This window comes from Watersipora subatra, chromosome 9 (genome assembly GCF_963576615.1).
Source record: "Watersipora subatra chromosome 9, tzWatSuba1.1, whole genome shotgun sequence".
Classification (NCBI taxonomy): domain Eukaryota; kingdom Metazoa; phylum Bryozoa; class Gymnolaemata; order Cheilostomatida; family Watersiporidae; genus Watersipora; species Watersipora subatra.
The window spans coordinates 58,361,012-58,433,100 of NC_088716.1; the positions used below are offsets into that span (position 1 = coordinate 58,361,012).

At 34.9% G+C, this 72,089-nt stretch overlaps 1 protein-coding gene across 4 annotated transcripts; it reads right to left on the reverse strand.

Annotated features, from left to right (window-relative positions):
- Window positions 1–2,665: 2,665 nt before the first annotated feature.
- LOC137403904 (dynactin subunit 1-like) lies at window positions 2,666–28,340 on the reverse strand. 4 transcript variants are annotated; one of them, XM_068090013.1, is made up of 16 exons: window positions 28,290–28,340; window positions 22,793–22,985; window positions 20,625–20,789; window positions 18,814–18,981; window positions 16,645–16,768; window positions 15,075–15,251; window positions 14,327–14,501; window positions 13,260–13,426; window positions 10,202–10,377; window positions 9,012–9,226; window positions 7,421–7,645; window positions 5,776–5,817; window positions 5,302–5,532; window positions 4,158–4,448; window positions 3,282–3,327; window positions 2,666–3,137 (listed from the first exon to the last, which is right to left on the reverse strand). In XM_068090013.1, exons 2-16 carry the CDS (start codon window positions 22,903–22,905, stop codon window positions 3,077–3,079), a joined length of 2,376 nt encoding a protein of 791 aa, XP_067946114.1. In that variant the 5' UTR covers window positions 22,906–22,985; window positions 28,290–28,340; the 3' UTR covers window positions 2,666–3,076. The 4 variants fall into 4 exon arrangements, with proteins under 4 accessions (XP_067946114.1, XP_067946112.1, XP_067946111.1 ...); XM_068090011.1 differs by having other exon boundaries at window positions 4,158–4,436; window positions 14,294–14,501; window positions 15,054–15,251; XM_068090010.1 differs by having other exon boundaries at window positions 14,294–14,501; window positions 15,054–15,251.
- Window positions 28,341–72,089: the final 43,749 nt, after the last annotated feature.

Sequence of the window (72,089 nt, forward strand, 5' to 3'; positions counted from 1 at the left end):
ACCACAGTCATCCCTGATTACTACAGTCATCCCTGATTACTACAGTCATCCCTAATTTCTTCTTGCAGTCTTATAAACTGAAGATTAAAATAAAAATTTAATTGAGCCATCTCAAACATTACCAATTTATTTAATTTTTCTCAAATGTCATGAGAAACTGTTTGAATAGGCATTTGACCAACTTGAGCTGTATGTATAACTTTATCGAAGGTAAAATGCAATCTGTAAGCTATTATGAAACATTTAGTTTTGTCAGTTCCAATTTGTATGCTAAATTATAAGGAGGTTTTGAGCAATTCTCAATCTCTACAATATCAGCTATTAACGCATTACATACACTCTACAATATCAGCTATTAACGTATTACATACACTCTACAATATCAGCTATTAACACATTACATACACACTATAATATCAGCTATTAACACATTACATACACACTACAATATCAGCTATTAACGCATTACATACACACTACAATATCAGCTATTAACACATTACATACACTCTACAATATCAGCTATTAACGCATTACATACACTCTACAATATCAGCTATTAACACATTACATACACTCTATAATATCAGCTATTAACACATTACATACACTCTATAATATCAGCTATTAACACATTACATACACTCTACAATATCAGCTATTAACACATTACATACACTCTACAATATCAGCTATTAACACATTACATACACTCTACAATATCAGCTATTAACGTATTACATACACTCTACAATATCAGCTATTAACGTATTACATACACTCTACAATATCAGCTATTAACACATTACATACACTCTACAATATCAGCTATTAACACATTACATACACTCTATAATATCAGCTATTAACGCATTACATACACTCTACAATATCAGCTATTAACGTATTACATACACTCTACAATATCAGCTATTAACGCATTACATACACTCTACAATATCAGCTATTAACGTATTACATACACTCTACAATATCAGCTATTAACGCATTACATACACTCTACAATATCAGCTATTAACACATTACATACACTCTGCCTACCTTCTTCGCTGTCGTTGTAATCTCCATTTGCTTGTGACCAATTCTTGCTTTCCCATTTCTGTTTTTGTCGTTGAACGTTACCTTCTTTTGAAGCTGATGTTGCAGCAGCAGATTTTGTTGGCGATTTTTTTTTATTTTTAAATAGTCCTGTAAAATTTGTCATCAAAGACATAATTGATATTGATAATGGCAACTGTCAATCCGATGAGAGCAAGGTACTGATGTAGCCAAGAAAAGCTGCTCTTCCTCTATATAGTGTGATAGCAGTTGAACACCATTGGTCAACTGCCACGTTGTGTCTTTTGTTATTCAGAATTAGATTTTCATTTGGAAAATTGTGGGTTTTTTTGCTTGTGGGTTTTCCGAGTACATATAAACGGAACCGTCCATATGCAGTTTATCACATGCTTGCTTGATACCAATTATTTTTTAGCAATTGGTATCACACAAATTTATTATCATTTTAATAATGAAGTCAGCAAACAATAATATTGATAATCGATTGCTTGCTGACTTTTTTCATCTTCAGTAGAAATATACAATGTTAGTGTTTGAGAGAGTACTGAGTAGATGCTTTGATTTGTACACTTTTAACTTGAAACTCATATAACAAGCGCTGCTGTAACTTATACAAAAATAAGATGACTAGGGTGTCTGCCAGCAACAGCATTCAATGTCAAATTAGATATCAGCACACAGAGTTAGCGCCCAAACTGTCATCTCACCTTCTACCTCAGACTATATATGTTAGCATCCTGATAAGTATTTTATGGTTCAGCCTTGTTTGCTAGTATATTTGATCCTCTTAACTTGTCTAAAGGTCACATAGTGCTGAAATATTCACAAGCTCTCATGTTTTGCAGATAGATAAGATGATCTCCTTGTCAAGGTTCAAGGCTCACTATAAGTATGCACTATACGTCTGACAAAGAGCGATGTCTTTTGACAGATTAGACTTTCAGTCCTTCAAACTGATTACAGTGATTCTTACTTACTGCAACTGATCATATCAGTAAAATATAGCAGTTCAAATTAATTTTTACATATATATATACAAATATCAGTTTTTGTATGTTTTCAGTAACTCTGTAAATTGGTGTGCCCAGCTATAGCTATTAAAATTTAGGAGTGAAATGATTGCCTCATGCTAGATTTGATCTCGAATACTCCTGTTCGCCAGGCAAATATCTTGCCAAGCTACGCGAGATGCATTGAATTGAGGCGTTATGAGCCATTATGTCGAATAAAATAGGCACAGTATTCTGCGCTACGCAACGTGGCTAAAGCTTGCTCTAAATATTAGTAAGTTGGGCAATACAGATAGCAGCATACTCAAATTAGTCATTGGAAATGTGTCAGGCTAATGGCAAGTGGCAGGCAACTAGATTACCGGCAACTGCTTATGAACAGTTTTTAATATCCATGCAAGGCCAGGCATTCTGCTAGTTTATGATAAATGTTGAAAGTGCTGAGTTGAATATAAAAAGTTTAATGTAAACAATATTAACTAGCTTCAAAGTAGTTTATGCCTCTATTAATTGTGTAGTTAAATGACTAAGTTGTGTAGTCTTTCCATGTCTATGGTAGAGTAGAACAAGATATCAGTAATTATTGATTATTTTATTCCATATAATAAACCACATGCAAGCAAAATTCACTTACAAAAAGAAACTGACTATATCATGGATATAATCCTTTGGTGTACCATAATAAATTAATCACACATGGACGGCTTCAAAAATAGCTTGCTTAAAAACTACATTACAAAAAAGCTTTGTTAACACAATTGATACACTAGCAATGGTATCCTTCAAGCAACTAGCCATAATGGACTACAGTAAAGACCAAATGAAATGCTTTCTTTTTTCAATTTCTTCAAAATAGTACGAAAATCTATATAGAAATGGAAATAGAAAAGAAAGCAATTGGACGGTTAATCGACCTATAAAGAGCAAAATTATCACTGATGAACATAGCCTCCCTCCTAAGTAGCTTGTGAATTATCGGGACAGGCTCAGCTCCCCCAAACCATGATTACCTTGTTGAAGGTAATGAAGGCCCCTCTGTTAGGTTTGCTGAAATAAGAAAACATTTGCAACTACATTTACCTCATGTTGATAACACAAAAAGATAGTGAGATTACTGAACAGGTGAGTGTTTACAATTTGAATGTGTTTAGGGTAAGAGAAGACAACTAATAAATAGGCAGTAAAATTTACCAGTCAAAGTATCGCACGCCTTCATAGAGCCCATCATGTCTTCCCTCTGCAAGCAACAGAAATTCTGTCAAAACAATAACTCTAGTCTTCACAGCGCAATAAGATTGCAGTGTGACAAAAATAGACAAGAACACGGATGGCCATTGCGGCATGTAGAGCCTTATCAAATATGTTACCCAGAATGTTAGCTGCGCCCCAAGCCAGATACTAGGTTGTCATAGTTGGTTTACACAATAATTATTGTTGACCATTCAATGTTCAAAAGAAAATTGGTTTGCAGTAGACCTGGGATTATGAAGGCTGGTAACGCACATAAGACAACCATAAGTACTTAAGGCTGAAGCAGACTGGAAAAAAATATAAGGTGACTTGAGCGGGTATTGACGCTGCGCAAAAGGATAGTTTGATATTTTTGCATGCTGCTCTGACATGATTGGCTAGCTGATTATCGGAAAATATATTTTAAATGATGCAGTAATATAATGCAGTTTGACCAATAATAAGAAATTGGTCACTCGAAAATATCGTAATAATATTCTAAAATACTTTTTTTTCGAATACAATTAAAAAGATGAATAATAAAAAATATTCAACTTGTGTTAGAAACATCAGATTAACAACTTATAGGTGTGAACGTCTAAAATGAGGATGTCTGGCATCTCCAGTGTACGCCGCAAAGCATTAACAAAAGGCTGGTGCTAGTGCTATTTTGTCTACCCTCTTTTTTATTTCTCCCAAATACTTAAGCTTCAAAAACAAAAGTGCTATTTAGCCAGCACCAACTATGTTGTTAGTGTCATTTTTTAATTTCCCATACAATAAAATATGTTAATGGTTTTTTACAAGGAAACTGAACAAGGGTTGACCAACACAAACCTTGATGCTCCAACTCTAGCCCTATGTATGTCTCGTTCTTGTCGTGTAAATGTCCGATAAACTTGACTGTGCCCCGACATATTCTCCCATCAGGTTTAGTGAATTTGGCTATATCTCCAATAGTGAGGTCAGCGGGTGAACGAGGAGCAAATGGCCGGCGGCCCACGGTGCTGAGCCCAGACCGGTTAACCACTATCTCTTGTTTTATATTGTGTTGTGTTGGAAGAACTGGGACAAGAACTGATCGGAGACCGAAGGATGGGGGTATAGCGAGCCTCTCTGAAAGCAAGTCTAAAGATAAGAAAGATTTATTATTATCTTTCCAGTTGAGGCCTACTGTTCAAATCTTAGAATAACTGCTGGATTAATAATTTTCAATTAAAGGAACTGCTAAGGATGGTCTTCATTATATCGCTGTATGTCGCTGATTATTCGTGCACCGTAAACCAGCATGGAACTTTGGAAAACATTGCAGCTGGCAAGCTTTCCCAATAGTTTGCCGAGCATCCAGAACATTCTGTGTAATGTGCACTACTTCGGCTGTGATTGGCGTTGCGGACTGCTTGATCTATATTTTATTTCTAGATAGTTACTGCGGGACTAGTATTTCATCATTTTCGCGACCGAATTACATAATGAGACAGTTACATAGTGAGAGAGCTACGCTGCAGATAACTTGTTGATGTGAACGCGAATAAGTTTGTGATAATGTGAACATTGTTACCACAAAAAATCACCAAAGTATTGTGGGATTAGCGTCGACATATGGCAATATAGTGAGAATTAACCTTTATAGTGTAACTGGAGTTATCCTATCAAAGAGCAAACAACTCTAAAATGAATCTGATTGTGCATTTCCAACAGTGTTTTAGTCGGCAATATTATTACAGACTGAGTAGAACATAACATAGGAGTTTTCTTCTCATAACAAACAGGACAACACATGACAGAAGAACAATGAATAACATTACCAGTTTCTGCAATGAACAAAAGATGCACTTAATGGATACATAAATGTCAAAATATAGGTCAAACAAAACACTTTCAGAAAATAACAGACCTGCCAAAACTCAAATTAAACTAGCAACTCCATTTCACACGAGCTTCTCAGAGAAACAAGCAAACTCTCATATCCAAAACCAACCTTGAGTAGATTCACTCTGCATGCTAGAGCTGCCAACGCTGCCTCGCCGTATATGGTTGCTGGGACCGATTGACTCCCGCCTCACATCTACTCTCTCAGTTGTGACATCATTCACATCATATGCACCAAAAGCCTGCGAGTTGAAGGTCGCTTCATTAAGTATATCCATGGTGCACTCACTTGTTCTGTCATCCTCCAGCTTGCGTGACGCGCTGAGTCGTGAGATAGTAGCTAGAAGAAAAAAGGAGTTGTTTTTCCTTGAAAAGATAATTTAGGAAAATGACTTGAGGATTTATAGTTTATGGGAATTAGAAGAGGAAGGTAGCAATGCAATCGAAATTGGAAATAGAGGATAACTCTGTGTCCAGTAAAAAGATAAGAAGCAATCTATGTCAGTTGAGGAAAGAAGAAGCTTGTTAGTAAAATATGACAAGAGAAGAAAAGTCCAAAATCTATGAATTCCTGCGAAATTACCTGAGGAAAAGCACCGATATGTCGGGGTAAACCTAGCAATACCTGCAACACCATAACAATATTGTTTTTAAAATGCTGATAGTGAAGGAATAGTTGGCGAGAGTGGCAGAAAAATAAACCACGCTTCTCTCATTTTAAAAAGGCCTATTTACTAGAGAGACTAATAATGGCAATTGAGCTGTAAATACTTTTACAAACTGGCTCTTTGAATTTGCCCAGCTTGTAAATGTTTGCCTGTAAGGCAACAAAATCAATCAAGTCTATTGGCAGCTTGTGAGAGAACTGAGCCAGAAAACAATATATTTCTGGTTATCAAAGTTGCTGTTATAATCGAGCCAAGAAACATTTTGTTAAAAGATTATTAAAAAAATTCCTACTTTACTGGCACTTATATATATATATATATATATATATATATATATATATATATATATATATATATATATATATATATATATATATATATATATATATATATATATATAAGTATATATATATATATAAGTATATATATAAGTATATATATAAGTATATATATAGGTATATGCTAGATGAATGCTCAAGTACCAAAAAAGTCTTTGCGCAGAAAACCTATTTTTGTATAAAATATACAACATTTACTATTCTAACTTTTAAACTTCATATCATGAGAAAAGTGTTTTTGTGCAGTTCAAATAAATTAAGAGAACAAATAAAAAATGAGTACATCAAAGTGTGTATAGAAAAGGTTACTATTGCAGTAGAAGATTGTTGTATTCAGGGTTTTGATAGACAATACTGATACAAACATAAAAATGAGATATCGGACTGGCTTTGTCTGATACTTTGTCTGACTGAACGGAAAAGGAACATAGAGGCAATTCCTACTCCAGATAATACAATTGTCCACATGAAAAACATTTAGCTTTCACAGATTTTCCAAAACGGCACATTTGAAAATTATAAATTAAAAGTATAAGTAATGGTAAAAAATTAGCTTTTAAAAATGGAAAAAAAATAATCGCAAAAGGTGATATTAATTAATAGTAAAAATTACACAGTTAGCAAGTGCAATCCGAAAAGGAAACAGAGTCGCTTAGCCTTCTGGTTATGTTTGCCTGTTAGTAGCCTTGCGATTTGAATCTCGCAAGTTCAAATCCACTACCGAGGGGATTTTTCATTGCTACAACTTTATCTATACAGCTATAACTGGACAAACGACAGACAGACATTACGATTTATATATATAACTTGGTTTTACACACAATTTTAACAGTTAAAATATCTACGGTTATCAGGAAATATTTAAAGAGCTGCAAAACAACAATTCCAAGCAAAGACTAAAGCACCAAGATTCATTCTACTAGTTCAGATAAATTGAAAGAAGCTTTGGTTGAAAAATAATAAAAATTGGAAATGCTAAGAATGAAAATTTGAAGTTTCTTCCTCATGCCTGGGCATTTGTAATACTTTTATAGTGTTATACCAGTAGGAAAAACCACACAGTAGATCTAACACGATAGCAGGATAGCGAGTTTGTTAGTAAGAACAAACGAGCTGCTGACGCTGCCAAAGTTGAAGGCATATGAAAGAAAGACAAGAATAGAAGTATATATGCGGAAAAGAAGAGAGAACATGTGGCAGGAAGCAGGAAGTAAAAGCATACCACTTCTAGAAAGAGGTCTGTAAGTCTCATATCCAGCCATTAATGCTGTAGTAGAATCACTTATATCAGATCTACCAGAAGGACTAGGTGGTCTGTCGTCTGAGCTGTGATTGGACGGTTGGTAAGAGGGTCGATAATTATCGTTCCTTCTGCTAGGTGGGCTGTATGCGGACTTGCCCAATGGGGAATCTTTGCTGCCGTACACCGGCCTGTTGCCTATCCGATCTGCAAGTAACGACAACACACTAGTTTGCATTAAAAGCGACTAAAAATACAATTGATGATTTGTCAATGTCCATTAATAACAATTCATAATCGCTTACAAGAATGAGTTGAGAAGATGCCTTACTAACAATAGTAGTAGTGCTGGTGCCACTAGATAAACAAATACTTGTGTAATCGGAAAACTATGGGTAGGCAGCTTTTTTCTAAGCGTTTTAACCTTGATGGAATTTTGTAGATTTTAATCTTGAAAGATCTTAGCAGTTACACCACCTCAAACAAGAAAAAAATTACAGGTGATAGAAAAATACTGATACTTTCAGGTAAAATTTACTAAAACTTTGTGTAGGTTCATCTTTAATAAGCCAATCAAAAGCATTTGCAAATGTAGTCTAAAATAGACGATGCTCGTACATTGATATATTTAACTACCTCATACCTAACTAAATGCTATAGTAGCTCTTGTTTACAATAAAATAATAAAAAAAAACATAAGAAATACACACGCTTGTAAGTGTCAGTCAATACCAAATTGACACAATATCAGCAGATGATCTACAAAACCAACCTAAGTAGTCCTGGTGTGTTATACTAGTGAAGAACTGCACATGTATTGCCAGTAAGCGCTAGACAATGAAGTCCCATACTGAAGCCTTTGTTTGTGGGCACTCAGGGAGACCCGCAACTCGTTGCTACAGCCGCATGACAAAGGCTCTATTGATTTTCATGCCTATAAGAGCCCAGACCGCTTCATGCCAAATGTTTGACATTTATGATAAGCGACTGCGTAAACTGAGTATTTGTTTTGCCTCTCGCTTGTCAATAATGTAAGTGGGATAACTCCGATAGCGTGAATATGACACGATAGATTAAAGGATAGACTGCTTGTGGAGATAGAACTAGTAGATATAACTAGGAGATATAAATTGACCATTTTAGTTTAGTGCTTCTACAGAATGAGCGAATGATGGAACTTGATGTTTTTTTGTTTTAAAATCTACAAAATTTTTCATATGATTTAATTTAAAACAGATGAGGAAGGGGGTTAACTACCCCTACAAATACAGTAAAACTCTTTAACTGCTGTTCAAGTTATATAAGGTAGTCATCTTTTTCCAACAAATATGCTGGGTGTTCGTGTAACACCACAAACTTAGAGGCTTTCTCATAAAGAATGACTCTAGGACAATGTGCTTCACGGAAGCATACCATAGTTGGTTGATGATGTTAAGGCTGCACTGAGTGGTGACACAGAAACATGCCAAAGTTGGTTGGTGATGTTAAGGTTGCACTGAGTAGTGATACAGAAACATACCACAGTTGGTTGGTGATGTTAAGGCTGCACTGAGTGGTGACACAAAAAACATACCATAGTTGGTTGGTGATGTTAACACTGCACTGAGTGGTGATGTTTTCTTCTCCAAAGTTCTGATGGAAGAAGGGCTACCCGCAGGGTTACGTGATGAAAATTCTCTAATTTTCTGTTTGAGACTGCTGATTTCCTCCCAAGCCACATCCTTACTTCGGCGATTCTCCTGCCTCTCACCCAAACTCTCTGTCATGTTATTGCTGCTGCCTCGCATCCTAAAGTCAGCAGATAAAAGTCAACAGATACCAGTTAAAGGCCATGAAACCAATCAAAGTAAGAAGCAAAAGTCAAGAAGCGAAGTATTTAAATATATGCGTAATTGAGTCAGTGTGATTGGTTGCATATGATTGGTTGTATACTATTGGGTACATACATGTATATTATATGTACGATTAAATGGGCACAATCGTACCCGCACAATTGGAAGTGCATGATTGGATGCGCATGATTGGATGGTTCTGATTGGGCTTGTGTAATTGGTTGAATATTACTGAATGCACGTGATTGGCTGTGTATAATTGGGTGCAGATGATTGGTGTACATGATGAGGGGTGGCAGAATATAGAAGTATACTATAACTTTCATTTCTAGTTTTTACAAAAAGCATATAACAGTTAAGCTGCTGTGTTACTGATGATCCTTAAATATCCCCTAACTGCAAAATGCTGTATAAAGTCAAAATTGTATAAAACATTCCGCATCTTATAGTTTCTTACAAATATCTTTTACAAGCCTCCCAGCAATGACGTGTAAAAAATGTGGAACTAAACACTGACTACACGAGCATCATGCAAATGTGAGCAATCCCTAAAAACTCAAGTATGTCTGTTTAGCTTACTGTGAACAGAGAATGAGTGCGTGGTTTTAACAGCATCCTTACACAAATATGACTCCGAGTTCTTAGCTAAATATGTTTGAGCGACATGGCTAGGAAACCCCAATGATGGAGACATGCCCCATTGCAGAGAGCAATTTAAACCTGAACGCCATTTCTGTCACCGCCAGTAGCCGGCTTTGTGAATTGAACCCAAACCTGTTGTTTGTAGGTCAGGTGTTCTAGACCACCAGGCTACGTCTGCTCAGGTGTTCTAGACCACCAGGCTACGCCTGCTCATGTGATTGATAAATGAAAAGATCTTTCCAGCATCAATATTAAAATTAGTGGTCAATATTGACAACTTGTTGTTTACCTGCTAACGGACTTAGCTTCCCGAAGACTATCTCTTAGCTTGACATTTTCTTCCTGAAGTATGTCAGCCTTTTCCTGTGTTGCTTTGAGATCTATGCGAAGCCGAGCCATTTCACTCTTTAGATGCAGCATTTCGTCTTCGGTCTGACGCTCCTGTTGTTTCTTCATTTCATGGATCTGTCAAATGAGGGTACCGTATAACCTCTATTTAAAAGCTGCCTCTAATAGAACGCCATTATAGGAGAAGAATTGAAAAATACAGCTTCTATGGTGCTCGCATAGAAGTTTTACGGTATATACATATTGATATACTGACAGATGCTGAAACGAGGTCAGAGAGTCTACCGATTAGAACATTCTGGCGTAGACTGGCGCAGATCAAACCAGTGATGGTTGCTGAAATATTAGTTTTAACATCTGGCCTTTTTTGAGAATCAAGGTCCTTCTCACAACTTTGAGTATAGGTTCATATAGAAAGTATGGATACCATCAGCTTGCTAATTATACCTTTTATCGAAATCTTTGAATGATTCTCTAATTTTCAACTTTGGCAGACACCACTCTAGGAAGGGAGTCTATACTTTCATAATATTTGACCAAAGGAGTGCTGAAAAGCTCCTAGATGTCATGATGGTATAAAAGAACATTAGGACAAGAGGTTAGCGTTTCAAGAGCAGATAGAAAGAAAATCAGAGTAAGCCCCAGCCCTCTGGGAAAGAAACTCGACTAAGAGTGATTATCAGAATAACACGAGACACATAGAATGAGCTTCATCTTTTTTGTACGCCAACAATAGAGAAAAAATATCTAAAATGCAAACATGGCCTAAGAATACCTCCTAATGACTGATTCAATATAATACCTTAAAGAATAGAGAAAGCATAATATTATTATGCTTTATTAGTTATCTTGAGGTGTTGACTGATGTTCTAAAAAAAAATCAAGGAGATTGACCCACTAGAAGCTGAGATATAGCCAGCCAAACACAGGTCTACCTAATAAAGAATCAGAGGAGAACCCTTCGAAAATCCCGAGAACTGTGACGTATGAAATCGACTTAATGGTCATGTACCGGAGTTACGCACCCTTACCGGAGTTGTGCACCCTTACCGCCGTTACGTATAATGATTGTTTTGGCTACGAGATGTGAAACGCTTCTCGCGATAGTAAATAATTTACAGACTAGCTCTGGTTTCTCAGGAAAATCAAGCAAATATTGTGTGGTAAAGGCATTTGCCCACAACCCCTCGCCATGATTTTTCAAAAAAGAAGAGCAGATTTTGACTATTGTGCTTCAAATTTTAACTCGATCTCCACGGATATGCTCCGAAGATCCTCTGTTCAACGAACGGTGCGTGTATAGTCTATATGCGACATCCGCGATTTGCAGTTTGTTTAGAATAAGAAATGGGAATGTGACTTTTTGTTCATTCATCATTTTTCTACTGTGTATCTACTGCAGCATTCAGTTGATTTTCTTGATTATCGTCACTATTAACAGACTGTAAGTTCACTACAGCCATAATCTTAAAAAGAATAACTTGACCGTGCTGCTCTTGCTGTAAGAAAAGAAAACGATAGCTTTTGATTTGATTTTTCTATCGATCTATTATCTTATCTATGATTATTTTTTATGGTTAATATAATAATCATAATGCATATTATACAAAATAATAATATAACTGCGTATAGAATAAATGATGTAACTAATATAATTTGTAGAAAATTCCAAATGATAATCGAGATTGATGATTGATTTAATTGATTCCATTTATTAGCTATAGTTAAAAAAATCTGAACAACGCTAAAACTGAGTCTGAATAGGGAAGCTAAGTAGGAGAACAACAAAACTGAGCTGAACTAACAAGATAGCGAAATGTTGCGAAATAATAGATACGTGTAATTATTTTACGCTAAAACTAATCTACACGTCAGAGGGACTGGTTCGGAATTCTCAGAGCAATGATTGTTAGGCCCAATTTGATTGTTCTATACTTACAGGGATTAAACCAATTAAAACGCCGTGATTGTTATGGGAGAGCGCATTAGTTGGCTTAATTGACCAATGGCACAAGTCGATTTCATACGTCATATATTGATGATTACCAAAACACTTGTGTTTTTTGGTAGACCTGTGTTTGGCTGGCTATATCTCAGCTTCTGGTTGTCAATCTTTTTGATTCTTTGTTTAGAACATCAGTCAACACCTCAAGATAAATAATAAAGCATAATAATATTATGCTTTCTCTATTCTTTAAGGGAGAGTAAAAACTATTGTGCATTTTGCTACATATTTTTCTAGTCCACAAATGTGTTTATGTATAGAGAAGCTCACTTGAAACTGGAATACAAATGAAGCAATTCACTATTGTGATACTGTCATACGCAGAAAATCTTTTAATGAGAATGTCTATAAAAAGTTTAAATAGGAGAATACTTTGTAGGAAACCAATTGCAGCGTCAAAATTTTAACTAAGTTGAACTGAGACCAGATTATACTTGCTAGACAATATTTACCCTTGCAGACTAGTATACCCTTAGTGACCATCAGGTGTGCTAATAAAGCACAGAGAAAGCATGCTTAAAAATAGTTGTATGTACAGCTATATTTAAGCGTCAAGAGACGAATGATAAGGGTAGGTGGTAGGGTGTCAGGCTGCCAATCTGAATACCGTGGGTTGAAATCCCACACAGTGCAATTTTTTCCCAGCCTACAACCTTGGCTTCAGATAGATGGACGGACAGATGGACACGGCTTTTATAATAGTAAAGACTACTAAACTGGCAATCTCGTGCGCCGTGAGAGATCGTCATGTGTAATATCTACGTGCACAACTATTCCAAAATGCATGAAAGTGGTTGAGTGGTGCAGTTAGTAGTGTTCCTGACTGCTTAGCCTATCACCTGAGTTGGAATCCAAAATGATGCAACCTTTTTCCAACCTCCCACCATAGATTCAGACAGACAAACAGACAGACACGGCTCTTGTTATAGTAAAGATTGCATGAGTCACTGAATAAGACTGAGGCTCACACCATACAATAAACTATAAAAATAACCTGCTGCTGGAGAAGCTCCCTCTCAGCCTCAGTGTCTTCCTCTCTATCAGCAGTCAGTCTCTTTATATGGGCTGTCAGCATCTGGTTCTCTTGGTCGAGTCTTAGAACCTCAGCGCTGGATGTTTCACTGGCCTCTTGTAAGTCAAGTATCTGACTTTGCATGTCATCTGAAAAAAAACGGTGACTATTGCTGCTCTTGTCATCTAAACAGGGAATTGTAGAATAGTAAGAGGTCAGAGCACATTAAAAAAAAATTTTGATCATCACTTCTGTGATTGGAGCACCTTTGTGTTGCACATCGACATTCTTGAAGATTGTGAGACAACGCTGATATTTCATGACAGGAAGCCAACTCTTATTGGCAATAGGAGTTATCTCCCTTGACGACACTTAGCTGCACTGATGAGACTTCCATAACCGAAACAATACTGTTTGTAGCATGAGTATTATGCTCCGTTACTTCTATATATACTTCTTACTAAATATGTTTGAGATTTTCATACAGATAACATAAACAACAGCCACAGCTGCATGCCAAATCAACCCACAATAGCTACTGTGCTACTGCGGCCAATAGAAATGCTAGACTTTTAGGAGATACTTTGTGTATTGCACACAATTTGCCTTAGACAATGTGCAATGATGACCATTTCAGCCAGATGTACTCTTCTTCCAATGGCATGCAAAAGGCTTACTCAAGGAGTCAGTATAAATGTGTGATCGATATGACCTTGAATTATGCATTGCAATTGATAGACACGCGTAGCTTGGCAGTTTAGTAACGTTGTTACAAGCTCTTCGAGCTCTATACAAATGCGCTTCACGGGCTACAATAGAATTAATAATGAATGCAAGGAAAACAAATAGTTGAGCTAGCAGGAGAAAATAAAATTGATTCAATAAGCTCTGGAAATATAGGCTTCTATTCACAATATTGACACAAACATTTAATCAGGTAGACAGACTTTGTGTAAACTGAACCAGCACTCGAGACAAATCCCCAGCGCGAGTGGCCGGCCGTAACAGCAACCTACCGATCTGCTGCTCAAGATTGCTGACGTTCCCACCAATCCGACGTTCCTTGATGGCTGAAGCTGCCGATTGACTCCCGGTTCCGTCTCCGGGCTCGCTTCCAAACTCTGACTTACTCGTCAGCAGGTCTTCCACCTGCTGCCTCAGCTTCCAAAGTTCTGTAGCCATGTTTTCCTTTTCCTTGAGAAGGGTGTCACATCGTCTTTCCGTCTAGAAAGGTTGTGCTAGAGCTAAACCTTATCGAGAAGCTTCAGTTATTCGCCAAAGCACTGTACACACAGCGGCAAACAGATGGTGACCATATCATGCCTTTCAGGTGTAATATGGTCTCTCAGCTAAACACCCGGCCTAACAGAATCCTTCACATCTAAACTTTTTATTTTTTACCAAATAATCTTTATTGCTTTATTTGCATTCTTTAATAATTTTTTTAAAACTTGTGTCATCAACAGAAGTTGGTGTGCGAAGGCTGATATTATCCTTTTTAGAGAGACAGCAGATGTTCTCATTTAAGTTCAAGAAAGATATAGTAGGTTAAAGCATTTCGTAAATAAAATAGGAACTCAAATCTGGGTTCTTTATCTTGGGAAGACCTACAAGCTAACTTCTAATATACAAGATTCCTTCATCTTTATATATTGGACATCACGTCTCACCATAGAGTATACAGCTAGAATGTTTATATAGCATACTTAAGTTACACCTGCAAAGCTCTACTGTAAGAAGCTAGATTTCAAATTTTGGCACTAAATGTTTGCTTACATCGGCAAGTTTACTGTGGACATGTGAAGTTTCACTGGGAGTTGTACGGCCACTGGGTAACCCTTGTTCAGTCTTTAGCCTGTGATTCTCTGCGGCAAGTAATTCTAGTTGGTGGCGCAGGTCAGACGTTTCAGCCTTGCTTTCTATTAGCAACTGTCTCAATGAAGGAGCCTTCTCAGGTGAATCTTGCGACACATCCTAGAAAGCGATAAGCCATTGAGGTAGGCCTTGTTATAAACTTACCCTGCACCATAAATCTACAGACAGTCTGGAAACAGCTTACAATAGAGAAAAAAGGTAAAAAAATTACTTATGCTATACAAAACAAACCGATGTCAAAAAGAGAAAATACGGTTCATGTGCCAAGCCTAGAAAAATAGATTGTAAAATGAACAATAAATTTATTATTTAGTTACGTACAGTAGCATAAAATCAAACGTGACTTACACAGTAGAACCAGTGTTCATATACTATGACTACAATAGCAAAATAGCAGACAATATCCTGTGCGCAACCTCTATCTTAGCAGTAAAAGCTAGAATAAATTGAAATCATGAGCTTTTAAAATCAGGAAGTATCTCCTATCACCAACCTCCATATCAGCCATGCTCGCTGGTACGAATAGATTATTAATTACAAAAGAGGAAACAGCTTCACCCAAAGCACCGAGTAACACCAGCTCACTACTTCACACTCGCTACTGGCAGCATTAAATGCCTAGCATGCTCTCAGCCGTCAGCAGTGTTGTTAATGTCAAATAAATTAATATATAATATCAATAACATTACTAACAATAAACTGCAGTGCCGCGGCTTAAGAGGGCCAAACAAATCAGCTCTTACGAATTCTCGTTTGTTCTTACGGTGAACCAACTACTAGAAAGCCCACATCAAACAAGACATTAGGCACTGGCAGCACTGCCTTCATGACCAATAACACTGTCCCTGATAGAAAAGAAGGTTTGGATCTCTTATTGTAACAAAGAAAACGCAAAGACTGAGAATATTTATGACTGATTGGTCTTTGCTTTAATCAACTGTGTAACGACTTTTCTGGTTTAAAAATAAACAAACATGCAGGTTGGTTGAGGTGGATAGAAGTTCAACTACTAAACTGAGCATGTTTACGCAGATAGAACTACACTTGTGTACATAACTGAGAGAATCAGCAAGAAGAGGTGTTTTACACAACTAAACATTTATAAAAAAGTGACTACTTCACCGTCGGATGGCAAAAATTTAAACAACTTTCTACCATTACATATGAAAAATAACCAAGTTTGCAAGAAGTGAAAGTGTTGCGAGTAATGGCAGAAATAAGGCTTTTATGAGGGTAAGAACAAATGATTCTTGCTAAAAATATGAACCATATCACTATTTTTAATACAGCCTGCTGCTTCCTGAGGCTTGCACATAGCGTCTGATAGTACCGCAAGATGACGCCATATAATGAAAACAGACAGGACATTTGATATTTCAACAAACAAACTTTTGGCATCCAATAACAATTGCATGCACACTGGAGAATCAGTAGTGTACAAGGCAATCAACATGCAAGTAGCAAATGTGATCATTTCTGTAGCAGAAGGTACCTGGTCTTGATTGCGAACTTTGAGAGGTTCTTGCGTTTTAGCCTTATACGGGCTTACAGGGACTGTTCTCTTTGTGGTGAGGGGTGTCTTTACTTGAGGCTTCACAGGATCTGCTTGAGGAATTCTGTAGACATAAAAGACTATCCATGAACTATAACTTTTAACTAAGGTGAAGAGTTAACAAAACTAGAATAACAAGGTTTTGTGAATACCTTAACAACGAGTTTAAAAAACTGCTGACGAAATAAATTAAACCTCAGGTTTAATTTAAAATGTATTGCGAGATTTATCTATCTTTAAAACCAGATGCCAACCGAGCTAGAAATAAACAACTGACCAATCACACAACGATATTAGTTGATACTTTTATAAGAAAGAGCAATATACACTAGGTGCTAATGAAGTACACTCCAAACTATATACTGTAGCTGCTATAACAAGTGAAGTATGGTCAAATCTCCACATACGGAGTTGATCTGTTCCAAGATGTTTACTAACTAATAACTGTCGCATGTGAGAGCAAATATTCTTATATAAATATGTTGTATTTAGTTTTTATTGTATCAACGCTAAAAAAGCTACAAAAATACTTTATTTAACAATATATAACATTGGAACAGAAAAATTATACAAAAATAGGTAAATAATTAAATGCGCAAGTCTAATGTACCATATATCCTTGTATGTAAGCCGGTCTTGCATACATATGTAAGCCGGTCCTAAAAAAAGAGACTTGAAATCAAGTAATTTATAAGAATTCATGTAATTTCATTTGCTTTCAATCAGAGCTACTTGCGTATAAGCCGAACCCCTTAGTTTGGTAAAATCGTTTTGCTTTCTAAAACCTGTTTATATGCGGGGATATACGGTATATGTAAAAATTAAACTATTAAGCGGTAATTAGTCCAAAGGTTTTTATCGTTACTCTACCTCAGAAACATGAGAGCGGATGTGAAGGATCGGTAATAAGTAAGTCTGATGATTGTAAGTGGTAGAAAGAAGCAGCGTACTTACTCCAAATTACACCAAAAATAGCTTAAAGGTTGACTTGTAACAAAATTCACATTACAGTTATTTGGTATCAAAAGATTCACCATGTCTTACTTTGTTGTGTTGTAGGTGAAAAATATGTGAAAAGGTGATTACAAGCTCTTAAAATCTAAAAAACGAACAGAAAATCGCAGCCACACGAGACCGCCGTAGTTTGGATTTCCTTTCCAAAATGGCCAAAATGTGATGTAGTTGTGAGAGATGGTTTCTGTTTACACTTTCTTGCAATCTTATTCGTCGAAATATTTCCACAAATATACTTCACGCATTCAATAAAACTATGTCTATTGTTCTTACGCGTCTGTTTTATCGTCATCGTAATGCTGTCACTTTTAGCAGTGATATCTTATAACTTACCGTAAAAATTCGTTTAGTTTTTTAGCCTTAGCTCGAAGGAGTACATATCATTGTTTGATAATCATGACGAGCCTGTGTGTCACTTGTGATAATCGAAAAGTGCTGCAGAAATTATTTGCGAAGTATTGGGTCACATGATCAGATTACGACTTGCCAATTAGACCAGGCCGAAACAAAGCTGTAAAGTAGCGAGCATCTATATTTGATACGGGGTCTTCGGTGAAACCCGAAGTGTTTGTCATAAACTAGTGCTACGATAAGTTTTATATTGAGCTTTGTATTGGCCTTTTAATTCACATGAGAACATACGTGACAAGACATAACCAAACTTCGTGGTTACATCATCGAAATAAAGATTCCAATCTACGGCGGCTTTTCGGTTTTTAGCTTTTAAGAGCTTGTAATCGCATTTCCACATATTTTTCACCTACAACACAACAGAGTAAGACATGGTGAATCTTTTGATACCAAATAACTGTAATGTGAATTTTGTTGCAAGTCAACCTTTAAATGAACTTAAACTTCATATTTTCATTTAATTATTGATTCATTAAATTTTTTCAATTTCTCATCTTCGCTTACAAAGAAGTTTTGATGAATTTCACACATCATTTATAGAAAATCAATTTTGTACGTCAATATAATTGTTTGCTCAAATGTTACGCCATGTCATATGATGAACAGCATATATGTCGATGTGATTGTAAATCTATATTTGACTATAATTATACAGTAGATGTTCTATGCACCAGCTGATATTACCTTGAAGGAAGACCATTCCTTCGCTCTTCTGTGTCACTCTTGAGAGAACTCTGTCTAGATCTCCTTGGTTCAGAACTAGTGTCTGTGGAAGCAGGAGTTAATTCTTCCAAATCGCTGCCAGAATCAGAGACCTTGTTGGCTGACCTTCTAATGGAGTCAGACATTGTTCTACAATAGTTATTATGGCATACATACATGACGCTTCAAACTATAAGTCACGCAGTAGAACCTACACTCTGGTTATTGCAACTGCAAAAGTTACAGCGCGTCTGAGCTTGCTATAAAGCTCACACCAGCTTTCCATATAGCCTGACCTTCAGTAGGCTTATGAATACTGCTGTGATATGTTTATTGAAAACCACAATTCAAAATAAAAATTGTTTGTCTGAAAAAGTACAAAGTATTAAAACTAAAAAATCATAATATACATACACAAATACAATGTTTCGAAATCTTGCACAACTTCAAAAATCATAAATCTATCATATAATGCTGCCGTTAGCAAAATAATAAATGAAATAAGAAAAATCCTCCACTCAGAATGGTTTAGTAATTTGTTGAGTAGTGCTGTGTTCATGTCTTGAACAGAACAATTTGCCACAGTGCTAAATAAATCCATAGTTTCATCGATACCTCTATAATAGTTAAAAAAAATTTTCTCAAAAATGGTTAAAAAGAAATTATATGATGTATATTGTATGATAAATAGTTTAGTCTAATCAGACCACAAGCTAATGTTGCAGTAGTAACAAGGGCTACAGTTGTTCATAGATATGTTCTTCATTACTTCGATTAACCGAGTGAGAAACAGGTGGAAGAACAGTGGGTAAGCATGGTGTTTTTGTCTGTATGGAGATATTTCAAACCTCTCATATTACACAAAAACAGAAATGGACCAGTGACAAGAGTTCAAGGAGCTCAAACACTATGAAAGCACGGCTCTTGCGCCACAAGAAGCGTCAAGCCATATGAGCCACATGACTACCATGACTTCAGAAACTATCTAAACCAAACTCATGGTCTTCTGCAAGCTGGGCGGGGGGGGGGGGGGGTGTAAGGGGTGCACATCCGGCTCTTATGGATCATTTTACATTATTTTAATTCATGGCCCATCGATATGAAGCACTGATGACATAATACTGCACAGAACTACTGATCCCATAATGCAATGCTTCAGCTGCCTTGCTGCGTACTTATCGCATCAATTTAACAGAAAGTTTGTTTGAGAATGATATTCCTGCCTGTTTTTATTCATATTTATGTTCCAAAAACACTTAGTTTTAGTGTGTTCAATAAATTTTTATCCTGTTCGGCCCGTGACCAAAATTGTGTTTTGAATTTTGCCCCTTATACAATTGAGTTTGACATCCCTGATCTAAACCAAGCAGCAATATGCATTACAAAGTCATTTGAACCATATAGACATCTACAGAAGACAAGAAACAAATCATCATAAGAACCTTGTCAGATCATCCAAGTACACCACACTACCATCTGAGCTACACCCACAACTGGACGAACCACAATGCTGAACCAACTAACCAACTGGACAATTCTGAAAGAGCACATTCTACTGCACACAGTGGTACATAAATAAAGTTTTTAAACTTGAAAAAATTAATAAATTTTGGCATCTTCGGCCCCTTAATCATTCAACCAGCCAATCAGCTTGACTCAATCAGCTAGACTACACAGCAATTAGACTAAACAGTCAAATATATCACCCAGCCAGTTACACTGATCTGTATCTACCTGAACAGAATGTCTTGACTACCTCACAGTTGAAACCAACCAACACACCAATTACTTACCGCTTGAGAAAGTCATTCTCATCACTCGCATATCTCACACACTCTGCGCTCGCGGGGCGTTCGAGCACTCCGTGTTTAGAGTCGAGTCGCTCGAGTGTACTTTGTACTGCCCTCATCCCTTGCTGCCTCTCCTCGGTCAGGGGCTTATCAAACACCCCTTCTTCTCTAAAAATATGTCACAGGCTACCATGAAAACCAAAGCATGAGTGGCAAAAAACCAAACGGATCTCACGAATATAGTCTGCCTCAATATAACGTTTAGAGAAAAATACAGCGTCCTAAAATCATTGCCAAACATAGGAAGAAATACAAATGAGTCGGTAATATACCTTCTGCAAGTGTTCAAAGACACTAGTATTTTACATTCACCTATTTGTCCTTCATTGGAACCAAATGAGCTCCAGATTATTCAGGTGGAGTTAACAATACAACAGCAAATAAAGAAAGATCCCTTCATGCATATATAGAACTAATATCCAAATATTGTTTTAGTGAGAGAACAGCTTTGGGTTCACCTCGTTGAGTGCCTTTATATCTACATTATGAGAACTAGCAGAGGTTGAATAGTTAGAGTTGGAGGACCTACAAGTCTCATCAATAAAACAATGCTCAAACTCAATGGGAGCTTATAATAGAAAATACGTTATCGGAATGACGAAGATGAAGCGTATGCAAAAGTATAACAGTGAAAGAGGTGGAACTAGTGAATACTGCAGCTTGACTACATCTGTAAACTATTTAGATGAACTTATGCATGTTTGTGCAATAAGGGGAGGACTTCTACAGAAGGTGTTTTGATCTACAACTTATAGACATTCAGCATTTAAAAAGCTCAAAGCGATCACATTTAAATAGTATTTTAACAAATGCTTCAGCCAATTTTAGTGGACTTAATTTTTCTGATGGCTTTCAAAATAGCACAATCGTAATGTGAAGCACAAATAGTTGGTTATCCTTTAATGCTACAAAAAAACTCTAAACTGATAGTAATAGGTGGAGAGATTGTTTAAACTACAAATTGTCTAGATTGAAACGAACTCAATTCAAACATATTATATATAGGCATATACAATATATATATAAAATGTATAAAAAAAGATATATATTTATATTAGGAAGCAAACATACAAAGACTTACACGACTCACTAACTTTATTTAGCCTATGTTTGGTATCAAATACATGAAATGCATTGTTTGCACGGCATTAAGAAAACAAATTTCTGCAGAATTTTAAAGTGATGACTTGAACAGCATTTTCTAGCAAATTCTATTTTGTGATCAGCTGGATGAATAAACACTTCAATTGAGACACTGAAGTATTGTTATCATTGTAACATCAAAACTTTTACACTCTGATTGTTTCCAAAAATGGTCTAAATTTCTACGCCTCAATTATTAGTCATCAGCCTGTTCAATGGCGGGAGTGTGAGAGAGAGAGGGAGAGTGAGAAGAAAAGTGAGAGGGAGCATGAGAGGGAGAGTGAGAGAGAGAAGGAGAGTGAGAGGAAGAGTGTGAGAGAGTGAGAGAGAGAGAGAGCATGAAAAGGAGAGGGAAAGAGCATGAGAAGGAGAGAGAGTGAGAGTGAGGGGGAGAGTGAGAGAGAGCATGAGAAGGAGAGAGAGTGAGAGAGGGAGAGAGAGGGAGAGAGTGAGAGAGAGCATGAGAAGGAGAGAGAGTGAGAGTGAGGGGGAGAGTGAGACTGAGAAGGAGAGTGAGAGGAGAGAGAGAGGGAGCATGAGAAGGAGAGTGAGAGGGAGCATGAGAAGGAGAGTGAGAGGGAGAGAGTGATAGAGAGAGAAGGAGAGTGAGCATGAGAAGGAGAGTGAGAGAGAGAGAAAGAGAGAGAGAAAGAGAGTGAGAGAGGGAGAGAATGGGTGAGGGAGAGAGTGAGGGAGAGAGAGAGTGAGAGAGAGTAGCTCAGAACTGAGCAAGTTGAAAAACATCTGGAGAAATGGTCAAGTATTTTCCAGTTCAACAATAATGATAGTTGCTTCAACTTGATGTTTAAAAACTTGACAAGTCTGTTGAACTTGCAGTTTACACATACATAAATATGAGGTCTAAAAATAATACATAAATATGAGTATAAAAATTGCCATCGCATCTTCCATCTTTAGCTGAGAAAAGATCTTTTAATACAAGTCAGCATACTCAAACAAAGGCTCACCGGTCAGCGTGTGAATTCACTGCCTCCGTATCATCATCCTCTGTAAAGCTCAGCTGTTTCTTTACGAGCTGTTCATATTGAGTGAGAGAGGACTGTAGACTTGGAGAAGACATAATATCTGATGTTAGCTCATGTAGTAGTGAGTCCACTTTATTCCTTTCTAGAAACGCTTCTGATACATGACTTTGTGAACCTTAAAATAGTACCAAATGGTTGAACTATATAGACAAAACAAATGGTATACAGACTCTGGAGCCCTGCTAATCACCATGGTTGGTTAGTAAACGGCCTTATGTAACAGTTTAGGAGTTTTCTTACATCAGATAAAGAGCTACCATGTTTTCAAAACTTTTATCTATTGATTGACAAGCAAAATTCACACAATAATAAAACTCATCGCTAATTAAGCAGCAGTATTTAAATCTAATATACATATCTAGTATCTAAGTGAATATTTCAGAAGACAGAAAGACTTTTAGCTAATACTCTAACTTACATTGCAATGCACGGCTACCATAAGCTCGACCTAGAAAATCTTCCACAAATCTTCAGCGGCAAACATGACATTCTGAACACATAGTAACAGGGTAAATGTAATAGTTAACTCAAGTAGGCAAGTGAAACTGAGTGACACGTGAACAAACTACTGGCAAATGCAGAATTAGAATATATGAAGTGTTTAATATGCATGTTTGATATGCATGTAATCATGCTATCATGCGAGTAATCACACAGGCTGAGCAGATAAGAAAAGCTTCTAGCAGTTTTTTATAGTAAAACAGAGGTACTAATCCTGTTGGAAGACTAGCTCAGACAAAATTCAAAAACTGCTTGAGAATGCTATCATCATCTCCGATTACGTATTGCTGACTGTAACCTCGTAATAACATTGGCTACAAATGTTTAATTGTTTGACATCCAAAATCAATCAAATGTCAGCTATGACAATAGCAGCTGAGATGGAATATATATGACTTATGGGCCCTACAAAACGTTGAAGCCAGCACATTATAAATCCTGAGATCAAAAATGTTAACTGTGTTTTAATGTCAAAATAGTGTTGTGCATGTTCATCAGGGATTCTGAAAAATAATACATCACATATAATTTATAGAGCTGTTTCAATATCTAACCACATGTAAACAAATACAACTATCCATGCATTATGGGAGGCTAAAATGCTTTTTATTAAATATCTCAAAATTAAAACAACTCTCTGGCTCAACTAGAGTGTCACCAAAAGGCCAGTAATAATAAAAAAATATTAATTGACAGCTTATAACTATGCTTTGTATTGCCAGCATGATAACTGTCTGGCTTCTCTTTGACTATCCTACCAAATGAGGTACAAATTTTCTCTCGTAGGAGAGAAATGTTGGTTTTTGATAAAACTGGGCATTTATTTGAAGAGATCCGTCCTATGATTTTAAGAGCTGTAATTCCAAATTTGTGAATGTAACTCAGAGATGACCTTAAGATATAATACTTCTGTTCCCAGCACTAGAGCATCAGACTTCTAGGTGTGGCCCTAGAACATCAGACTTTTAGGTGTAGCCCTAAAACATAACACCTCTAAATGCAACAGTAGAGCATAGTACTTCACCGAGTGAACCTGAAACCATGTGCCTCTCTGTGCGACTCTAGCATATTGCAGTATAACATTTAACCATAGGACATCGCATCTCGGAATGTAACCCTAAGATATTGCACCTTCATATATAACAATAAGGCAACGAAGCTTTGTCCAATTTATGCCGCATGGTTAGTAAATCAAAAGCATACAAACTCACTTGAGCAGCTATAACCAATACCTTGATGTGCCATGCTCACATCAGCTCTAAGAAAACATTTGCTTAAAGACATGCTTGGCTGCTTCAACATAAAAAAATGGTAATAAGCTAATGAGTTTAGAGAACAACTCATTACTACTGCATATTTTTACACTTCAAACAAAAGTTTGTATTGAATTTTGATCTTGGGTGGTAAATACGCGTTGAAGCGATAAAACAGGGACCTTGGCCCGCATTCAGATTACAAGGTCAATGACAAGCCCAGTAAGCTTGCCATGCAACACCAACCACTAAGAATTATTCATCACAACTATTTTTTCATACTTTAGTCTGAGTATAATCTAGTTTGTAGAGCTATATGTAGTATAGCCATGCTACTAAAATATATTTGCAATGTAAAAACTAGCTACTTGTATAGTTGGAGGCAAAATAAAGAGGAAGTATTGTAGCGGGCATTTGTGTATAGTGTCACCCTGATACTGCAATTCGTGTTACAGGCTGTGTTCCTACATATAGATTTATATTGTAGTAGAAGCTAGCGTGAGCCTTTGCCACGAAGACCGCAATTGAAATTTAAAGTTAATAATCGAAATTATAACAATGCTAACTATTTTTACGTTTTTGATTCCCAGAGACAAATGAAAATGTTGTATTTGTCTTTATATTTGCTGCATACACCAATAAAATAACTAAAAGCTAAGGGCACATGGCAAGGTTCAACATTAGTTTCCAACTCGTTAAACCATATAACGATATTTGAAGCGCGCCGATGTTGGTAAATTTTAAACAGCAATTCACTACTTTTAAGGTCAACACATTGCAATATTGACGTCTGTATCGCAGTGACTGATGATCAAAGCTTTTCTCATTGTAACCCTACCTATTAGTGGCGGCATAAATCTCATTGATTGTACTAATAACTACAGACCCGAATTACGTGAAGCATAGCACGACGTTAATCATCGCTCAGATCAACCCACCTAAAACCCATTCTTCCGTTTGAGAGAGTCTGTCAAAGCCCAGATCATACGTGTTCATCATATATGCACCAAGAATGACCAGCTGTTTAAATTAACGCTACTTATACAAACAGGTTTCTATGCAAAACACCTGCACTACCCTGCCATATTTTAATCTCTTTGCCAACGGAAAGCAAAACCACCAAACGTAAGCGTAACCGCACTGCATATAGGCGGGTCATGCGGACCCGCGGGACTAATACAAACGTTTAGTAATCGCGCATGCTATTCAAACCAGTTTATTGGAGGATTCGCTTGAATGGTTGCAGCAGTACGCAACTCCGAATACAGAAAATGGTAGAAATATTCCATGTATGTACATATATTATGTTCACCACCGTACGTAGATTACTTGCGCCTTACATTTCACATCAAGTGTTTTTATTTTACATCATCTTGGTCAATAAAGCTTCAAAGATTCTGGCAGACTTTTTAGTAGATTAGCAAATGCAGTTGCTAGTCACCAAATTGGCCAAAGGAAATATATAAAATAATTAAGCCTGTGAGATAAAGGCCCATATTTTCTTTGTAGATCTATGGTCTGGCTGGATGTACGGTACAGATCTTCAATGTACATGTAGGCCTACATTGAAAAATTATTGTGACATTTCAAGAAGTGTACTGAATGGTTAACAAATACACTCCATCAACATGTCTTCTTGTAATAGCTTTGTTTGCTTGCTAAATGTTTGTTCATTTATAATTTGTATTTAGGTGATGCTATACAAAATTTTAATGATAAAGTGTTACTATGGTCAGACTTACATATCGCTTTGTGGCAAGCATTATATTTCTAAACTAGCATATAATGCCAATAGAGAGAGAGAGGGAAGAGAGAGGGAAAAGGTTAAAAGAGGGAGAGATAAAGGAGGGGAGTGAGAGAAGAGAGAAGATAGGAAAAAAAGAGGAAAAGAAAAAAAAAGAATAGAGAGGAAGAGAAAGAGAGAGGAAGAAGAGAAAGAGGGAGAGAAGGAAAGAGGGAGAAAGGGAGAAAAGGAAAGAGGGAGAAAGGGAGAGGGAGAGAGAGAGGGGAGCGAGGAAAGAGAGGAGAGAGAGGAGAGAGAGAGGAGAGAGAGAGGAGAGAGAGGAGAGAGAGAAGAAAGAGGAGAGAGAGGAGAGAGAAGAGAGAGAGAGGAGAGAGAGGAGAGAGACGAGAGAGAGGAGAGAGAGGAGAGAGAGGAGAGAGAGGCGAGAGAGGAGAGAGAGAGAGATAGAGAGAGGGAAAGGGAGAGAGGGAAAGACAAGAAGAAAAATCTGAAATCTAATAAAATCCTGAACAGGAAAATTTACTGTACCTGCAAGTATTACTGTGAGTAGCTTAAATAAATACATATTTGACACAATTACTCTTTAGGTGATAAAATGTTTTTATCAACAAAAAAGAACAAAAAGTAATTAAGCTTATAAGAGTTTTTTAAGCAGAACTCCAAAGGAATGTGGAGGTGGAAGTTACTCTTTTCCACTGTACAATAGGCAGGTAGATAGATAGCTGTGTGTATACAAAAAGTGAGTAGTTGCATAATTATAAAAAGCTCATAAACGAACGGGCAGACAGATATGCACACAGAATGACTTGATAGAGCACGAAAAAGTGTTTGCTTAATGCGAAGGAATTTCGAAAATTATGTTCTGAGAAATAAACTTGACATGAAAAAGAATCTATTAAACACTGAATAAACTAGGATTTATATTTCAAACGGATACTAACTAGAAATATACAGACGGTCCTGATTAGCACTATCAAAATGCGGAAATGACGACTTTAAGAAGTATCAAGAGAATGCAGGAATGTCCCAGTGACGAACACAATTGTGTTTTAGCTGCCACATTGGCCATACATGCATTTGAAACTGATCTCAGTAGAAACCAACATACGATAATTGACATATAAAGTATATTATTGATGATGCCATCAACTGACACATTTAGTGGCTGAAGACTGATTAACAAGTTTTTGAAGAAAACTGACATAAGCTAAAGCAATAAACCTGAAAGCACCAAGTATGAAAAGAGGGAGATAACTGAACCAACCGCAATGAAAATTAGAAGATTCTTGTTGCTGGCAAAAATCCTAGAAATGTTAAGAAGCACATCAAATAATCAATTGACTAAAATTTATATACATATATCAGCCATTTTACGACTTTTACCACTTTGTTGTTACACAGACAATATCCCTAAGTGGTCAACAAAGTGGAACCTTGCAAATGCAAATATAGCTAAAATACAATATTTGGAGATTACCTTATACATTTGTATAATCTTTACTTTACTAGAGTGTACTATACAAGAGCATACAAGACCCTGTACTATATAACCGCAGTCGCCATCTGTCTGTCTGCCCAAAGCCATGTTAGGAATGTTAGGAAAAAGATTGCCCGCGAGGGAATCAGACCCAGGGTGTTAGATTCAAAACCAAGATTGCTACCACTACACCACACGGTTACCTAAACACTTCACTAGATAATTATGCGAGTGGTGACCACTCATGACGATCTCTCACAGTGCACAACTAGCATGTGTACTAGTATTATATAATCTGAGTGTAGCCAGACCCTATATCTACCGGTAATACTTGTGTACTTGAAACTCCTTTGACAGGTTACTAGAACTTAACAATAACACACACAACAAGTAGACTTAAGGCTTAACTGTTGTTGACAAGAGATGACATAAAGGGTGACTTACCAACTATGGTACCTAATGGTTATCCTCAAAAACTAGCAAAACAAGTATGAATTATAAAGCACTCCTCAACAGTAACAACTGTGTGTGCAAAGCTTAACTCGAAATGTTAGAAAAACTTTCTACTACCAGTGTGGAGGCTTGGGTGTTCGCCCCGTACGGTCCACGGCTGGGTGAGTAACTAAAATGCAGTTTGGATTAAATAATATAAAGGCTTCAAACAATGCATACCTCCCCTTCGTATTCAAGTTCCTATCGCGTGTTGTTAAAGACACAAATGAATTCTCTGTTAACAGTTTAAACACTATCAATCAAGCAACGCTTTGACAGTGTTTGATCAATACCGAAAGCAAACATGAAATTTATATAAACTTTGATATGTCTATCAAAAAGCGAATAACGCTAGCTGTAAATAATGATTAGCCTAGCTCTCTGACAACAATGGAGTGCGAACTTGTAGACTTTCTAACGCAGCGCGACAGGCAGGGATCTTGTACTATTGACAGAGGATAGTGGAGACCAGTGCCGGCAATTTAGACTTGGAAGATAATATGCGAGCTGGGCTGGTACTCAGTGCTGTTATGGTCTGTAATGGCATCCCAAAGGCCCATCTATGTCCGCAACTTTAAGAAATCCAGTTTTAACTGCGAAGCGTTTGCAACGCAATCAAGTTTTGTCAATCTTTATCTTGAAGCATCCTGGCTGTCAGCTCACCTCAAACATCAAAAACAATCGCAATTGATAAAAGAATAAAGATACTTTCTGAGAAAATCCACAAAAAATTTTTGTAAGTTCATCTTGAGTGGGTGTAATGGCATGATGCCTCACTTTATAATTACTACTACTCTGGAATCCTAACAGACCCGTAGAATTACAAGCCTTAGATCGGTAAAAGATTGTCAAGTCTGCCAATATAGAATTGAGAATAAATGTCTATACCAGGGATGGCCAAATGATTTTGGCAATGATCCACTACAGCCAAATCTAACTAATTAAAGATCCAAAATGAGCTGAAGATGCGCCTTTTTCTTTTTTACTAATTAAAAGTGTGCAACTACTTGTGTATATCTTAAAACAAGGCGTCGAACACAATTTTAAAAATATGTTAATATACATAATTTGACTAAAAATCAGTGAATGAATGTGCTGTAATAAATATGTCTGATATCAGTGAGAAAAATTATGGGTGGGCTTTGACTTCACAATACTATTAAAACACAGTTTCTTGCTACCTAAAGTAACTCTTACAAGTTCATGAAAAAAAGTATTTGTAAATCGTGTTCTATGGTTGTTTTTCACAAAATTCATTGCTGAAAACAATGATCCACATAGGTAAGTTGAGGCAAAGCAAGTATGTAGTCTTCTAGCTAGCCTAGTAGTTATTGGGTACTCATCCAAGTTCACAGGTGATGACCAAATCAATGACCAAAATAAATTTCAAAAAAGTTTTTTTGATGAAATTTTAGAATAAACATTTCAAAAATTCTTTTGACCGCCAACTTTAAAGATTCACTGATAAGGCTAGAAAGATCTGGATCCGCCATTTGGCAATAGTTGTTCTATACAATTATTCTAAAATAGGCACTGAGATATAGTTGATTAGGGCAATTGTTAGAGGTTTGATATAGCAAGTTGAAGGGCATGAGATTAAATCCCACTTGATACAATCTTTTTCTCCCACCTCCAACCACAGCTTTGGACAATCATTAATAACATTAATAGTAAAGATTAATATTAATAATGTCTTATTAAGAGTAGAGTTTAGATGCATAAAGCTGATAGAATTTAAGGCAAAGCTATTACAGAAAATCAAGGACTCAGTTAGGCAATGCAAGTAAAACATTAAAAATGTTAATATATGAATATATTTGAAAGCCATAAACCGGTAGGTGACTGTCTACTTCGAGCAAGGAACAACTCATAGCAGTTAGGTCATGTCATTGCGTTAAAATTAATTCTTTTTGATGCCTTGTCCCACGACCAAACACGAGCGAAGCGAGTGTTTGGGAGCTTTGTGATAAATGCATATGCGCACACTACTCCCGAAAAATTATCCGTCAACAGTTGTAACCAAACCCTTGTACCGAAATCCTATCACAAAATTTAACCATTTTTGTGTAGAGTTGTTTAAGTATAATAATAATACAAAACACATATAAACATATTTAAATATGTTACCAAGTCTTTGAAAAGTTGAGACAATATCCTAAAACTTACCCATCTGATCGGATAATACAAAACTAGACAGATTAATTTGGCCTAAAATCGCCATTAAAACCTGACAAGCTTTTTTTAATCAAAATTGAGACTGGCAAACAAAACGCCAATAAAGCCGTGCGACAGATAGTAGAATTATTAAGCCGTGCGCATCTCACGAGAAAAACGTGCACATTTCACCAGTCTATGGCATTGTCCAATTGCCGAAGGTTTTTGTAATCAATGTAGAAGTACTGAAAGGTGATCGTTTCTTTTTTGCCGATTTTATTATTCGATTTAAATTTCTAAATGTGCAGACTATAGAGAATCATAAAAGAAATGTGCATCTTTGACTCAGGTATATCCCTTATATCTAAGGTTACAAACCAAGCATAGAATACTTGTAAAAACTTTCTTTATTGTAATACTAGCCAAATGATCGGCATAGCATGGGTAATGGAATAATTACCTAATGACTTTGAGTAACTTACCTTGACAAGTAGATCTTTACTAAAGCCTTTACTAAAACAATAATCTTTTCTGGGCAAACTTAATAATTGTTATGCATGCTGGTCAGCAGTGCTAATTACCAGCCCCAAGCAAACACTTTAAAGGTTGACTGGCAACAAAATTCACATTACAGTTATTTGGTATCAAAAGATTCACCATGTCTTACTCTGTTGTATTGTAGGTGCCAAATATGTGGAAATGTGATTACAAGCTCTTAAAAACTCAAAAACGACAAGCTGACGTAGATTGGAATCTGTTTATTTCTCTGACGTAGTCATTACAGTTTGGGTATTGTCTTATCACATGATGTTCTCACGTCAATTAAAAGGCCAATAAAAAGCTCAATATAAAACTTATCGTAGCACTAGCTTAGGAAAAACACTTCGGGTTTTACCGAAGACCCCGTGTCAAATATAGATGCTCGCTACTTTAAAATTTTGTTTCGGCTTGATCTAATCGTCAAGTCGTAATCTGATCATGTGACCCAATACTTCACAAATAGTTTTTGCAGCACTTTTCGATTGTCACAGGCAACCAACAGGCTCGTATTGATTATCAGACAATGATATGTACTCCTTCGAGGTACGATTAAAAAATTAAATGAATTTTTATGATAAGTTATAAGATATCACTGCTAAAAGTGACAGCATTACAATGACGATAAAACAGACGCGTAAGAACAATAGAAATGGTTTTATGGAATGCGTGAAGTATATTTGTGAAAATATTTCTATGAATAAGGTTGCATGAAAGTGTAAACAGAAACCATCTCCCACAACTACGTCACATTTAAGATGTTTTGGAAAGAGAGTCCAAACTGCTGCGATCTTGTGCGGCTGCAAATTTCTGTTCGTTTTTGAGCTTTTAAGAGCTTGTAATCACATTCCCACATATTTGGCACCTACAACACAACAGAGTAAGACATAGTGAATCTTTTGATATCAAGTAACTCTAATGTAAATTTTGTTGCAAGTCAACCTTTAAATTTGCGTGTAATCAAAATTTAACCTCTTTACGTTGCAAAAACTGTTTAACGAAAAATTCATATCAGATTACTGATTAACCCTTTGTCACAGACAGGTTGTGCGTTATGTGGCTTTATAAAAAATAGACATTTTTGACTTTTCATATGAGAATTTTATGAAAAAATATAACTTTTATTATGAATAATTTATAAAACAAGCAACACGCTCGCTTACATAAAATAATTTTTAAGTTGTATTTTAAAAAGTTATTCGTTTTTTGTCATGACCGTAATAATGACCAATGCGTTAAGCTCGCAATATATCCATTGTATTTCATGTAGCTCAATGGTTAAGTTTTCCACCTCTTGATCAAATTTGGTACCGTGCAGATTTTTCATTGCTATATTTTAATTGTTATAACTGCACCCGGGGTTAAACAAAAGCAAATACTGAGACTCATATTGATAGAAAATGAAGAGACAAGATTGAAGCAGAGAATACTTTATTGATAGCAACATGCTGTATGACTACGAATGCCCCAGTCTAAATTTACCTCCGTACGGCAAAAGACATGAGACCAGTAGATCTAGTCGTTTGGGTCACATAAGAATCAGTGGTTGTATTAGGAAGGGCATCTAACTACAATTGCTATTTGCTAAATCAGGTCATCAGCGACCAAACTGGATCCCTCATCTGCACTCCAGCGTGGACGAGGAGGGTGGCTAGCAACCCTGCAGGACTAAAAAACAAAACCTGACAAAAGATGGAGCTCTTTTGCGAGCCAAAGGCCAGGTAGCTAGCGGCAGTGTCTATATAAAAACACCCGAGAGAAGGCAATGGACAACCACTGTTAAAACCTGCAAAGAATTGTCATATTATAGGGAGTGGGTGAGACCCATAGTTACCTACATATGTTCTAACAAAACATAGTTTTTAGAGAGGGAGAGAGAGAAAGCTAGAGGAACAACCATAGAGCTGTATTTTTAATACAAAACTCACCTTAATACAGAGTCCCTCTGTTTGTAAATGTTCATTATATAATCAGAATAAAACAGTAAGATTTCAGACAAGCCACTGGGAGGAGACACCATGCATGAGCCATGGAGTCTGTGTTCAAATCTTAGAGCCTGGATTGGGTGTCTAAATGCCATCATGATACTTTTATAAAAACCAACATTTTTTATTAGTTCTATTAAATAATTATTGCACAAGAAAAAAAATTGACTCTTAAATCTTTACCTTGTCAAGAACCTAAGGTTAAAACATACTTCAGTGGTTTACTAGAGTTGTCTTACTTTGTTGAACAGAGTAAACAACTCTCAATATGCTAAGTTTGTGAACAGTTCACCGTAAGCTTTACCACATAATGTTTACAATTTTTAATTGAATCCACCGATCTGCTTTGGCAAGTTACAGTGCTATCAGTAAATCTGAGACCACCTAATAATTCATGTCTCTGTTCCTTATGGTACTCTTGCTGATGTTAATGTGAAGCGGTGGGAATCTATTTAATTACCACATATTGTGCATCATTAAGTGCTGAAATTCCTCCTTGCTCTAGCAAAATAAGGCAAAAGCCTTCCAGGTTCGCCTGTTAGCAAAACCAATAGTATTAGTGTCATCACGATATATTTTTAGTGCCTGATCACAAATCACTTTACACACACCCACTGGCCTTTTTCAGGGTCACCAATTATTAGAAGAGTTGTTCACATTATGCTGCAATAGTAGGTTATCACAAAATTGATTAGTTGAAAAACTGTAAGCAAATAACCAGGCTATCTTTTGATTTTTGTCAAAGTCAGTTGCATATGAACTTTCATTGAAAAATTTTTTCAAATTCTGTTTGTTGAAGCTCATTCCATATTAAACATTAACGATTCTGTATTTGATGGTATATAGCTTGTGGTGGTTTCCAGGAAATTTAAGGCAGTAAAACATTGCTACCATGGTAGCAATGTTTTACTGCCTTAAATTTGCTGGAAACCACCACAAGCTAGCAAGACATTTGCTGCAGCAAATGTCTTTTAAAACATGAAGTGGTCTCATAATTTTTAACAGCCCTGTAGCTTGTTTAGATGGGCTATTTTTGGTTTAAATAATTTCATTTGGTTATGAAAGCACAGTTTGAAAACCATTTGAACTAAAAATAATGTGTATGATGTGCTTGCAACTGTCCAGTTTAAACATTTCAGGGTTAGTTTATATCAAAAGTTTTTTCCTTAAAACTGGATTACAGGCTTATTTAAACTAGTTTAGTGTTATCTCATCATATTCAATAGCAGATTTCATCGCATATAAAGTAATGAAATTATATTAATGTTTTTATTGTTCAACAAACTTTATGCCGGTTTATTTTCTATTGCTTACTTTATGATGAATATTTATATTATCTATTTATATTATTATACTATTATTATAATATAATAACAATAATGGCATGCTTCTGTCATGTAGTGACAATGCTTGGTAGTGTTCTCTAGTAGAAAAACACACCACCAGGACTACTGTAGGTTTTTATAAACTACCTTGAGTGGTCTCCAAGTTAAGGTCTAGATCCCAAAGACCCAGCAATTTAGGGTTGAAAGCTTGCTGAGAGCTTTTTGTCAGATTGGCATTAAGCAGGGCTTGAACCACCAACCCCATGGTTGATAGTCAAAGATGATACCACTAAGCCAGCCTGACACCCTTTATTATAATACCTAATTTATGCATACTTTCAAAACTGTTAGACTCTAACCTCCTGCTGAAGTTGTTGATCGCCCTCACACAGTCATTGTGTACGGAATAACAAGGATGTTTCTTGAATTGATATTTATGTGTAGTGAATTATAATTAGTGTAGTGCAAGAAGGTGCATTACACTAATTTACTTTGTGATACCAGAATAAATATTCAAAGGGTAATATTAAGTGCATCTTTACACACTTACCCTATGATGAATAGTCAAGTTCAAAAGGCATGACACACTGTATAATACATTTGTATTGGCCTATGCATAGGGCAAGTAAAAGACCATTTGAAACACTGTGTATACTGATTGCAATATTGATTCAGCATCAATGATTTAAACGATTTAATCATATATAAAGTATATTGAACAGTATATTGAACCGCCATTTATTGTACATGTAGATTGTGCTTTGGACAAGCTGGCAGCATAACAACAGAGTTAAAAGCACTCATCTAGACACATCATACAATGGTTAAAACTATTTTACCATGTGCAGCCAAAATAGATTTCGGCTATATCTGGCTGTATATATATATAAATATGACTAAAATTCATTACTGAATATGTCTATAATTTTGCTAATTCTCATTGTCTTATTGTCTATATATAATTTTTGTAGCAAGCTGTGGAGTCTAGTATCAGTGGTGAACGGCTGGGCTCAGGGAAATCACGGCAGGCAACAAAACAGACAGAAGAACCATATATTGCTGATTTTGAGATAACATCTTCACCCTGCAATGGATTGTCAGAACCCGTGCCATTGTGGAACTCGCTTGATGTCACAGCTGAAGACTCTTCGGCAGATCACCAAAGTCATAGAGGTAATAATATAGATAATATAATAATAATTGTTAATACAAGCAATGGATATCCTATCTATATCACAGTAGGAGTCTCTATAGAGAGCTCAAGAGTCATATTAATCTACTGATTTCTATATGAATAAAACACTAATAATAGTCTTATGTAAATATCCTGGTAAGCAGCTACATTAAAAGTATTGCAAAATTTTCTAGCATGAGAAAGTTTTGTGACAAGAATTTCACTTGGTCTATGTATAATTTTCATTTCAAAGCTAAATACACTTGATTAACCTAGGCTTTTGTTTTTGTATAAAAATTTGATTTTAGAGTTGAGGTTTAAAATGACTTTTTTGTTTAAAATGCATTAAAGACAGCATCGAAAGGTCAGCTTTCCATTAATTTTGATTTGTTTAAATTAAGCCATAAAATTGACTCATAACATAACAATGTAGAACTAGGATAGTTGCTTGCAATTTTTTGTGAGTAGGTTGCTGTGCATGGCGTGGAGGGGAGAGGGTCTGTAGTTCCTATGAGGCAATGAGTGCAATCGTTTTACAAACTTTATTTCAACAATAATAATAATAATAATAATACACGAATAAAGTGTACCGCAAGGACTCCAACCATTAACCATGATAGAGCTAGGTCAATAAACACACAGTTTTAAGAAAGAATAACGGTTTAAGCAAATGTGTCTCGAGATAATGATGTTGAATTATAATTTGATATGGTGAGTCAGTAAATGTCTAATAAAAGTCTCTATCAGTGTTCCGTGGTGTCCTTATATTAATAAATTGGAATAAATGTTCTAAGAAACGTCTTTTGATGTCTCCGTCTTCTTCTTGAGGTATAAGTATAGTTTTTGGCTTGGTTACATTGCATAATGTTAAGTCTCTATTTGCCCTTTTAAGTAGTTATAATATAGGGATCATGTAGCTTTAGTCTTTAGTGAGCAACTGGAAACAGACTGCAGACCGAGTGCACAGCCAGTGATAAACTTGCTAAAAAGTGCTAAAATATCATGAATTCACTGAGTTCTAGTTCTCCTCTACAACACTTTTTCTTACATATTATTTAGCCCAAATTTAATCCTATTAAAGATGTTTGAAACTGACCAATGGCAGCTTGGCAGTCTGAGCAAATTAGGGATTTCAGGAACTCTCCTTCTGCTCTTTCTACCATCTAGCAAATAAATATACTTATGACTGCCTTAAACTGGAATTTATATTACTTTAAATAAATGCTTCATTTTGAGATGCATTTATTTAAAACATCTCAAAGGTACCTGAAATGAAGCTATCTTGAAGGTCTCTGCATTTTCATGCAGAGACCTTTAAAGTAGCTTATTTTTCTCATGATTTGCCTAATTTACTATGAAAAGGTAGTTTTTGCAAGATTTCGGTAACTAGTAACTAGTAATTGGGAATTATAAATGCCAATACATGTAGTCATATTTTTGTATTGCTGAAAGAAAAATAAAATCTGAAGGAGCGTACATTTTAAATTAAACAATTCAAATTCAAATTAAATTCATAGCATATCGATGAATAATTCAAATTATTTGTCGTTAAAAAATTCCTATCCATTGTTAGCTTTTTTTACCACTACAAAAAAATTGACCTATATTACACTACGATATTTTAGAGAATGTACTTAATCAAAAGTTTATCTTGTTTAGTGAAAAATTTAATGTATTTATGACCATAATTTCATTTCCTGTAACCAAAAGAGAAAAGCCAAACATTTGCCCACTTTCAGAGAGAGTTTTGAGGATGATGCAATGCGTTTAGGTCTTCTTATGCAGTATTATTGTATAGACTTGGTAGTTGAGCAACAAGCTGTCAGATTACATCACAGATATGCTTTGCCATTCAACCTGATAAAACTAAGCCATAGGAATAACCCCTATGCCGGTGAGAACCAACAATATCGATTCTGACATAAAATGATCTACAAGCAAAACATCTTGTTCAAACAAAAACTATCGTAAATCTTTTAGTTTGACTATCGATACCAGTTAGCAGCCAAGCAACCTAACAACAGTTTACATGATTCAGGTCTTGGCTCGCATTTGTCTCAATAGGAAAAAGACAATGAATGTTAATTTGGCATTGATTATCTATCTTTGCTGAGTAATTTCCCTTAGATATGGTAATAATATGTTCAATGAAAAATGCAGCAACAAAAAGGTTCTATGGTAAAGTGTTTACTGTCTCTCAGTTCAGCCATTATGAAGAAAATTCTTATTCTTTATCTATTCTCCTTCTTATTCTTGTCTGTATGACAAAGACGGCCATGATTACTGTTAAACCAGAGTGAGTGCAAAAAATCACTTTTTTAGGTGAGAAATTTACATGCTTGGTCAGTATTCCATGGTCTGTAAAAAAACAAAAAAACTCACAGGTAACTTCTCTCATAAAAACAGTTCCGAATACAAAATAGAATATCCAGACCTACGTGTACAATCTAATTTTAGAGAGCTAGTATGACACTGCAAAATGAGTGCCCATTAACTTAAAAAATTCATAATTAGGAAAATAATTCTCACATAGTAAAGCTAAATGTATTATTAACTAAAAATTATTCAGAGTTTTATTACGTTAAAGTTTGGATAGTATTATGCTGATGTTAATTGATTTTAAAATATTTTAGAAGGAAAAGTCTCCAAGGGAGAGATCCATGGGGCTGATCAGGAATCGATTGATTTTGATCAACTGGAACAACATTTAATAAGGTACAAAATACAAAATGCCCTCAGTATGAAGAAGGCTTTATATTTGTGTTTTTGTCTATATAATAATTGGTAAAGGTATGTGCGCAAACAAATGTTTATCAACACCATGATTTAAGCAGACTGAACAGGTCAACCCAGTTATTGAATTTTTAGTGAGTTCGCAATGGTACTTTAACGGATTGATTTGATACTCTCCTGGTTGATTAGAGTACTGGACCTAAAAACCGCTATTTATTAGGTTTTATAAATCTGTGTGTTGGCCAAAAATACTTTTTTTGTTTAGGGTCTAGATGATGGTGAGAAGGTTTTAGTACAAAATAAGCAATAAAGTATTAAAAAAAGAAGAAGAACATGGTTTAACATGGTTTACCATGTTCTTCTTGGTATACCATGATTGCATTTCCTTGTAGGACACAAAGTTACCATAAAACCCTTATTTGTACACAATGTTGATTTATTTTGCAACCCTGCCCTTGGAGTGGCCCTTTATTAAAGGTGGTGTTCAATTTAATGATGTTGCTCTGTTCTTCAACTCTTGTCTAATGATGGTGCTCAAATAGAGGTGGTGTTCAAATAAAGGTGACATTCAAATAAAGGTTTTACGGTATATTGTGGAAAGGTTACAGCTAGTGAAAAAATGTTTTATCCCACGACCAAACCAGAGTGAAACAATTGATTGGGAGAATTATGATAAATGCACATGTGCACACAACTCCCGAAAAATTATCCGTTAACGGCCGTCACCAAACCCTTGCAACGAAATCCTATTAACAAATTTAACTATTTTACTGTAAAGTCGTTTCAGTATAATAATGATACAAAACGCGTATAAACCTATTTAAATATGTTACCAAGCCTTTGAAAGGTTACCACAAATTCCTAAAACTAACCCATCTGATCGTATTCTACACAAATAGACTGATTTTTTTGGACGAAAGTTGCCACAAAATGCTTGAAAAGCTTGGATTAATAAAAGTTAAGACCGGAAATTGAAACGCCGGGCGACAGAGAATAGAACAATAAAGTCTTGCGTGTTTCACAAAAAAAACGTGCATTTTTCACCAGTCTATAGCATTGTCGAATTGCCGAAGGTTTCGGCAATTAACATAGGAGTACAGAAATCGTTTCATTCTTGCCGGTTTCAATTTTTTCATTTTCAATTTCATTTGCCGACATATTTGAATACTTTCGCATTCTAACTGATGTCCAACGCAGTGTCAGTAAATCAAATGACGATGGTAATTTTTTAACGTTTCTTATGAGATTATTACAATAATTAATTACAAGTTTGGATAACTACGGAACAATGACTACGTAGTACAGATTTTTTAAAACTCTATATAAATATCACAATTTCGTGATATTGTTAGCTATGCCATTTTGAAATGTAAAAAAATTGTGCTTTGGTTTTATATTATTACTATATAAATAATATTGGTTTTTCTAATAATATCAGTGCATTTTACTTCTAATATTGGCCAATATTGCATTTCTCTTTTTGCAAGAGAGATATAAACATATAATCTTTTTCTTTCATTATTGCTATTTGTTGTATATAATAACACCCACACCCAGTACATTACAGCTACCATTGCAGTTATCCTATTTGACTGCTAATATTGCATTTCTCAACCATCAGTACCCTTTCTTTTTCCAATATCACTTTGGTCGTGGGCTGTATGACAGTGGAATTTCTAGTATATTTAATTATATATATAATTATATATAATTAAATGTATATAATTAAATTTATATAGCTATATATACAAATTTATAGATAATTACACATATATGTACATATGTATAAAATAGTTATTTATGATATATGCTTAAGCTATATATATAAATAGCTTATATTTACATATATATAAATAGTTTACATGAATAAACGCGTAAATTCCAAGCGGAGTGCTCAATGGCGGAATCAGAGCAAGTTAATGTATATATATATCTATATACATATATATATATATATATATATATATATATATATATATATATATATATATATATATACTAGCTGTGCCATCCGGCGTTGCCCGTGTTATAGAAGAGTCTTTGGACAGAAAATTGATTTGTATTTAACATATAACAACAATTGCCATTATAACTTTCAAACTACATATCATGGGAGAAGTGTGTCGTGTAGTTGAAATAAATTAAGAGAGAAATAAAAACAACTGTAAAGGTTTTAAAACTTTGTCAAACAACTGTACCTTTCAAGCTGTACCTTTCAACAGTAGCCTGGCATATTGCCAATGGAAACTCCACTAAGCTAGTTAATAAGGTTAGGTTTCCAATGACAGTAAGAATTCCATGAATTTCCATGAAATTCCATGAATTTGAGTCTGCATTGTTGTCCAGCTCAGCTGTTCTAATAATAGCTATAGCCGGATTTCCAACAGACAGATATACGGACTTTGAGAAATATATATGTAGATATAAGATATATACATGTATATACAGCATATCATATACAGCATATGATTCATACACTTCAATTCATACACTATTTATATCGACACATAGCTTCAAAACACATAAGAAATACGCAGCTTTGAAGATGATAGCTTTTTGTAAATTTACGTAGTTAAAAAACTTCCATGTATGGTATATTTTAAATATTGAACACATGAAGTCACCTCTAAATCACTTAAAAGTGTATATGTTTGTGATGCTGAGAAGAGTCAGGGTTGTTGTTAGTGTTTTCTACCATTACAAAGAAGCTGACCTACATAAATTACACTACCTTATTTTAGATAATGTATTTAACAAAAAGTTTACCTTGTTTAGTTACAAGTTTAATGTTTTTATGACCGTAATTTCATTTTACTTTCAGAAAGAGTTTTAAGGATGATGCAATGTGTTTAGATCTTCTAATGCAGTGTTATTGTATAGACTTGGTGGTTGAGCAACAAGCTGTCAGATTACATCACAGATATGTTTCGCCATACAACATGATATAGCTAAGCAGTAGGAATAAACCTATGAAGGTGACGAGGGTGAGAGCTGACATTATCGATTCTAACATAAAACAATCTACAAGACAATCGACAATCTACATCTGATTAAAACAAAAACAATTGTAAAGTTCTTAGTCTGACTATTGATATCAGTCTGAAGCTGAGCAACATAAAAACAGTTTACATGACTCACATCCTTAGTTCGCATTTGTCTCAATAGGAAAAAACCAATGAACGATAATTTGACATTATTAACTATTAATCTTCGCTAAGAAATTCTCCTTAGATATGGTCATAAAACGGTTAATGGAAATGCAGTGACAAAAAAGCTCTAGGATAGAGTGTTTACTGTCTCTCAGTTCAGACTAATGAACAAAATAATAAAATCAATTCTTATTCTTTGTCTATTCTTCTTATTCTTGTCTGTATGACAAAGACAGTTATGATTACTGTTAACCAAGATGAGTGCAAAAAGTTCTGTTTATTTGGTGAATAAGGTCACAAATAGCTTTTCTCATAAAAACAGTTCTGAATACAAGACAGCATATTCAGATCTTTGTATAAAGCCTAAGTTTTTAAGAGTTAATATGACACTGCAAAATAAATGTATCTCTACTTCAAAAAATAGTGATTAGGAAAATAATTCTCACCTATCAAAGCTAAATGTATCATTATTAACTAAAAATTATTCAGAATATTATTAATTCAAAGTTTAGATGGTAATATGCTGATGTTAATTGATGTTACTATATTTTAAAAGGAAAAGTCTCCAAGGAATTCATTCATGCATTTAATCAGGAACAGATTGATTTTGATCAACTGGAAGAACATTTAGTAAGGTACAAAGTAAAAATCGCCCTCGGTATTAAGAAGGCTTCATATTTGTGTTTTTGTCTATATAAGTGGTAAAGATATGTACACAAACAATTGTTTATTAACACAACGATTTAAGCAGACTGTTGGATCCAATTCAGTGATTAAACTTTTAATGTGTTTATAATAGTACTTGAGAAGATTGATTTGACACTCTCCTGATTGATACTATTCTTATTGATTAGAGTACTGAGCCTAAAACCGCTATTTATTAGGCGTTATAAATATTGTTTTAGGGTCTGGATGATTATTAAAAGGTTTTAAGACATAAGAAGTAGTAAAGTATTAAATAAAAATGAACATGGTTCACATGCTCTTTTGATATATTATGAATGCATTCCATTGTGGAACACAAAGTTACTATACAACCTTTATTTGTCTAACATGATGCTCTATTTTGAAATCTGCCCTTAAAGTGGTGCTTTATTAGAGGTGATGTTCAATTAAATTATGCCGCTTTGTTTTTAAACTCTTGTCCCATGGTGGTACTCAAATAGAGGTGGTGTTCAAATAAAGGTGGCATTCAAATACAGGTTTACGGTATAATGTGGAAAGGTTACAGCTAGTGAACAAATGTGTTATATATATATAATTATATATGTATAATTATATATAATTAAATATATATACATATGTATGTAGCCTAATACTTAAATATAATATGTGAATAAACTATATATAAACTATATATATATATATATAAATACTGTAGCTTATATTTATATATGAATAAAAGCGTAAGATCTGAGCAGAGCGCTCCATGATGAAATCAGAGCAAGTTAATATATATATGTGTGTATATATATTTTTTTAACCTATTTCTACTTATCATTGAGCACTCTGCTCAGATTTTATTCATATACTAGATGAATGCCTGGCATTGCCCGGGTAATGAAACAGTCTTTGGACAGAAAATGTATTTTTATTTAACATATAACAACATGAGCCATTCTAACTTTTAAACTCCCTCTCATGGGAAAAGTACTTTTTGTGCAGTTCAAATGAATTAGGAGAAACAATAAAACAACTGTAAAGGTTTTCAAACAGCTGTAACTTTTAAATTTCATATCATAAAAAAAGTGTTTTGCTGAAATAAATTAAGAGAAAAGATAAAAAAGTGAATGAAAATAGTAGTAAAATAGATGTTTAAATGTAAATGTGAAATCATTAGCAAGTAATGGCTAAATATAATTTGTTAGGTTATGATTACAATGAAGAATTATTTGGTATACAATTATATTTTAATTTGTCTCAGTGTTGGCATCATACGGGAAAAATATCATATAGACAAGTAGAGTGGTGCAGAAACCCATTGCAATAATCTAATGTAAACACCTCTTGGTAAAAACCATCAAAATCTTTTTCATTAGAAATAGTTATAAAATAATATGTTAGCATTAGTAACTAAAGTTACCTACAATAATTTTAGTGCATTTTGTGGTTATGATCTGCAAGAAGATGTAACAGTACAATATACTATGTGCAGTACGTGCCGTGGAGATTTTTTACCTTTGATAAAGACATGTAACATAAACACTGAATCTAACTTAAATGAATTTAGCTTATTAAACACATACTTGAAGGAAGTTTTAGTAGGTGTTTTAGTGAACTTCAAACTTTGAACTAAAATTTATCACTTATCTGTTTGCGAATCCGTTTTTACCATAATGGATAACGCTGAACTGAGATGGTGAGCAAACATATATCTTTTTCAAGCGTTGTGGAAGGTATTTCAATAAATAACACATCAAAATTTTTGTTAATTCGCTATAATTTTTACAACAATCACCTAATTTTAACTTCAAGGGAACTTTCTGTTGATATCGTATGTGGGAAAACAAACTCGCTCTAGTATGACTAAAACAAAAGAGCATGGTTTTTCATAAAGTTAGGTGAAAAATATTTTAGAACAGGGGCATCATAACCTGTAGGCGCAATGTATCAGTTAATACGTCATTTAGCATGTGCAATCAAGAAAAGCGTATATGATATATGAGAACAGCATAGCTTTGTGGTTAGATGTGTGGTTAGAAATTTAGGGTCACAGTCTTCGTGAGTTGAAATCCAGCATGATGCGAGCTTTCTATTCAAAGTAAATAATAGCTATAGTAGGACAGACAGATAATGACAGATATTGATGCTGACAAACTTTGAGATTTATATAGGTACTAGCTGCATTACCCGCCTACAGGAGCAGATTCACGCGCAGCATAAGGTTTATTGAGAGTTGTCTTTCATACTGTAAAACAAGTCCAAATATGCAGTCTACTGAAATTGCTGTCCTGATCAGAGTATGTATGTACATATACATGTCAATTTTGAGGAGAAAAATGGAAATCTGCAATGTGTCTTACAGCTAGATGCATGAAAAATTTAGTAAATATTCTAGATTCATGTGTCTAGATTCATGCATCGGTTCATACCCGTCTATATTTGCAGTTGGTGATCGCGCACTTCTGCCGCTGAGCTCCCGCCGCTGAGCTCCCGCCTCGGCTGACAATCGCGTTCTTGCACTCCCCTCGCAATCAATTGCTTTGCACTCACAATCAATTGCCTTGCAATCAATCGCCTCGCAATCAATCACCTCGCACTCGCCATGCAATCAATCACCTTGCACTCACAACCAATTGTCTCGCAACCTATCACCTCGCACTCGCAATCAATTGCCTAGCACTCAATCGCTTTGCAAGCAATCGCCTCGCACTCGCCAACTTGTTCATCCGGAAAACCGCGCCTGGAGACTCTCGCTGTACTCGGGGGTAAAAAAGGTCTCTTGCACATCCCCGAGTGAGGCCACGGCCCTAAGCCTAGCTGTGCTACTCGGCATTGCCCGAGTAGTTAAAAAGTCTATGCACAGAAAATTGATTTGTATTTAACATGTAACAAAATTTGCCATTCTAACTTTCAAACTACATATCATGAAAAAAGTGCTTTGTGGCCTTTTGTATAGTTGGAATAAATTAAGAGAGAAACTAAAACAACTGTAAAGGTTCTTAAACTTTTCCAAGCAACTAAAACTTCCAAACTTCATATCATGAGAAAAAAACTTTTGTTCAGGACAACTGATTTAAAAATAAATAAAACAACTGTAAATGTCTTCAAATCAATGTAAATTTAAAATTTCATAACTTTCAGCGACCTATATCTTTTAAGAACGTATAGTGGAGCCGCAGTTTTAGAACATAATCAGTTCCAGAAGGTAGTTCGAAAACCGAGTTGTTCGAGATCCGAAACAATTTTTCCATTAAAATAAAATAATGTAAATTTTAATCCGCTCCAAGGCAAGAAAACAACTTCAGTAAAGAATTTTTCAACATTTTACACCATAAGTGGTACTTGTACTCGGGTAATAAAAAAATCTTTGCACAGAAAATCTATTTGTATTTAACATATATACCAACATTTGCTATTCTAACATTCAAACTACATAGGTAACATGAAAAACATGATAGATAACCTATCATGAGAAAAGTGTTTTGTGTAGTTGAAATAATTTGAGAGAAAATAAAAACAACTGTGAAATTTATCAAACTTTGTCAAACAACTGTAACTTTCAAACTTCATATTATGAAGACAAGGTTTTCTGCCAGTCTAATAAATTAAAAAAATAAAACAATTGTAATAGGGATTAGACGTAAATTTCAAATAATTAGCAAGTAATAGCTAAATTGAGTCTGTTTTGCTACGATTACAATATGAGATGATTTGGTAATGATACAATTAATACGAACTGAAAAAACAAAATAAAATTCGTGAATATGTTGAATTAATAATAACAATTCTTGCATAGAAGTGTGTGTATAAAGAAGTTACTGTTCCACCAATAGCTATCCATCAAAACTCTGAATACGACGATACTGGTATGACGATATGTTAGGTAAAAATAAATATTTTTGTGTCTTTCTCTGATCGAAGGTGAGAGAATCTAGATGCTATTCCTACTCGAGATAATACAATGGTCCGCGTGAAAAGTAGTAACCTTAACAGCGATTTAGTAATTGAAACTTAAAGAAAGCCAGAAATTGAGGTTCGCAAAAACGGCATCGTGTTTCATAGTTACTGAAATTTAATCGCCAAATTCTAATATTGAGAGAGTCTATTGTTGATATCGTTTTGCCGAAAACAAATTAGCCCTAATACATCGAGGACAAAAAAGCAGCGCATGTCATGAAACTAAAATAGAGCCATAGAGTTGTAATTATTACATCATTTTTTGTGTGAAAATGGCAAACGATGAATAGGTTATGTATAGAGGCACACTAACTGGAAATTCTCGTTAATGCGCCCTAGATACCTAGTAGCGGCTAATAGTCCAAAAAGTACGGTACTTTATAAGGCGGACAGACAGATAGATAAACAGATAGACATATAGACAGACAACGAATGCCGTTTATATAGTAGATGTATATACAGCTTATATATATATAACTTATTCATATATTTATGTATATGTTATATATATATAGCTATAGATATATATATATATAGTTATGTATATATATATTTATATATACATATATATATACTAATAAATTATTTAAAAGCAATACTTATCTTTTTTTCTCAGCAACTGACGATTTCATGACTTTCTCATTCATCAAGCTGTGTTGAAACACAGTTTGATGAATGAGAAAGTCATGAAACTGACAGTATTATATATATAGTATTAGTATATATATATTATGTATATATATTAAATATAATAAATATATAAAATATAAATATATATATTATTAGCTCAATTATTATGATTAGCTGCAGCACGGAGGTTGTTGAGTGGTGCAGATTGTAGCGTACTTAGACAGGAGTCTTAGTATTTGAGTTATATATATATATATATATATACATATATATATATATATATATATGTATACATATATATATACATATATATATGTATGCATATATATATATACATATATATATGTATATATTTATTAGCCGCATTACCCGTGTTCCGGGTAATGCGGCAAGACAACATTGAATAAGAAGCACTTACCTTTTCAATGTAAAAATTTAGTAGGCGAGAATTGCGTTTTTCCAGTGGCCGCAAGAAACAAATGTTTACGCGACCTTCTCGGTACACGTTGGCAGTAAATATTAGTTGCGTGTAAATTACTACGCGCTAACCAGAGATGATGCGATTTTTATGTAAAAACGATGAATAGGTTATGTATTAGAGACATGCACTAACCGGAGATTTCCGTTAATACGCACTAGATACCTAGTAGTGGCTAATAGTCTGAAAAGTACTGTACTCTATAAAGCAGACAGACAGATAGATAGACAGACAGACAACGATTGCGGTTTATATAGTAGATATATATATATATATAAATTGAAATATAGAGGTTGAAAAATGCTGGAATGTAAGAACAACTGTAATCCCAGTAGTCATTGGGGCACTGGGCGCAATAACACCGGCACATAAAATGTGGCTTGCCCAAATACCAACAACAATCAACTCAGGAGAGTTGCAGAAAAGTGCGCTATTGGGAACAGCTAAGATCTTGAGGCGAGTGCTCAAACTCCCAGGTCTCTGGTAGGAGACCCGAGTTAGAGCAGAATTTTCCACCCATACGGGGTATCCGGGGTGAGGAAACAATTTATATATATATATATATACATATATATCTATATATATATTAACTAAAAGCAAGTTCAAAAGCATATAAAAAGAGAACTCTACACTAAAAACCTAAGAGATTATTAGTGGAGTATTAAATATTTGAAAAATTATTGCGAAAAAAGTAAACTTTTAGTATTTGCGTTACAAATTTGTTTCGTGCGAAGCACTCCTCAAACGCAATTGTACTAAAAAACTTGGATTTTTAGTACAATTGCGTCTGAGGAGTGCTTCACACGAAACAAATTTGTAACGCAAATACTAAAAGTTTACTTTTTTCGCAATAATTTTTCAAATATCTATATATATATATATATATATACATGCATATATATATTTACATGTATATATTAAACCTGATATATGTATATGCTATGTATACAATAGACACTCCTATAATGCAAAAAAATTATATGAGGCTTTTGCTTCCTACTACGTAAAAATTTCATATAACATGAAGTGCCAAGTCAGGTGAGTTCTCAAAATCGATTTGAACGTTAACCTATCTCGCCACATTCGCAAAAAGAATACAGTATATATACATATTATGTATATACATCACAAATTATACATACACATATAATATATATTATACTGTATATAATACAATTTATATACATATATAATATGCATTATATATAATATATATGAATATATTATATATGACATATACATATATAATATACATTATATATAATGTGTATACTTCACATATGCTAGTCTATTTCAGATGACATCTGCATAACATTGTCTGGCCTAGTCGATTACACAACAAACTTTATACTTAACTTTCAAATAACTGAAAGGTTTTATTTAATTAATATTACATTAATGACACATAATACATAATACATTTCTACTCTATCCACATATACCTAAGTTATATAATAAAATAGACAGCTATACGTGCAGCCTAAGTATTACTTTCAAAACATTAAAAAACAACATAAAGCAGGTTATTTGTATTAATTTTCAAGTTTTTAATAAATGACAAGAGTCATTCTTGCGTGAGACAATCACAAATATTTACCTATTCTTGTGACCTTAACTTGTAGGTTGTTAAAAGCTGAAGAGGTACCATACTACAGCATTCTCTTTGACCCTAAAAACGACAACCACATCATAATCAATGGCTGCAACGTCAGCCAGCTAAATAGGCAGCTGAACGGCTTGCTTAAGGCTACTCCAAAATACACCAAGTTCACCATCACAACGAATGATATAGAAATACGTTGTCCAGAAAATGGTTTGCCACCCTTAAGTGAGTGGTATGATCTTTACCAAACTTCTCGATGTAGTCTCTCAGATCATAATGGAGATCAATCAGTTATTGAACTGATTAAAGAAGGATTTGACGAGAAAAGAGAACCTGCAGTAAAGGGATACTATGGCGCTACCACTGCACACACCTTCCTCAAAAAGGGACAGCGGGAAATGCTGAGAGAATCAGGGTGTAAACATGAGAGTGTGAAGCGCGAAGTTTCCCGTTCCTTCCAAAGAATGAGGCCAATCATGCGTGTTCAAGGAGGCGGAGACGTTGAAATTCTATCTGATAGAGAACCCTTTGCACGTTTTAATCATTGGGTTCCTATTGAAGACACAGACGATGGCTCAATGCTGAGTGATGTAGTAGTCTTCAAGTTGAATGAAAAGCAACTAAAAGACGAGAGTTTTCTGCTGCCAGACAAAAATCGAAGTGCTCAATATGGTCGTCCGAGAGGCAGAAATGATAACGACGTTAATAGGATTTACAACATATCTTGCGAAGATAGCCTGCAGTTGCTCGAAGGAAGAAAGATTGTCTGCGGAGGCAAACTTGGTAAAGTTATACGTGCTCCACATATAGAACAAAAAGAATACAAAATGCGTCTGCACATAGCCTTCACGCTCGATGGTAATGAAAGGTAGGTTCATACGCTAACAGCAGCTGTCTAAAAGTGGTCTTTTGTAATGCAATAGTTTGGTAATCAATGAAGAGTAAATATTTTTTACTTCATGAAAACCTTATCAACATATGCTGATGAAAAGATACTTTAATCATTTAATGGGTTCTTTTAAAGCCTATCTCTAATTTATTAAACTTCAAAATGTCTGATCACCTCTTTGGAGATGGATCAGTCAGTTAAAATTTACCACTTCTCAATATGCTTGCAATCGAAGACTTTGTTATAAGTTTTATCTCATCTATAGACAGATTGCATTAGAAGCTAAAATAGTAGATGAATATTCAGGAAGGCAGTAGCAGACATATCTGTAATTTTGATTTGGCAAAAAATGAATTTAAGGCCAGATGCTGTCCTTGCCATTCTTTATGGTTTTTTCAAGAAAATCAAATCACAACTTCTTGTTTCCTATACAATCTAGACCTCCCCATCATTCGCTCTCCGAGGAAGTGACAGCCATAAATATACTTGCAGCCTATGAGATCACTTCGCCATCTTACAGTTGCTTGTACATAAGTTTTGACAGATTCCTTACAATGCTTTACTATTGCTCCTTTACAGCTTGAAACGCGGTGATTGTGGATACCTTGTCTATATGAAGGATACAGAAGATGACGAAACACACTGCATCATTGGAATGCTTTATGGAACTTACAAGCATCATCCTGATCCAATTTATCTTGCATCAATTTTGTCCCAGTCTTTAAAAAAGAGTCCCATCGATCGGTCGCAGCGGGTAGACTCGGGTTATGGTGCGTCAAGAGCGTCTCTGCAAACTCCAAGGCCGCCTTCAGCCAACTAACTCGCTTGAATTGCAGGCTATGCATTCTGTTGGAATGAGTGAAATTTACCAATGTACTCGTCTAGCTGTTGCTTTTACCAAACTTTCGTATCCAATCTATTTATCTTCTTAAAATTCTCAGTTTTAATGGTTGACAAGCATTATTGTGTGCTACTTTCATGATGGTGTTTCATGTTTGCTGCCGCTGACCTGTTTCAAACTATCAGAAAATATAATTATTGTTTGAGTGAAGTTTGTGAGCAAATGGAGAAATTTATGCAGGCATATAACTACTGTAGAGCAGCACGATTTCGATACTGAAAATTTGCAATATCGATTGGCGATATATTGCAATATTATTAATATACATAAAAAAAACAACTTGTAAATCTGTTGTCAATGTTCATTTGTATATTTTCACTTGTAGAAAACATTTATCTCATGAATGCCTCTGTGCGTGGAAGACCACGGAATGAGTGTATTATAAGACTAGAAAGTCTTTTATTTCCGATATCGCTCACTCTGAAAATAGTCAAGCGTGAGATGAGTCATTATTATACAATTAAAATGTTTTTAAAATTGGTGATATATCTTAAAATGGTGGCATTTTTCAAATCGTTTACCTTCAAAATCAAGCAATTAAATTACCTTATTGCAAAGCTGTACGTATAACTGTAGGTATAACTGTACCAATATTAACTACACAAACTGAATCTGAATTGCTGTTAGCTTGCAAATTTTCAACTCATATTTTTTGTTAAAACCAACATGCCATAATTGAGTTTAGTTTATACCAGGGTCATGACCAATATGAAAAAATCTTAACTATGCATTGATAAGTACTCACTAATGCCCGGATGTAAAATACATTGAAGTTGCTGTAAATAATTACCTGGATATCAATGCAGTGGCATGATCAGTGCAGTATCAGTAGCAAAAGTGTCGCAGCCATGCAACATAATTGCATTGTGCACATTTGTATTACTTCCCAATACATAGTATACATGCAGTACAATTATTTTCTAATGCGCAGTAGTCAGAACTGGTGTTGTGGCGGTGCTACATACTGCAAAGTGTGCAGAGCTAGATACAGTAAGAGTGTTGCTAACGCTTATTTCATAGTTTTAGATGCAGAAGGAACTTTTGAATTACAGTAGAAATCCAATACAGCACATTTTCAAGAAAACTCATCACAGATTTGAGTAGTAAGTTGATTTGGAAGCAGACACAATGCAATTGCAAGATGTGAATGCTGCTCAAACTCGAGTATGAGTTGACAAACAAATTGACCGCAATCAACAAGTTGTATATGGTTAAAATTAGAATATGTCATGGTATTAAGATATATTGTTTATGTGAATACAGTACAAAGACCCACAAGTCATTGCACGGCTACCTATTCTAAAATGATAAAAACTTAGAGCACAGGCTAATGAGCTTGCTAGACTTAATATTTGACAGTTTTGTACAGTGCAGTACAGGTGCTTGAAAAGCTAGCAGTGTCAGTTGATTTACAGTATAAACATCATACTAATGCACAGTTGTAGTAGACCTGCAGTTTCAAGTTTTGAGGAATGCGCATTTGGAGTATCAGTGGGAAATCACAGTCAGAAATTTGCAGTAGAAGAGCAGTAGCAACAACTGGCTATGGCGCTATAGAGAGTTGTAATGCTCACCACGCTGTGATGACGCACAACAGTTCTAATGTGTCACTGCACCGGTTTGTTCAAGTAAAATGGTAATCAACTACTTGCTAATAGCAAGTTGTGAAAAATTTCATCTACTGTACTGAGATGGTTGAAAGTAAAATGGTCACTCATGTCAAATTTTAAAAGACTTGTTCAAAAGTACAGATATTTATTCTTATCTATAATTGAGATTTCATTTGTTATTTTACATGATCTGAGAGCCAGGATGTTTTGGGATTTAAGCCAACAACACTTGATCGCAGGTAAAATGCTCAGAAGAAAAAGATGTGCTATATATTTAAAGCTATATTCCATCAATCATAAGCATACACAAAATAAATGATGTGTATATCAATGGAGACACGTGAGAATGCAATTTGAACTCAGTAGCCGATGTCATAACAAAAGGTACAAACAGGAAGTCGTGCTATTATTTTTGGAACAATCTTGTTCTTTTGAGCGTTTTAAATGCGATCAAAGTTTTTGACTTCAATCTTGAAATAGCATGGCAGTCAAATTATACCTAAAACAACTCTAAAACCTAAAAATCCAAATCTAAACTTATCTACAACCTATTTATATATTGTGGTAAAACATTTTAAAACTTGATTTGAACGACCCTTCAACTCTAGATAGGTAGTGTTTAAAGTTCTGTTATATAGGTGAATATAATAGTGCTTCTTGTGTATATGAAATTTCTCTCCCACTTGAGGAGCAATTGCACCGTTTTGTAGGAAATTTTATAACTTACTAGATGAATGCTCGGCGTTGATTTCATAACTGATTATTGCTTCTCGCCATAATTCATGTCAGCTAAACTCCAATATGCAAAGCGGTGACTGTATCATCCATTAAATAAGCAACTCTACCTTAGAAACCAGTGATAACTTTTAACGAATAATACAATTTTTGTGGTATAAACATGCTCTCAAACCACAGCATACAGAACAGTTCTTGCTAACCAACTCTGTACAAGTGCAAAGAAAATAGATCAAGTGGGTGGCGAACATAAGATTAATTACGTATGAGCTTACACCAAATGTTTGTAGATTTTATCAAAAAATATCGAAATTTTGCTATCGTGTGTGTTGTTGATGTTTGAGATGATCTAACATCCAGGACGTTTCAGGATTAAAATTTACAAAACTTGATTGCAGTTACAACTCAGAAAAAAATACTCGCTAAAATGACATCACTACTTGCTATCATTGTTATAAGTGATATAGACTTTTTTGTTCAAGTTGTAACATTACGCTTTTCTATTCCGTCAATCTCTTTCCAACTATAGACATCATAATCACACTTTCGCTTGATCTGAGCGTTTGGCACCGGTATATGGTTGTTTATCACAGCTGTTAAAGCATCGGTATAGCAAGCTGAAGGTCATGAGATATATGGTTGTTTATCACAGCTGTTAAAGCATCGGTATAGCAAGCTGAATGTAATGAGATTACATCCCACTTGATACAATCTTTTTCTCCAACCTCCAGCAACAGCTTTAAACAAACAGACAACTGGGCATTAATAATATTAATAGTAAAGAATAATATTATCAATTAATGTTTTATTAATCGTAAAGATTGAATGCATAAGGTTGACTGAATTTAAGGCAAAGTTGCTACAGAAAATCAAGGGCACATAGTCGATGCAAGCAAAACATTAAAAAATGAATATATATATATATACATGTATATATATATATTATATATATATATATATAAATATATATATATATATATATATATATATAGATTTGAAAACCGCACATTGTTAGTTGACTGTCTACTTCTATCCTCTTTAGAGAGCCAAGTGAGAGCAAGCAACAACTCATAGCAGTTACATCATGTCGTTTCATTAAAATTAATCCTTTTAATGCCTTGTAGTAGTAAAATCATCTCATAGAGCAACAGGTAAAGGTTTCTGTTACATAGCAATCATTAACTTAATATTGTAGCTTACAATTAAATCTGGCACAACCTTGAACTTCTCTCTAAATAATACTTACTATCGAATACAAACTTTGTAAACTTTAAATTTATTGAAAACAGTTATAGATATGTGCATATATTATATGTTTATGAAACTTGGTTTGTAAACGACAGCTACCGACAGCATCTCTGGGTTTACATTGTACAAGTAATCATCATTATTACTTTAGGGATATCTGACACGAAGGTAAATGAGAATATCAAAATGATCTCCAATGCATTTAGCACAAGATGGAGAATATTTTTCCAAATGCGCAGACTATAGAGAAGCATAGAAAAATTGTGGTATCTTTGTCTCAAATATATTTCTTCTATCTAAGATTACAAGCCAAAGCTATTATACTTGTAAAAAGTTTCTTTATATATCTTTTAATGTGTACTGCACTTATTTGTTTTTAGCATTATTTTTACACAGTTTGTCAAAAAAACGATTAGTTTGGTGAACTATGCAAGAATATTATTAAAATTTCTGTACGCCTTTGGAACTTCAAATTACTTTTCAGTCATAAAGTACATGACTGCTGAATGTCACGACTTGTTTTTCATTACAAGTTGTGTTTATTTTTGTCCTGCCATGTTATAAAATCATAAACAGATGCAATTTCTCTTCTGCATTTCCGTTGCTGTCAAACTGAACTAATTCCAATTTCAAAAGGTAATCTTGTTCAATCGTCTCATTGTAGGTAACATCTTCGTGGAAAAGTATATAAAAATGTATGTAAGTTTACACATAACATAAACACTTCTTATAAAAATTAAAACTTAAGATGATAAAAATTATATTAATAGTTAATCAAGAAGAAATTGAGATTTCCAGTGAGGTTAGGAACTTGAGCATAGAGTGCCCCAGCGTAAACACGCAGTCATGGTGGTTATACATGTCAATGTGTTTGAGTAGCGGTGAACCTGGGCAAGAAGGTGCATTATACCAGTGGACTGCTTTGTGAAACCAGATTAAATATTCAAAGGATAATATAAAACGCATATTTGCATACTTATGGTGAATAATCGAGTTCAAAAGCCATGATACACTGAACAATACGTTCGTATTGACCTATGCATAGTGCATATAAAAGAAAATTTGAAACTGTACACTTTGATTGAATGGCCTACTCAAAATGATCAATGAATGATTAGTAATGATTTAATTATACATCAAACACATAGCATATTCAGCAGTCATTTATCACACATGTAGATCGTGCCTTGCAGAAGTTGGCAGCATAATACCAGATTTAAAAGCACTACTCCAGACACATCATGCAATGGTTAAAACTATTTACCATATGTAACAAAAACTCATTTGGCTGTATTTGGCTATATATGTATGGCTAAAATTCACTACTGAATATTTTTGTATTTCTGCTGATTTTTATTGCTCTTATTGTCTCTACATAAAATTTTGTAGCCTGCTGTAGAGTCTAGTACCAGTGATGAACGACTGATTTCATAGAAACCGCAAAAGGCAGCAAAAAAGGCAGAGCCACCATCTATTTCTGAAATTTAGATAACATCCACACCTTACTATGAGTTTCCAGAATGCGTGCTATTGACGAGCCCGCTTGATGACGCAACTAAAAACCTTTTTCCCAGATCACCAAAGTTATAGAGGTAATAATATAGATAGTATTATAATAATCGATAATATAGATAGTAATATCTATATTAGAGTAGGAGTTTCTATGGAGAACTCAGAGTCATGTTAATCTACTGATTCTTAGATGAATAAGACACTAATATAATTCTTATGTAAATATCCTGGTAAGCAGCTACATCAAAACTATTGCAACATTTTCTAGCATGAGAGAGTTTCGTGACAAGAATTTCACTTAGGCTATGTATAATTTTCATTTCAAAGCTAAAAACACTTGATTAAGCTAAGGTTTTTGTTTTTGTATAAAAATTTGATTTTAGAGTTGAGGTTTAAAGAGGACTTTTTTGTTTAAAATGCATTAAAGGCAGCATCGAAAGGTCAGCTTTCCATTAATTTTGATTTGTTTAACTTAAGCCATAAAGTTGACTCATAACATAGCAATGTAGAACTAGGATAGTTGCTTGCAATCTTTTGTGAGTAGGTTGCTGTGCGTGGCGTGGAAGGGAGAGGGTCTGTAGTTCCTATGAGGCAATGAGTGCAAATATTTTGCAAACTTTATTTCAACAATAATAATAATAATAATACACGAATGCAGTGTACAGCAAGAACTCCAATCATGATAGAGCTAGGTCAATAAACACACAGTTTTAAGAAAAAATAACGGTATAAGCAAATGTGTCTCGAGATAATGATGTTTAATTATAATTTGATATGATGAGTCAGTAAATGTTGAATAAAAGTCTCTATCAGTGTCCCGTGGTGTCCTTATATTAATAAATTGGAATAAATGTTCTAAGAAACGTCTCTTGATGTCTCCGTTTTCTCCTTGAGGTATAAGTATAGTTTTTGGCTTGGTGACATTGCATAATGTTAAGTCTCTATTTGCTCTTATTAGTAGTTATAATATAGGGATCATGCAGCTTTAGTTTTTAGTGAGCAACTGGAAACAGTCTGGCTTTGCACTCATGCAAAGCCAGACTGCTTGTTGTCCATGCCTTATGTTCGAGCCATTAGCTCAGCTTTCCATCAATTTTGATTTTGTTAATGAAGTCATAAAGTTAACTTATGATGTAGCAATTTCGAAGTGTTGTCTACTCTTGAACATGAGTGGAACAACGCACGTTGTTTCACGCGTGCATGTTCAAGACTTATCGCTGGCTTTGCATGCGTGCAAAGCCAGCGATAAACTTGTGATAGCTAAAATATCATAAATTCACTGAGTTGTACTTCTCTTCTCCAACACTTTGTCTTACATATTATTTAGCCCACATTAATTTAATCTGATTAAAGATGGTTGAAACTGACCAATGGCAGCTCGGCAGTCTAGGTGTATGTTCTAGTTACGGATTTCAGGAATTAACCTTCTGCTCTGAATTAAACCTTCCGCCGTCTAGCAAATAAATATACATACAACTGCCTGGGATTTATATTACTTCCAATAAATGCTTCATTTTGTGATAATGGCAGAGACCTTCAAATTAGCTTATTTTTTGAGGATTTGCCTAATTTACTATCAACAGGCTGTTTTTACAAGATTTCAGTAGCTAACAATCTAGAATCTTTAGTGCCAATAATCATATTTTCCTATCGCTAAAAGAAAAATAAAATTTGAAGTAGCGTAGAACATAGATTAAACAATTCAAATAACTAGTATGCTACTTAACTAGTTGTATGGCAACTTAAGTTGTCTTAAACTTTACATATTTGGTAGAAGTGCATTATTGACTGTCTTGCTTTTATATTAATTTTGTTGTCACAGGAACATTCTGTCATAAGTTGTGAATTGAAGTACAAGATAAGCTTTAGCATGGATAACAAAGAGTGTATTACTGCATCTCTATAAAAACTTGATATGATCTTCACAAAAAAATCTGTTTGTGGGAACCCTTTGGTAAGACTAGTTGCACAAGTGATAGAGCTGAATATAGAGCAAAACAAGGTAACCAAGCAACATGATCACACTGATAGTCTGAGGTAGATAAGCACCTCGCTTTATTGAAATGGAGTCAATTAGTCTTGTTTGCTATTGATAGATATGATGCATGTATTAATCAATGATAAAGCAATGCTATTGTTAACTTATTTTTCTTATGTAACTTGAATTTTTAAAAATGAGCAACTAGCAACTACACTGACAAACATAGTGTTACAATAGAGTATATCAAACAATAAAAAAAGTGTTCAAGTGAATAAAATAGTCGTCATAAGCATTACAGCAAAACAGTGACTACAGTACCTTCAGTTAATGAACAGTTAATACAGTAGTGCACAGTCAGTAGTAATAGTAGACCAGTCAATGAGCAGTGACTACAATAGCATTCGGTCAGTTGACAGCAGTAATAGTAGACTTCAGCCAACAAACAGTTATTGTAGTAGCCTTAGTCAAGGAGCAGTGATTAAATTCAATAACTAGATCTGTATAACCGGTTCTACTTGTTTTCCAGCTGTAGCATACAATGAAAGTAACGCAGGTTGTTCAATTCATACACTATTGTAAATGTTTCTGATTAGCAGGCATTTGCACTGGTGTTCTGTTTCTGGCATAGTACAAAAAGTTATGTACCAAGCTGTGTGCATTACGCAACTGTTCGCCACTGGATCTGTTTGTGGTCTGTCTGATTGGATTAGTGCTTCTCTGGTTATTGTCACGCCATGGGTGTGTGTTTGGATTGGAATGGATTGGGCTCTTGAGGCCAGTTTTGTTGACTAATTGGACATGACTTTCTGGTTTACTGACACATTTTAAACTCTTGCCTCCTTGAACCATCCATTTTAGAAGCTTCATCCGCTTCCACTTCATCCTCCAAAAGCGATCCATTTTATGGTCATTTTGAGAGTCAAGATTTAATAGTAAAGGAGGCAAAGGTTAGTAGTGCATATGTCTCTTTACATTGTATTATATTTTAACTGCATACACTCGTCTAAATTTTTGTTTGTATTGAAGGTTGTTTTAAAAGTTTTACATTTATGACTTTACATTAGTGTGATTTTTGCTATGTAATTTTAGACTTCACCGTGATGTTTGTGTGGTGTTAGTGTCAGTAAAATTGTGAAATAAAGTACCACCTACTCATCAGTAAAGATCCAAGCCTTCTTAGTTGTGATCAGTTTACCGGTTAGTCAAAGTCTAGCGAATACCAATTCGCTATAACTATATTCATACACTTCAATTCCTACACTATCCATATCAGCATGTAGCTTTCAAAGCACATATAAAAATACACAGCTTTGAAGATGATAGCTTTCTATGAAATTATGTAGTTTAAAAAATTCCATCTATTGTATATTTTAAATATTGAACACATGAAGTCACCTCTAAATCACTTAAAAGTTTATATGTTTGTGATGCTGAGAAGAGTAAGGGTTGTTATTAGTGTTTTCTACCATTACAAAGAAACTGACCTACATAAATTACACTACCTTATTTTAGAGAATGTATTTAACAAAGAGTTTATCTTGTTTAGTTACAAATTTAATGTTTTTATGACCATAATTTCAGTTCCTGTAGCCAAAAAAAATCTTAGAAGTTTGCTCACTTTCAGAGACTTTTAAGAATGATGCAATGTGTTTAGATCTTCTAATGCAGTGTTATTGTATGGACTTGGTGGTTGAGCAACAAGCTGTCAGATTACATCACAGATCTGTGATGAAAATATATCTATATGTTTTACCATGAAACCGGATAAAACTAAGCCATAGGAATAACCCTATGATGGTGAGAACCAACATTATCGATTCTGACATAAAATAATCTACAAGCAAAACATCTTGTCCAAACAAAAACTATTGTAAAGTTTTTAGTTTGACTATTGATATCAGTTTTCAGCCGAGTAACCTGAAACAGTTTACATGACTAAGGTCCTCGGCTCGCATTGTCTCAATAGGAAAAAGACAATGAACGAGAATTTGACATTATTAACTATTAATCTTCGCTAAGAAATTCCCCTTAGATATGGTCATAGAATGGTTAATGAAAATGCAGCGACAAAAAGGCTCTATGATGGAATGTTTACTGTCTCTCAGTTCGGCCATTATGAACAACAAGACTTATTCCTGGTGGCTGTCTGGATTACACAGACTGCTATGATTTCTGTCAATCTAAAGTGAGTACAAAAAGATCCCCTTATTGTGTAAAAAATTTACACGCTTGGTCAGTATTCCATGGTCTGTAAAAAAAACATAGAACGACTCACGGATAACTTCTCTCATAGAAACAGCTCTGAATACAAAATAGAATATATAGACCTACGCGTAAAGCCTAATTTTTAGAGAGCTAATATGACACTGTAGAATAAGTGCACGTTAACTTGAAAAAATTAATAATTAGGAAAATAATTATCACCTAGTAAAACTAAATGTCTCATTATTAACTAAAAATTATTCAGAATTTTATTAATTTAAAGTTTGGATTGTAATATGCTGATGTTAATTGATTTTAATATATTTTAAAAGGAAAAGTCTCCAAGGAATTCAATCATGCATTTAATCAGGAACAGATTGATTGTGATCAACTGGAAGAACATTTATTAAGGTACAAAGTAAAAATTACCTTCGGTATAAAGAAGGCTTTATATTTGTGTTTTTGTCTATATAATAATTAGTAAAGGTATGTGCACAAACAAATGTTTATCAACACTATGATTTAAGCAGACTGTACGGGTCAAGTCAGTAATTAAATTTTCATTGTGTTCATAGTGGTACTGTAGCGGACTGATTTAATATTCTTCCGGTTGATTAGAGTACTGGACCTAAAAACTGCTATTTATTAGGTATTATAAATCTGTGTGGTGGCCGAAAAGATTTTTTTGTTTAAGGTCTGGATGATTACGAAAGGGTTTTAGTCTAGAAAAAACAATAAAGTATTAAATAAAGAAGAATATATATAAAATATATTATATAAATATAATATATATTCTCTTCCTCTCTCTCTTTCTCTTATATAATATACATGAGAGAGAGGGAGAGAGAAAGAAAGAGAGGGAGAGGAAGAGGGAGAGAGAGAGAAAGAGAGGGAGAGAGATAAAAAGCGAGAGAAAGGGAGAAAGAGAGAGAGGGAGAAAGAAAGAGAGAGGGAGAGAGAGAAAGAGTGAGAGAGGGAGAGAAAGGGAAAAAGAAGGAGAGAGAGGGGAAAAAGAAGGCGAGAGAGGGAAAGCGAGGGGGAGACGGGGAGAGGGGGAGAGAGGGAGAGAGGAAGAAAAAGAGAAAGAGATAGGGAGAAAGAGAGTGAGGGGAAGAGGGAGAGAAAGAAAATGAGATAGAGAGGAGAGAGGGAGAAGGAGAGAAAGGGAGATAGTAGGCGAGAAAGAGAGAGGAAGAGAGGGGGAGAAAAGAAGAAGAGAGAGAAAGAGAGAGGGAGAGAAAGGGAGAGAGAGAGGGAGAAAAGGGAGAGGGAAAGAGAGAGAAAGAGGGAGAGAGAGAGATAGAGAGAGAGAAGGAGAGAGGGAGAAGGAAAGAGAGGGAAAGGGGAAGGAGAGAGAGGGGGAAGGAGAGAGAGAATTACATGTGCATACAGTAATCATTTTGAATTTGGTCAGCTACTGTCAGTTTTGTGATTGCACAGTCATCAGGCTGTAGATCTCAACTGTAGATCTCAAGTTGGGACTTACTGCCCGATGATTGCACAAGCACAAAACTGATGTTAGCTGACCAAGATAAATACATGTACTCTATCTAACTCTCTACTAATTTATACTGCTCCATTTTATGTTGAGCACTGTGGTATTAGTTTTACTTATGCTAAAATTACACACACACGCACACGCACACGCACACGCACACGCACACGCACACGCACACATACATACATACATACATACATATATATATATATATATATATATATATATATATATATATATATATATATATATATATATATATATATATATATATATATATATATATATATATATATATAAACTATATTAAGAACTGAAAACTTTTAAAACATTTTACAATTTAAAGTTTCATGGTTGCTACCATTCATCAGGTAAAATTAAAATGAACTCTTAATGAGTTCTTAAAATGAGTTCATTTTAATTTTACCTGATAAATGGTAGCAACCATGAAACTTTAAGTTGTAAAATGTTTTAAAAGTTTTCAGTTCTTAATATAGTTTTTATAAATGCTCTATTTTAATATTGAGCACTCTCTTCTAGTGAACTGCAACCTTCTTCTTCATCAGTATATATATATATATATATATATATATATATATATATATATATATATATATATATATATATATATATATATATATATATATATATATATGTATATATATATATATATGTATATATATATATATATATATATATATATATATATATATATATATATATATATATATATATATATATATATATATATATATATATATATATAACTCAAATACTAAGACTCTTGTCTAAGCACGCCACAATCTGCACCACTCAACAACCTCCGTGCTGCAGCTAATCATAATAATTGAGCTAATAATTATTACACATGACAATCTATCACGTGCAGGAAATTGTCAGATTACCATTTAGGATAATTTGTTGTCTGTGCGGTTTATAATGGTAGCAGCGTTAGTAAATACTATGGTTCAGGTAGCACACACTGATTTTTAGGGTTTCGCACCATTTTTTGTGCACCAGTGTGAGTAGATGTGACGAGAAAAAGATATGTTGTATTGTTTAAAACGTTCAATCTTTTTTTATTCCTTTCCAGTAACCATCACAATCTCTATACAGTTTGATTAATGTCTATGCAAAATACTTTCCTTTATCTCTTTCCCTGCTCTGGTTACGCTTCTCTTCTGGCTCAAATTTTTTGGTTAATTTTGATAATCGGTACTAGAGTCAGAGACTCTAGTTAATTAGTTAGGTATAAACAAATTTAGAACCACGTTTATTCATGTTTCACTAATCGCACTTCGGTAACTACGGCAAGCACAAAACCTGTTGAGCCCTTTACTCACTGCGGTACGTGGCCAACAAAAACTCAAATTCATCTACAATCTTTGTATCCCTAACTGGTACCTTTAAAGATTTATTCAAACTTGCTACTGATAGCATTTTACATCACTATAAAATTGATTGATAAATGATAGCATTATATCACTAACATGCAGCAAATACAGCTTATATCAGAATAATCTACGATTAGGCCATTAAATATTTTTTCCTTTTGTTTACTAAAAAGACATTTGCCAATACACCCGTACTTTTTATCTGCGAGGTTTTAGCCAGACTGAATTTGATACTACAGATATACTAATAATCCAGAGATGCAGCTATACTTCAGCCAATAAATACATTATAATTGCTGTATACATATTAAAGTATATATACAGTTTATAAACAATATATAATACATATATTATGTCTTATATATACAGCATATATATACAGTATATATAATGTTCTGATTATAATATACACACAATGCTTGCCAACTCTTTACTCTTCATAAAATCAATGCTCATGGATTTCTACAAGATACCAAGTACCCCTTCCTTACTATCCATTGTGACCTACTAATGCTCAATTCACTATCTCTCTATAAGTACTCTGCTCTGTAAAAACGTAGACGATCATGGTTCTCATTCTTGTTGTAGGCAGATTTCGACGGTGGTTTCCCATTGCCTTTTGTTGGATGTTTTTATTGTTTAGCTAGAGGGTTTTTATTGAAACACCATTTTTAGCTAGCTGGCCATTGGCTCACAGAGGAGCACCTATAGCCACTTTGTCAAGCTTGTTTTATAGTCTTGCATGGTTGCTAGCCACCCTCCTCATTTTGGGGCAATTTGGTTGCCGATGGCTCAATCATACATGCATTGGGCACAAAGGCAATTGTGGTTGCATGCCCTTCCTAACACCGCGAATGGTTTTTTGTGTGGCTCAAATCGCTGGCCTGCTGATTATAAGCCAGTCAGTGCCCTATTCACTAAACCATGGATCCTCCCAACACTCTATTACTCTACTTGTGTGCAAAGACAACCTACATGCTTAAAGAGGTGTTTTTAAAGGGGTAATAACTGGTCGTCTTCACTTTTTTTATCCATTCATTTCCTCACCCTCTTCTTTTCCTCGCTACCTTAAATATTTCTCACCCAACAACTGATAAATAAATTAATGTGTATGCTTAACATCTGCTAGTCTATTTCAGATGACATCGGCATAACGTTGTCTGGCCTAGTTAATTACACAACAAACTTTGTACTACACTTACGAGTAATTCGATAGTTTTCCTAAGATAATATTACATGAATGACTTTACACACTTCTACTCTTTCCATATATACTTACATTATATAATAAGCTAGACAGTTACATGTGTAGCCTAGGTATTACTTTCACAACATTTAAAAAAACATAAAGCAGGTTATTTGTATTAATTTTCAAGTTTTTAATAAATGACAAGAGTCATTCTTGGGTGAGACAATCACGAATATTTACCTATTCTTGTGACCTTAACTTGTAGGTTGTTAAAAGCTGAAGAGGTACCATACTACAGCATTCTCTTTGACCCTAAAGACGACAACCATATCATAATCAATGGCTGCAACGTCAGCCAGCTAAATAGGCAGCTGAACGGCTTGCTTAAGGCTACTCCAAAATACACCAAGTTCACCATCACAACGAATGATATAGAAATACGTTGTCCAGAAAATGGTTTGCCACCCTTAAGTGAGTGGTATGATCTTTACCAAACTTCTCGATGTAGTCTCTCAGATCATAATGGAGAACCTCAATCAGTTATTGAGCTGATTAAAGAAGGATTTGACAAGAAAAGAGAACCTGCAGTAAAGGGATACTATGGCGCTACCACCGCACACACCTTCCTCAATGGGGAACAGCAGGAAGAGCTGAGAAAATCAGGGTGTAACCATGAGAGTGTGAAGCGCGAAGTTTCCCTTTCCTTCCAAATAATGAGGCCAATCATACGTGTTCAAGAAGGCGGATACGTTGAAATTCTTTCTGATAGAGAACCCTTTGCAATTTACAACTATTGAGTTGCTATTAGAAACACAGGCCATCGATCAATGCTGAATGATGTAGCAGTCTTCAAGTTGAATAAAGTACAACTCAAGGAAAAGCGTTTTCTGCTGCCAGACAAAGAGTAAAGTTCTCAATATGGTCGTTTGAGAGGCAGAAATGATAACGACGTTATTAGGATTTTCAGCATATCTTGCAAACACCAGCTGAACTCGCTCCATGGAAAAGAGATTGTCTGTGGAGGCAAAATTGGTAAAGTTGTACGTGGTCTACAAATAAAACATGATGACTACAAAATGTGTCTGCACATAGCCTTCATGATCAATGATAGTGAGAAGTAGGTTCATATGCTAACAACAGCTGTCTAGAAGTAGTTCCCTTTGTTGTATTGTAATAATTTGCTAATCAATGAAAAGTGAATATTTTTTACTTCATGAAAATCTATTAACAAAAGTTGGTAAATGCATGCTTTAATAGATTCTTTGAATGCTTATCTCCCATCTAGTAAACTTCAAAATGTCTGATCAACTCTTTGGAGATGAATCAAAATCAGTTATAATATACTGCTTCTCAATTTGCTTGCAATCAAAGGTTTTGTCATAAGTTTTATCTCGTCTATAGACAGGTTGCATTAGAAGCTAAAATAGTAGATCAATATTCAAGGAGGCAGTAGTAGGCATATCTGTATTTTTGATTTGACGAAAAAAAGAAAATTAAGGCCAGGTGTTGTGCTTGCCTTCCTTCATGGTTTTTCCAGAAAATCAAATCACAACTTCTTGTTTCTTATAATTTAGACCTGTCAACTCTCTGATGAAGTGACAGCCCTAAATATATTTGCAGCTTACGGGATCACTTCCTCATCTTACAGTTGCTTGCACTAAAGTTTTGACAGTTTCCTTACAATGCTCTACCATTGCTCCTTTACAGCTTGTATCCTGGTGATTGCGGATCTCTCGTCTACATGAAGGATACAGAGGATGATGAAACAAAGTGCATCATTGGAATGCTTTATGGAACTTACAAATGCTATTCTGATTCAATTTATTAAGCATCGATTGTGTCCCAGTCTTTGGAAAAGATTCCTATCGATTGGTCGCGACGGGTAGACTCGGGATATGGCGCCTCAAGAGCGTCTCTGCAAACTCCAAGGCAGCCTTCAACTGAGGAACTCACTTGATTTACAGGCTATGAATTCTATTAGAATGAGTGAAATTTAACAATGAACTCATTTAGTTGTTTTTACCAAACACTCGTATCCAATCAAATTATCTTTTCTAAATTCTAAGTTTTAATGATTGACAAGCATTGTTGTGCGCCACTTTTAAGTTGATGTTTTATGTTTGCTGTTGCTGACCCATTTCAAACTACCAAAGAAACATAACTATTGTTTAAGTGAATTTTGTGAGCAAATGGAGAAATTCATGCATTAGTATAACTAGAGCTTCAAGATTTCCAAAAATCACCAGACAATTCGTTTTGATTCTGCAAATTTGCAATACCGATTCGCAATATTATTAATATAGGTCTAAACACTACACCAGGACTACACTAAAAAATTTGAAACTTTTTGGTAATATTTATTTGTATACTTCACCTTCTGGGAAAAAATTATCTGTTTAATGTGCATGTGGGTGGAAGGACATGGAATGAGTGTATTATGAGACTAGAAGGCCGTGTGTTTTAGTTGCAGCATCACTCACTCTGAAAATAGTCAGGTGTGAGATAAATCACCATTACACACGATTATATCTTTTATATGATTGACGATATCTCTTTAAATGATGGCAATTTTCAAATCATCTACTTTCAAAATCAAACTATTAAATTGCCATATCGCGAAGCTCTATGTATAACTATACGAATATCAACTACACAAATTGAATCTACATTGCTGTTAGCTTGCAAATGTTCAGCTCATATCTTCTTGTCAACACCAACATACCGTAATTGAGTTTAGTTTGTACCAAAGTCGTGACCATTATGAAAAAATCCTAACTACGCATTGATAAATATTCACTGATGCCCAGATGTAAAATACATTTTACATCTGGGCATCAGGTTACAAAGTTGCTGTAAATCATTGCCTGGATATCAATGCAGTGGCATGAGCAGTGCAGTATCAGTAGCAAAAGTGTCGCAGCCATGCAGTATAATTGCATTGTGTACATTTACTACTTCCCAATACATAGTATACATGCAGTATAATTATTTTCTATTGCGCAGGAGTCAGACCTGGTGCAGTGGAGGTACTACCTACTGCAAAGTGTGCGGTGCTAGTTACAGTAAGAGCGTTGTGCCAATTCGCAGTGTTAGATGCAGAAGGAACTTTTGAATTACACTAGAAATCCATTACAATACAAAGACCCACAATTCATTGCCCGATTTCCTATTTCAAAATGATAGAAATTTAGAACACAGGCTAATGAGCTTGCTAGACTTCATACCTGACAATTCTGTACAATGCAATGCATCTGCTTGAATAGCCAGCGGTGTGAGTTGATCTACAGTATAAACTGCATACTAATGCACAGAGGCAGTACACCTGTAGTTCCAAGTTTAGAAGAATGCGCATTCAGAGTATCAGTGGGAAATCACAGTGGGAAATTTTCAGAAATGCAGTAGCAGCAACTGGCTATAAGGCATTGGACAGTTGTAATGCACTGCAAAATTATTGCTCAGTACGCTGGAATGATGCAATACAGTTATAAGTGCCACAGCAATAGTTTGTTCAAGTAAAATAGTAATCAACTACCAGCTAATAACAGGTTGAGCAAAATGCCATCTAGTCTATTGAGAAGGGTTGAAGGTAAAATGGTCACTCATGTCAAATTCATTCAAAAAGTACAGATATACTTATGCTTATTTCTAATTGAGATTTCATTTGTTGAGTTACATAGTCTGACGGCCAGGATGTTTCGGGGTTGAAGCCAACAAAACTCGATTGCAGTTAAAGCACTCAGAAGAAAATATGTACTATATTTAAAGTTTTATTCCATCAATCATAAGCATACACAAAATAAATGATGTGTATGTCAATAGAAACACGTGAGAATGCAATTTGAACTCAATCGCCGATGTCATAATGAAAGTGGCAAACAGGAGCTGGTGCTATTAACATTATTTTTGAAAAAAGTCTTCTTTTTCTGAATGTTTTAAAATACGATCAAGTTTTGTTGATTTTAATCTTGAAACACTGGCACTCAGATTACCTAAAACAAATCTAAAACCTGAAAATCTAAGTCTAAACCTATCTAAAACCTATATATTCTGATGAAATCTTTTAAAATTTGATGTGAATGACGCTTCAACTATAGATAGGAAGTGTTTGGAGTTGTTTTATAGCTGGCAAGTGCTTCCTGTGTATATGTCATTTCAATCCCATTTGAGGAGCAAGTGCACCAGTTTGTAGGAAATTCTATAACTTACTGAATGCCTGGCATTGATTTCATAACTTATTACTACTTCTAGCCATAATTCATGTCAGCTAAACTCCAACAAGCAAAGCGGTGACGGTATCATCAATTAATAAGAAACTCTACCTTAAAAAAACCAGTGATTACCTTAGAGTGACTTAAACGAATAATACGATTTTTGTGGCATAAACATGCATTAAAACCTCAGCATACAGAGCTGTTATTGCTTCTCAACTCTGTACAAGTGCTGAGAAAATAGATCATGTTGGTGGCCCCCATTGTATTAATTACTTGTGAGCTCACACCAAATGTTTATAGATTTTATCAGAAAATATCCGAATTTTATTATCATTTGTGATTGTTTTTGCTATTTGAGGTGATTTGACAGCCAGGATGTTTCAAGAGTAAAATCTACAAAACTTGATTGCGGTTACAACACTCCAAATAAAAATACATGCTGAAATGACATCACTAGTTACTATCGTGATTATAAGTGGTATAGGCAATTGCGTTCAAGTTACAGCGTTATGTGTCTCTATTCTGCCAGTCTCTTTGCAACTAATAGACGTCATAATCGTACATTCACTTTTGGGATTTTAATCTTGAACCATCCTGGGTGTCAGATCACCTCACGCATCAAATGCAAAGAATAAAAGAGGCCGCTACTTTCTAATAAAACCTGTTAACATTTTATGTAAGTTCATCATCTTCAAATACAGAAGATATAAGCATAGCAGCCTCCAGTGACCAACCAAGTATGTTTGAACATCAAAAACACATATAATGTTTTTGGACTTCAGAATATAGTGTATTGAAATTTAATTTAAACAACTTCAGTATTTTAGAAGGCTTCTGTTGTTGGTATGCATTCACTCCAATGTTCAGTGTTCAACATTAACCTAAGGTTACAGCAAATATACCAAAGATTTCAGCAAATATACCAAAGATTTCAGCTAAAACTTTGGTATGCTTGCTAGGAGGAGCTATAGGGTTTTGTCACTAAGTGGAGAAGAAGTTAAGAGTCTCCCCCTTTACAGCAAACTCTTTGCTTTGAATCAGTCTTTTTAATTGTCTAAAGTTGCCTAATCAAACAAAGTTAATATCTGGAATATTTAATATAATTCTTTAAACCCTAATAAATCTAAACAACAAAAAATACCTTTCCACTACAAACTTATGCAATATATATTATTCTAAAACCTAAGTTTTTGTTAAAAAAGAGGGCAGTGAATTTCTATAGCTCAAAAATATACTCTTGAAAAGATAATACGCTCTAATCAGATTCAATCGCAATTTGATCACAGCACATAGAATCAGGTCAACTCTTGTGGAACCATTTTATCATTGTAAATGTTCATCTTGTACTATTGATAGAGGATAGTAGAGACTAGCAACTTTAACTAGTCTGAATAGTAGAGAACAGTGCCTTCACCTAGTCTGCATGGTAGAGACTAGTACCTCCACCTAGTCTGAATGGTGGAGACTAGTACCTTCAACTAGTCTGAATGGTGGAGACTAGTACCTCGACCTAGTCTGAATGGTAGAGACTAGTACCTCGACCTAGTCTGAATGGTAGAGACTAGTACCTCCACCTAGTCTGAATGGTGGAGACCAGTACCTCCACAATTCAGATTTGAGAAATAATACATGAGCTGGCCTGGTACTCAGTGCTGTTACGGTCTGTAATGGCATCTCAAATGTTTCCTAAACTTTGAGGAATCCAGTTTCCACCGCGGAGCGTTTGTAACGCAATCAAGTTTTGCCAATTTTAATGTTGAAGTATTCTGAAAGTCAAATAACCGCTAACATCAAAAAAAGTTGCCATTGATAAAAGAATACCGATACTTTCCGATAAAATTCTCCAAAATATTGTGTAAGTTCATCCTTAATGGGTGTAGTGGCATGATGCCTCACTTTATAATTACTACTACTCTGGCAGCCTAACAATCCGTGAAAGAGCTTCAAGTCTGCCAATATAGCACAGAGAATAAATGTCTATACAATTATTCTGAAACATGCACCGAGCTATGGTTGTTTAGCACAGCTGTTCAAATGTCAGCAGGAATATCAAAAGGATCTCCTATGCATTTAGCACAACAAGATGGAGAATATTTTTCTAAATGAGCAGACTATAGAGAAGCATAAAATAATTACATCTATGGGTTTTGTAACCCTTATATCTAAGGGTTACAAACCAAACATGGATTACTTGTAAAAAGTTTTTTTTATTGTAGTACTAACCAAGTGCTCTACATTACATAGGTAGTGGAATAATTACCTAATGGCTTTGAGTAAGTTATCTGGAAAGCTAGATCTTTATTAAAATCTTTGCTAAAACAATACTCTTGTTTTGGACCAGCTCAAAAATCGTTACGGGTGACAGTCAACAGTGCTAGTTGCTAACCTCAAGCGAACACTAAGTATGTCTTAACCAATGTAATGACTATTTGCCCAATGATTCCATGGGACTTTGTGTAGCTTAATGGTTAAGTGTGCCACTTTTAGATCTGGAGGTTCTGAGATCTACAGGTGGTGCAAATGTGTGCTGTACAGATTTTTCATTGCTAAATTTGATTTGATATAACTGGACCCAGTGTTTAACAAAAGACAAATACAGAGATATCATATAGATAGAAGGTGAAGAGACAAGATTGAAGCAGAGAATACTTTATTGATAAAAGCGTGCTGTATGACTACGAATGTACCAGTCTAAATTTACCTTCGTACAGCAAAAGACTTGAGATGAGTAGATCTAGTGGTTTGTGTCATCTAACTACAACTGACTAAACTGTGCTTCAGCATGGATGAAGAGAGTGGCTAGCAACCCTGCAGGTCTAAAAACAAAACCTGACAAAAAGTGGAGGAGCTCATTTGTAGAGAGCCTCTTCGCCAGCTAGTGATGGTGTCTATACAAAAACACCCAAGAGAAGACAATGGCAAACCACTGTTGAAACCTGGAAAGAACTGTCATGTTATAGGAAGTGGGGAAACCCATGATTGCCTGCGTTCTCACAGAATATGGTTTTTAGAGAGGGAAAGAGAGAAAGCTAGAGAGACAGCCATAGAGCTGTATTTTTATTAGAAAACTCACCTTCATACAGAACCCCTCTGTTTGTAGATGTTCATTATACAATCAGAATAATAACAGTTAGATTTCAAACAAGCCTCTGGGAGGCAACACCACGCATGAGCCATGGAGTCTGTGTTCAAATTTTAGAGCCTGGATTGGGTGTCTAAATGCCATCATGATACTTTTGTAAAAACTAACATTTTTTTATTAGCTCTATTAAATACTTATTGCACAAGAAAAAAAATTGACCCTTTAATCTTTACATTGTCAATAAGCTACGATTAAAATTAAATTCAGTTGTTTACTAGAGTCGTTTTACTTCGTTAAACAGAGGAGACAACTCTCAATATGCAAGTTTTGTGAATAGTTTATCGTAAGCTTTACCACATCATGTTTACAATTTTCAAGTGAAACAAACGATTTGCTTTGGTAAGTTAGTGCTGTCCAAAAATATGAGACCACCCAATAATTCATGTTTTTTTGGTACTCTTGCTGATGTTAATGTAGAGCCGTGTTGCTCTGGTTAATTACCACATATTGTACATCATGATGCAGAAATTTCTCCTCGTTTTTGTAAAACAAAGCAAAATCCTTCCAGTCTCATTTAATAGCAGAGGTGATAGACTTAATGCTATCATGATATATCATCAGTGTCTGATCACAAATCACTTTACACACACCCAATGGCCCTTTTCAGGCTAACCAACTATTACAAGAGTTGTTTAAATTATGTTGAAATAGTAGGTTATCACAAAATTGAGAAAACTATAAGCAAGTAACTAGGCTATATTTTGATTTTTGTCAAGGTCAGTTGCATATGAATTTTCATTGGAAAAAATTTTGCAGATTCTGCTTGTTGAAGCTCATTCCATATTAATCATTAGAATTCTGCATCTAACGTTACATGGTTTCCGACGGTTTCTAGCCAAATTCAGGCACCAA

Excerpts from the sequence above, each read along its gene's own strand:
- LOC137403904 (XM_068090010.1), bottom strand. The coding sequence starts at position 22,905 with ATGTCTTCTCCAAGTCTACAGTCCTCTCTCACTCAATATGAACAGCTC. Across the intron at positions 14,502-15,053 it reads TCCACAGTAAACTTGCCGAT|ACGGAAAGACGATGTGACAC; the intron begins GTAAGCAAACAT and ends CAACCTTTCTAG. Across the intron at positions 3,328-4,157 it reads GCTAGAGTTGGAGCATCAAG|AGGGAAGACATGATGGGCTC; the intron begins GTTTGTGTTGGT and ends TGTTGCTTGCAG.